This window comes from Musca autumnalis, unplaced genomic scaffold (genome assembly GCF_047663935.1).
Source record: "Musca autumnalis isolate F117 unplaced genomic scaffold, ASM4766393v1 scaffold_4, whole genome shotgun sequence".
Taxonomy (NCBI): Eukaryota; Metazoa; Arthropoda; class Insecta; order Diptera; family Muscidae; genus Musca; species Musca autumnalis.
This window is the reverse complement of record NW_027411977.1, coordinates 222,896,373-222,968,461: the sequence shown is the minus strand read 5'-3', so window position 1 is coordinate 222,968,461 and position 72,089 is coordinate 222,896,373.

The following is a 72,089-nucleotide window of genomic DNA, read 5'->3' as shown; positions in this document are numbered from 1 at the left end:
TTTAAACAAATATTTTTTCTATCAACAGATTTTTAAACCTTTTTTTAAACAAAATATTTTAAGCAAATATCCATGTAAAAAAAATATCGATGTAAAAAATAAAAATGTATATTTAACAAGTAAAAAAGTGTCAGTCGGCTTTGCCGACAGATATATACCCTCAGCCAATGTGAAGCGAAACTTGACCGATCGAATGTATTTAAGGCCTCTTCAGAATTTTGTGGCCCTTTGAACTTGCCGCAAAAATGTGAATTAGGAATTAACTGCACTAATACACAAATGTTGAACTTTTATAGGGCAGGTACCCTTAGGAAGGACCGATAGGGCCATTTTAAAAGTTTAACTAAATTTTGTAAAATATTCCAAATATCCAAAGTTTGGACCAAATTGGTTGCCTCATTGAAGTGATATCATCCTAGCATTTTAGTGACATTTTTTAAATATTGAGGAGAAGTACCGAAAGTTGTGGACCGGTATTGCCCATGAAACTAACTGGATATAATATGACGAAGACCAAATGTTGGACCAAATCGGTTGAACAGTTCGACCGCCACATATGGTGACATAGGGGTTTTTTTAACACCATTCGGGCTGTTTTCCCAAGAAAACTGTTACCGTCGTAATGGAGGTATCGAATGCAAATCGCTTCAACAAAAATCAAAGTGATCCGAGAACAGGTCTTAAAGTGAACTTATCCGAAATTTTGTGTGAGAGGTACAAGAAGGAGTAGACAAATATAGTCCATATTCGAACCTGATCTATATCTGGTAGATATATTAGGATGTGCAAAGTATGGATTACATCGGTCACTCCCTTCAAGAGTTATAGTGCGCAAAATTTTTCGGAACATTTTTGAAGTTTTGTGGGGGAGGTATCTGAAGGAGTGGACCGATATAGCCCATCTTCGAATTTAAACTATGTTTTAATAAAATATTACGAAGGCCAAATTTTGGACCGAAACGGCAGATCCGTTCGAGAGTTATCTTGCGCTCCAACCACCTCACACGGTGTCATAGGGGTTTTTTGCAGATTTCAGGCTATTTTATCAGAAAGTATGGACTTGCCCCTGATAAAACTTGTATCGTCGTATGGAGGGCCGTGAAGACAAGTTGCTAAAACAAAAATCAAAGCGATTCGAGAGATGGTCCTAAACTGAACTGTGCCGAAATTTTGTGTGGGAGGTACCCGAAGGAGTGGACCGATTGAGTCCATATTGAAACCTTATTTAAGTCTGGTACACATTTCACGATGGGCAAAGTATGAATCTAATCGGTTACTCCCTTCAAGAGTTATCGTGTGCATAAATTTTCCGAACATTTTCGAACTTTTTTGGGGGAGGTACCGGAAGGAGTGGACCGATATAGCCCATCTTCGAACTTAAACTAAGTTTGGGTAAGATATTACGAAAGCCGAAATTATAGCCGAATCGGTTTATCCGTTCGAGAGTTATCGTGCGCTCCAGCCAGCCAGACAGGCAGACAGACAGACAGACGGACGGACATTGCTCAATCGACTCCTCCAAAAGCTGAGGGTATAAATATAATTTTAAAAATAAAAATTTAAGGAATATACTCTCTAAAAAATCTACATTTAATGTAAATAATGTAAAAAATGTAATAAACCTAAATTTAAAAAAAATATTCTCAGAAAATTAAATTGTTGGTTGAAAAGCGTGGATTTTTTTACAGAAAATATATATAAAAATAATAAATATTTTATAAAACAAAACGTGATTTTTTAAAGCAATATTTTTCAAATTAAAACATGGATCTTTTTAAAAAGTTATTTCTCAAACTAAAACTTGGATTTGTATTTTTTCCAATCAAATCATGGATATTTGAAAAATATTTTTTCCAAAACGTGAATTTTTAAAAAATTTTTCGTCCAAGCCTGCATTTTTTAAAAAACGCTGTTTAAATACTTTTTTCATAATGTGGAATTTTTAAAAAAATATTTTCTCCAAACCAAACTTGGATTTAAAAAAAAAAAATATTTTCCAAGACAATATAAAGTTTTTTAACGTATATTTTATTGCAAACAAGACTTGTTTTTTTAACAAATATCCACTTAAAAAACGATTTAAAAAAATATTTTACACACACATATATATATATATATATATATATATATATATATATATATATATATATATATTTGAAAAAAAAATGTTTTAAAAAAATATCGAAATTATTTTAAAAAACAAAAATCAGATTAAAAAAAATATATTAGAAAAAATAGTTTTATTAATTATTTTTAAATAACAATGTTTTATAATTATATTTTACTAAAACTAAGTTAAAAATTATTTTCAAACAACAACAAAATACAATTAAAAAATATAAATAGTTTGTTAAATTACAAAATTTATTTTTAAAACATCAGTTTTTAAAAAACTTATTTTTTCAACTTTTTTTTAGAAAATCAAAAAAATATCAATTCAAAAATTAATATTTTAAATAAAAATAATTTTTAAAACTAGAATTTAAAAAATATCGAAATTATTTTAAAAAACAAAAATTAAACTAAATAAAAATATTTTTTTAATATTTTTTTTAAATATCAATTTTTTATAATAACATTTTACTAAAACTCAATTTAAAAAAAAATCAAACAAAAACAATTAAAAAATATAAATAGTTTCTTAAATTACAAAATTTATTTTTAAAAACAACAATTTTTTAAAAAACTTATTTTTTCAACTTTTTTGCAGAATATCAAAAAAATATCAATTCAAAAATTAAAAATGTTAAATAAAAATAATTTTTAAAAATAGAATTTTAAAATTTAAAAATGTTTTAATAAAATATCGAAACTATTTTAAAAAACAAAAATTAAATTAAATAAAATATTTTTTTAAATATAAATTTTTTATTATAATATAATACTAAAACTCAGTTTAAAAATATTTTCAGACAAAAACAAAATACAATTAAAAAATATAAATAGTTTGTTAAATTACAAAATTTATTTTTAAAAACATCAATTTTTAAAAAACTTATTTTTTCAACTTCTTTTCAGAAAATCAGAAAAAATATCAATTTAGAAATTACAATTTTAAACAATAATAATGATTAAAAATAGAATTTTAATATTTAAAAAATGCATTTATTAAAAAATCCAATTGTTTTCATTCAGTTCAAAAAAATATTTAAAAAAAATTAAATATATCGATATAAAAAATCTCGAAATATTAAAAAAAAATTCAATTAAAATAATTTTTAAAAATAGAATTTTAAAGTTTAAAAATTGCGTTGATTAAAAAAATTCAATTTTTTTTCATTCAATTAAAAAAAAAAAAAATATTTAAAAAATAACGAATAAAAAAATTTTAAATATATCGATATAAAAAATACTAAAAAAAATGATTTAAACAAAACTTATTTTACAAAATATAGATATTTTTATAAATAAATATCAGTTTTTAAATAATTAAAATTTAAAAAAAAGTTTACAAAAAAAAAATAAATGTTAATATTTTATTTGTGCTTTACTAATGCGAAGGTCATTTGTAGCGATTTTATTTAAATAATATTTTATAATAATATTTTACTAAAACTCAGTTAAAAAAAAATATTTTCAAACAAAAAAAATTAAAAAAATTTAAATAGTTTGTTAAATTACAAAATATATTTTTAAAAGCATCAATTTTTAAAAAAATTATTTTTTCAACTTTTTTCAGAAAATCAAAAAAAAAAATCAATTCAAAAATTAAAATTTTAAATAAAAATAATTTTTAAAAATAGAATTTTAAAATTTAAAAATAGCATTGCTTAAAAAATTCAATTTTTTTCATTCAATTCAAAAAAATATTTAAAGAAGAATTATTTAAAAAATAACGATTAAAAAAATTAAGTATATCGATATAAAAAATATTAAAAAATCTCGATATAAACAAAAATTATTTTAAAAAATATCGATATTTTTTTAAATAAATATCAGTTTTTAAAAAAGTATTAAATTTTACTTAAAAAGTTTTTTTTTTTTAATTTTTATTTTTATATATTATTTGTGCCTTATTAAGGCGAAGGTCATTTGTAGTGATTTTATTTAATTAATTCTCTTTCGAGTAGAGCTTTTATGACCTAAGAGGTACATAGAAAAATTAGGAGTCAGTTTTTAAAAAATTTTAATTTTTATATTTTATTTGTGCCCTTATCAGGCGAAGGTCATTTATAGAGATTTTATTTAATTAATTATCATTCGAGTAGAGCTGTTATGACCTAAGAGGTACATTGAAAAATTAGGAGTTTATGAAGTACCACACATCTTCCAAACATATGCTACATTTCACGGGTGGTTAAGTCCGATTAAGCATATTAGGATTTTGTTTTGTGGCAGACGAAGGCAAAGCTTGGTAACTAGTATATATGTAATTCATTTTGATAAATGCAAATGCGAAATTTTGTTAGATAATTAAATTTTTATAAACTATAAAAAATTTATTTTTTAAAAACATATATTTTTAAAAAATTAATTGTTTTAGGTTTTTTTACAGAATATCAAAAAAAAAATCAATTAAAAAAATTATATTAAAAAAACATTTAAATTAAATTGTTAAAAATGTATTTGAAAAAATTTAATTTTAAAATGAAATTATTTTGATTTTAAATTTTTTTAAACACACATTTTTTAAAAATATTTTAGAACTATATATTTTAAAAATAATTTTTTATAAAAAAAATTCAATTTAAAAATTATTTTGAAAAATTAATTAAAACATGATAATTTTTAAAAATATCGCTTTAAAAAATACAATTAAAAGTAATTTTTAAAAAATATCAAAAAATATAAAATTTGTTTTTAAAAATATAAATTTTTAAAATAATATCGATTTTTAAAGGGTTAATCTTTTAAAGTTTTTAAAGAATATTTTATAAAAATGTATTTAACAAATTCCAATTTCCAATATTTACAAAATTTCAATTTAAGAAATATTTTAAAAAATAGACATATTAATAAAATAATATTAAAATATTAATTAAGAAAATAATAGCCAGGATTAATCCCATAGTCGTTGTTTTAATATTTTATTAAAAACAATTTTATGTTATTATTGGAAAAAATTTGCGATGTTTACCAAGGGGTAAGGCAATAAATTATTAAAACAAGAACTATTGAACTAAGCCTGGCTATTTTGAAATTCAATAGTCGTCATTTTGAATAAAAAGGCAACACTCCTAAAAATTATTTTTTCTAAAAAATTATTTTAACAAAATTATTTGAAAAAAAAAATCAAATAAAAAAATTAAAAAAAAATTAAAATCAAAAAAAAAATTTAATATTTCAAAAATAATTTTTATTTCAAAAATATAGATTTAAAAAATATTTTGAAAAAATATGTCAAATTTAAAATACTTTTTATAATTATAAATTTTTTATAAATATCAATTTTTAAAAAATTAAAATTTTCAAAAAAAAGTTTTTTTAATATCAGTTTTTAGAAAACTATAAAAATATTATTTTTTATTTTTGCCTTATAAAGGCGAAGGCCATTTATAGTGATATTTAATTAATTCTCTTTCGAGTTGAGCTGTAAGGCCTTTAGAGATACATTGAAAAATTAGGAGTCTACCGAAGTCCCACGCATCCAACCATTACACTACGTTTCACGGGTGGTAAAGCCGATCTTCAGGTGTATTAGGATGTTGTTGTTGTGGCAAACGAAGGCAAAGCTTGGAAACTAGTATATATATCGCACTTCTCTGTATCTATATCAGAAGATTTTATTTTTTGATTTGATCATCAATTATTGTCTACTACAGTTTTGACAAGTTGATGGTGGCTTAGAACGCTAAGACGCCGGCAACCTTGACACTTACAGCTCAACTCGAAAGAGAATTAATTAAATATCACTATAAATGGCCTTCGCCTTCATAAGGCAAAAATAAAAAATAATTTCAGCATGAGCCAGGCTGAGATTCGAACCTGGGTCTCCGACAACTGAGTGTCAAGGTTGCCGGCGTCTTAGCGTTCTAAGCCACCATCAACTTGTCAAAACTGTAGTAGACAATAATTGATGATCAAATCAAAAAATAAAATCTTCTGATATAGAAGAGCAATTACTAATGATGTTGGAATAAAACTTACCGTAGTATTTGTGAACATTGAAAAATGGGATTACCAAGCAAGACTATAGGAAATGTTTGGAGTTTCAATTAACTGACATAATTTCGCATATACATTTATCTAATGAAGTGCGATATATATACTAGTTTCCAAGCTTTGCCTTCGTCTGCCACAACAACAACACCCTAATACATCTGAAGATCGGCTTTACCACCCGTGAAACGTAGTTTAATGGTTGGATGCGTGGGACTTCGGTAGACTCCTAATTTTCCAATGTATCTCTAAAGGCCTTACAGCTCAACTCGAAAGAGAATTAATTAAATATAAAAATATTAATTTATTAAAAATATCGATTAAAGGGTTAATTTTTTAAAAAATTTTCAGAGTATTTTTTAAAAACATATTTAAAAAACTTCCATTTTTATACCCTCCACCATATGGGGGGTATAATTAAATTTGTCATTCCGTTTGTAACACATCGAAATATTCGTCGGAGACCCTATAAAGTATATATATTATTGATCAGCATAAAATTCTATGTCGATTTGACCATGTCCGTCTGTCCGTCCGTCCGTCCGTCAGTCCGTTCGTCTGTCTGTTGAAATCAAGACACAGCTCGCAATTTTAAAGATAGAGAATCAAAATTTGGTACAGAAGTTTTTATTACTTGCAGGATGGTTGGTATTGAAAATGGGATATATCGGTCAACGTTTTGATATAGCCCCCATAGAACGGTACCTCCCGATTTTCGGTATTTTTAAGGTTTTAGCTTCATTATCCTACCAAAATGACTGAAATTTGGTACGTAGTCTTCTTTAGGGGTATAAAACTTTCTCCTAGAATTTTGTCGGTATCGGTCCACATCTTCATATAGCCCCCATAGAACGGTACCTCCCGATTTTCGGTATTGTTAAGGTTTTAGCTTCATTATCCTACCAAAATGGCTGAAATTTGGTACATAGTCTTCTTTAGGGGTACTAAACTTTCCCCCAGAATTTTGTCGGTATCGGTCCACATCTTCATATAGCCCCCATAGAACGGTACCTCCCGATTTTCGGTATTTTGAAGGTTTTAGCTTCATTATCGTACCAAAATGGGTGAAATTTGGTACGTAGTCCTCATTAGGGGTAATTAACTTTCCCCCAGAATTTTGTCGGTATCGGTCCACATCTTCATATAGCCCCCATAGAACGGTACCTCGATTTTCGGTATTTTGAAGGTTTTAGCTTCATTATCAGACCGAAATGGCTGCAATTTGGTACTTAGTCTACGTTGGTGGTACAAAACTTTTCCCCAAAACTTTGTCGGTATCGGTCAATGTCTTCATATAGCCCCCATAGAACGGTACCTCCCGATTTTCGGTATTTTGAACGTTGTGGCCTCAATATTCCACCGATATGGCTGAAATTTGGTATTTAGACTTCGTTGGGGGTACTCAAACTTCCCCCTTAAATTTTTTCTTCCAAGAGTTATAAAATATTCCAGGTCTTCCTATATCCCCATAGAAGCGGACTTCTTGATTTTCTGTATTTTTTAAGTTTTAGCCACATTCTCTTACCGAAATATAGGAAATTTGGTATTTAGTCTTCTTTGAGCCTAAAAACTTTCCGTCAGAAATTTGTCGGCATAGATCGACGTTTTGAAATAGCCCCCATAGAATGGTGCCTCACATTGTTTTACCGAAATTGCTGAAATTTAGTATTAAGTCTTCTTCATACACGAAAGGAAACTAATTATTCCATTTTACTTCAATACAACTTGTGGTGGAGGGTATAACAAGTTCGGCCCATTAGCCATTTTGTGGCTTACTTTTCACGTCACACTTGATTAATGAGCAAATTATTCATGATTTTGTAAGCGAAATTGATTTACCTCTCCCGCCATAAAAAATTTACATATTACATTAAATTACCCATTGTCAAACATTCAACAAACATCTGTTAATCTTACCAAACAATCTTAACCGAAAATATAAAGGAAATAATTTTTCATCGAAAGTAGAACCCCAAAAACTTTAAAACTAAATCCCTCAAGCCCACTGCGAAAGCAATAAATTACATCTTCAATGATTTTCATGTTCTCGTTTGCCTTTTGAGAAAAATTGCTTTATTTGCCGACGACAATGATGATGAAGAGGGGAAATTGAAAATGAAAAATTATTTTCTTTAACTTGTTCGTGTTGGTGTTGTTGTCGCATTGAATATCCCTCGCTCGAACAAGTGTTAACATACATTTGGCACAACATATGGTTGGCTGTCATTTGTGGTTTGGTTGTTGGTAGTTGAGCTTAAGAGGGTGCCGATGGCTTTCTAAAGTGCCAATGGTTGTCTTGACGGTGATGATGATGCTGCTGCTTCTGCTGCCATTATTATTATTATAACGAAACCACATTTATAACACACAGACCGATACAAAGACTACAGGAAATTTTCTTTTTCTTACATTAGTCTTGATCTCACATCAACACACCCCACCAGCAACGATAAAACCAATAACTATTTTTCTTTACACATACAAGGATATTTTAAAGTATTTCTTAACAAATTTACATTTACTTTTTACAACCATCAAACCACACAAAAGTCATCATTCAAAGATGTTAGTGTAAGAGGAAGTAGTAACGGGAAGTTTGTTTGGCGGTTTAAAGCAGAACAAAGTACAACAAAACTCTGTCAAGAAAACTTAACAGAAAATGGGTGTTACAACCACTTCTTTTCTTATCGAAATCTAAAGTGAAATTTCAAAGAAAAATGAAATCCTTAAGTAAACGAAACAACGAAACTTTGTCAGGAAAAATAACACAACAACAACCAAACATCAAATTCATTTCCTTAGACACACGAACAAAAATTCCTTCAAAATATTTTGGCAACTTGTCTCCGTTGCTGTAATTTTTTTTTTTTTTTTGGATTTTCTTCTTTTGTTTTTCTAACCAAAGCGAATTTAGCCCGCCATAAGGTTACAAATGTTGAAGAGGCTTCGCACGTGAATTTATCGAAATCCTTCCATGTGGTATTTACCATGCCATCATCATGAAAAAAATCACCCTCAACACAAAATCCTTCATTAACATAAGCAACCTTTGAAGGAATGAAAGGAAAAAATCAAAGCAACACAACAATGGAAAATTACATATTAAGTTCCCTTTATAAAGGGTAACTCTGGAATTGAGTAAAGGAATGAAAATATACGTTCTAAGAAACGTGCCTCAAATCGTAAAGATAATTTCTTTTAATTTCCAAAAATGTTGGATTTTTTGAAAAAATTAATTTCCAAATTTAAACAAAGCGTTGACTAGAAAAAATCCAAAAAAGGTGTTTTTTTTCAATATAATTTTTTCCAAAAAATATTGGAAATATATTGTCAAAAAATAATTTTTCAAAAATTCCACAAACGTCGGGATTTTTTAAAAATATTTTTTTTTCAAAAACACCACAAAACACAGGTATTTTTTAAAGTTTTTTTTTTTCAAAAATTTTAAAAAACGTGGATTTAAAAAAAATATTTTTTATTCAAAATTTAAACAAAATGTGGATTTTTAAAAAAATATTTTTTTAACAAAACATGGCTTTTTTAAAAAATATTTTTTAAAATTTTCTACAAAAAGTGTCTTTTTTTAAAAAATTTTTTTTTCAAAATTTCTACAGATATTTTAAAAAATATTTTTCAAAATTTCTAAAAAAGCGGATTTTTTAAAAAATATGTTTTCAAAATTTACCCAAAAGGTGGATTTTTTAAAAAATATTTTTTTAAAAATTTCTACAAAACGTGGATTTTTTAAAAAATATTTTTTTTTTAAATTTCTACAAAACGTGGATTTTTTAAAAATAATTTTAAATTTTTTTTTTCAAAATTTCCACAAAACGTGGATTCTTTAAAACATATTTTTTCAAAATTTTCACAAGACTGGGATTTTTTTAAGAAATATTTTCTCAAAATTTCCACAAAACGGGGATTTTTTCAAAAAAATATTTTTTTCAAAATTTTCTCAAGACTGGGATTTTTTTAAGAAATATTTTCTCAAAATTTCCACAAATCGGGGATTTTTTCAAAAAATATTTTTTTCAAATTTAAACAAAACGTGGATTTTAAAAAATATTTTGTCAAAATTGCAGCAATACGTAGTTTTTTAAAAAATTTTTTTTTAATTTCCACAAAAAAATATTTTTTATAAAATTTCTACGAAATGTAGACTTTTTAAAAAAATATTTCCACAAAAAACGCTTGTATAAAATCTCCAAAAAAATTAGCAAAACATTTTTATTAAATTCCGAAAAAACGTAGATTTAAAAAAAATATATATTTTTGTTTCAAGAAAAGAATCAAAAAATCTAAATATTAAATTAATATTAAATAAATTAATTAAATAAATTAAATTAAATTAATATTAATTAAATTAAATTAATATTAATTAAATTAATATTAATTAAATTAATATTAATTAAATTAATATTAATATTAAAGGATTTTTGAAATAAATATTTTTCAAAATTTTCCATAACATGGATTTTTAAAAATAATATTTGTTTAAAATTTTCACAAAACGTGATTTTTTTTTTTTAAATATTTTGTTAAAATCTTTCACAAAATGTAGATTTGTAAAAAATATTTTTCTACATTTTGACAAAACGTGGACTTGTAATTTTTTTTTCAAAATTTATACAAATTTCGTTTGATTTTTTTTTTTTTTTTTTGGATGTGAAGTGGATTTAAAAACTAAATTTTTAATTTTCACAAAAAGTGGTTAAAAAAAAATATTTTGTTTTCAAAATTTCCAAAAATCTTAAAAACCCTTTTTTTGTTAAATTTCCGCAAACTGTGTATATTTAAAAAATATTTTTTTTCAAAATTTACACAAATCTTAAAAACGTTTTTCCGCAAACTGTGTATATTTAAAAAAATATTTTTAAAATAAAAATATTTTTTTATTATTTTTGGAAATATATTTAAAAAAAATATATTTTTTTACAAAACTTGGATTTTTTCTAAGAAAATATTTTTCAAATTTCCACAATATGTGAAAGCAATGTTTGTTCAAATTTCTTGAAGGCGTGGATTCTTTAAAAAAAAAAATTTACAAAACGTGAATTGTTTTAAAAACATTTCTTTACAAAACTAAGATTTTTTACAAAAGTTTTCTCCAAAAATGTGGATTTTTAAAAAAATATTTTTTCCAAAAACCTGGATCTAAAAAAATGTTTTCCAAAATTGTGGATATTAAAAAAAGTTTTCTCCAAAAAAGTGGATTTTTAAAAACTATTTTTTGAATTTAGATTTAAAAAAACATGGATTATACAAAAAAAATATTTGTTCCAAAAATCTGGATTTTAAAAAATATTTTTTCCAAAAACGTGGATATTATAAAAAATAATTTTTTACAAAACGTGGATTTTTTTAAAAAATATTTTTTCCTGAAACGTGGATTTTTAAAAAATATTTTTTCCAGAAACGTGGATTTTTTAAAAATATTTTTTCCAAAAACCTAGATCTTAAAAAAGTATTTTTTCAAATACCTCGAATTAAAAAGAATGTTTTTTCCCAAAAACGAGTATTTTTAAATTTTTTTTCCAAAAACTTGGATCTTTAAAAAAATGTTTTCCAAAATCTTAGATATAAAACAAAAAATTTCCAAAAAAGTGGATTTTCAATGTTATCTTTAAAATGCTATCTTTAAAAAAAATGTGTTATAAAAACATTTTTTTTTTAAAAAAATATTTTCAACAAAAGCGTGGATTTAAAAAAAATATTTTTTTGCTCCAAAAATGGATTTTTAAAAAAAAAATTCTCCAAACACGGATTTTTAAAAAATATTTTTTTCAAAACTTTGATTTTAAAAAAATACTTTTTTCAAAAACGTGGATTTCTAAAAATATTTTTTTAAAACGTGGATTATTATTGTTTTAACTTAGGTTTTTAATTTTTTTTTTCAAAAATGATAACTTTTATTCTTTTTTTTTCAAAAAAGTGGATTTAAAAAAATTAAAAATTTGTTTTTTTTTTAAATATTTTTGGATTTTTAAGAAATATTTTTCTCAAAAGCGTGGACTTTTGAAAAACATTATTGGATTTAAAAAAGATTCCAAAAATGTGGATTTTTTTAGAAAATATTTTTGAAGGCGTGGATATTTTCAAAAATATTTTTTCAAGTCGAGGATTTTTGCAAAAATATTTTTCAACGACGTGGATTTTTTCAAAAACGATTTAAAAAAATTTCAAAACATGACTTCTTTTAAAAAATATTTTTTGGATTTAAACAATTTTTTTCCCAAATACGTGGATTTCTAAAAAAAGAATCCAAAAACTGCAACTTAAAAAAAAACATGTTTTCTCCAAAAAAAGTGTATTTTTAAAAGATATTTTTTGATTTTTTGGATTTTTAAAAAAATGTTGGATTTAAAAAAAAAACATTTTTTACAAAACATGGATTTTAAAAAAAAATATTTTCACAAAAGCCTGGATTAAAAATATTTTCTCCAAAAATGGATTTTAAAAAAAAAAATTTCTCCAAAAACGGATTTTTATAAAATACTTTCTTCAAAAACGTTAATTTTTATTTTTTCAAAAACGTGGATTTTTAGTTTTTTTTTTAACGTGGGTTTTTAAAAATGTTTTTTTTTTTTTTTTTAAACGATAATTTTTATTTTTTTAACAAAAACCTGCATTTAAAAAAAATATTTTTTAAAACATGTTTTTTAATATTTTGGATTTTTAAGAATTTTTTTCTCAAAAGCGTTGACTTTTGAAAAACATTTTTGGATTTAAAATATTCCAAAAATGTGGATTTTTCCAAAAATATTTCTTTCAAGCCGTGAATTTTTTCAAAAAATAGTTTTCCAAGTCGTGAATTTTTTCAAAAATTTTTTTAAAGGCGTGGATTTTTTCAAAGCTTGCATTTTTCAAAAATATTTTTTCAAGTCGTGAATGTTTTCAAAAATATTTTTTCTAGGCGTGGAATATTTTTTTATTTTCTTAAAATTAATGTTTCAATAGTATTTAAGAAAAATCTTCGACTACATCTGTGTTACCCTTTCCATTTCTCACATGACATGCCTTTAGTATATTTTCAATTCCAAATCAAATCAGATATTTGCTTATCATGTTAAAGATTCATATCAAGACACGCATCATGTTCTCAAACCATGGTGGATTGAATGATTTGCCGTTTAGTATAAATAAAAGTGGAGTGATTTTGTTTCTTTTTTTTTTCTTGAGTTGCCCTAAAACCATTTGTTTTTTTGGGAAATCCTCACAGATGTCAACACATGTAGAATACAGAAAAAGAAATATCATTACCATGAAACATGTTACTGTGGTAATCAATGGAATACAATGGAATGTAGAAACGAGATGGTTGGGGTTGGTGGAAGTTTTTTTTTTTCATTTATGTGACCCTAATGTTCGCATGTTTATTTATAAGCCTTGTTATATAGCTGCCATTCAATCTCTACAATAGAATATTAGAACTCCTTAAATTGGCAGATATTAAATTTAGGTTGGGAATTGATTTTTTAGGAATATTGGAGACTTAATGAGAAAATAATTTGCCTCAGAGAAATCAATTAACTAAACCCTTTGGTTTCTTATTAAAATACTAAGTTTATCCACTTTCCCTGTTAGAAACTTCCCTACCTAGAGGCCATACATTTGTTTTCCTTGGTGGTTTACTACTCTCTTAACTTATTGTGTTTTTAACAATTACGTTTTTTGCAAAACTTTCAGTTTTTATTTACTTCTTCCCCTCTCTCCATCCGAAACCAATCGAAACAAGAAAGTAATTATCTTTGCGATTAATGGAAGATAATAAATGAGCGGTGGCGGCGGTTCGAACAACTCACATAAAATGTAAATAAACTTTTATTGTAATTTTTAATTAAATTCCAATCAACAAAAAATACAACACTAACAACTTGCAAAGGAATCCCAAAATGGAAGAACAAAATGTGGTTGACCCCGTGGGGGGAGCAGGGGAAAATGGGAAACCGAAAACAACTTCGTGGAATTTAATTTGATGTTAACCCTTAAGGCGTTGCTTCCTTTCTCTCATTGTGACAGTAACAGTAATCACTGGATGTCGTTTTTGTTATTGACAGGGTGGTGGTTGTGGCAATTCGTTTTAAATTCATTTTGGGGGAAATGAACATTGATTAAATGTCAGGTTCACAGATTGAGTAATCAGTTTTCGATAACATGGAAATATACCGCCAAAAGGATTGAGGAAGAACGCAATTTTAAATGTCAGATTTTTTGCTACTTTTTAATGTGGTCAATTGGGGCGTATGAATATTGTCACAATGTATACGCCATTATCATGGGAGTGTATGATCACTGCCATAATGTATACGTGGATTTTTTACAATTATATTTTTTAAGCTACCACATGTTTTTTTTTCAAGCAACCACATGGCGTGGATTTTTTACAAATATTTTTTTCAAGCAACCACAAGGCGTGGATTTTTTCCAAATATTTTTTGCAAGCAACCACAAGGCTTCGATTTTTTACAAATATTTTTTTCAAGCAACCGCAAGGCGTGGATTTTTTTACAAATATTTTTTTCAAGCAACCGCAAGGCTTGGATTTTTTTACAAATATTTTTTTCAAGCAAGCAGAAGGCGTGGATTTTTTACAAATATTGTTTTCAAGCAACCACAAGGCGTGGATTTTTTACAAATATTTTTTTCAAGCAACCACAAGGCGTGGATTTTTTCCAAATATTTTTTGCAAGCAACCACAAGGCTTCGATTTTTTACAAATATTTTTTTCAAGCAACCGCAAGGCGTGGATTTTTTTACAAATATTTTTTTCAAGCAACCGCAAGGCTTGGATTTTTTTACAAATATTTTTTTCAAGCAAGCAGAAGGCGTGGATTTTTTACAAATATTGTTTTCAAGCAACCACAAGGCGTGGATTTTTTACAAATATTTTTTTCAAGCAACCACAAGGCGTGGATTTTTTAACAAATATTTTTTCAAGCAACCACAAGGCGTGGATTTTTTTACAAATATTTTTTCAAGCAACCACAAGGCGTGGATTTTTTTAAAAATATTTTTTCAAGCATCCACAAGGCGTGGTTTTTTTTACAAATATTTTTTCAAGCAACCACAAGGCGTGGATTTTTTTAAAAATATTTTTTCAAGCAACCACAAGGCTTGGATTTTTTTACAAATATTTTTTCAAGCAACCACAAGGCGTGGATTTTTTTACAAATATTTTTTCAAGCAACCACAAGGCGTGGATTTTTTTACAAATATTTTTTCAAGCAACCACAAGGCGTGGATTTTTTTACAAATATTTTTTCAAGCAACCACAAGGCTTGGATTTTTTTACAAATATTTTTTCAAGCAACCACAAGGCGTGGATTTTTTTACAAATATTTTTTCAAGCAACCACAAGGCTTGGATTTTTTTACAAATATTTTTTCAAACAACCACAAGGCGTGGATTTTATTACAAATTTTTTTTTAAGCAACATCAAGTAGTAAATTTTTAAAAATATTTTTTTTCAAGCAACCACAAGGCGTGGATTTTTTTACAAATATTTTTTCAAGCAACCACAAGGCGTGGATTTTTTTACAAATATTTTTTCAAGCAACCACAAGGCTTGGATTTTTTTACAAATATTTTTTTCAAGCAACCACAAGGCGTGGATTTTTTTACAAATATTTTTTCAAGCAACCACAAGGCTTGGATTTTTTTATAAATATTTTTTCAAGCAACCACAAGGCGTGGATTTTTTTACAAATATTTTTTCAAGCAACCACAAGGCTTGGATTTTTTACAAATATTTTTTCAAACAACCACAAGGCGTGGATTTTATTATAAATTTTTGTTTAAGCAACATCAAGTAGTAAATTTTTAAAAATATTTTTTTTTTTCAAGCAACCACAAGGCGTGGATTTTTTTTACAAATATTTTTTTCAAGCCACCATAAGGCGTGGATTTTTTACAAATATTTTTTTCAAGCAACCACAAGGCGTGCATTTTTTTACAAATATTTTTTTCAAGCAAGCACAAGGCGTGGATTTTTTACAAATATTTTTTCAAGCAACCACAAGGCGTGGATTTTTTTACAAATATTTTTTTCAAGCAACCACAAGGCGTGGATTTTTTTACAAATATTTTTTCAAGCAACCTGAAGGCGTGGATTTTTTTACAAATATTTTTTTAAGCAACCACAAGGCGTGGATTTTTTTACAAATATTTTTTCAAGCAACCACAAGGCGTGGATTTTTTTACAAATATTTTTTTAAGCAACCACAAGGCGTGGATTTTTTTACAAATATTTTTTTAAGCAACCACAAGGCGTGGATTTTTTTACAAATATTTTTTCAAGCAACCACAAGGCGTGGATTTTTTACAAATATTTTTTTCAAGCAACCACAAGGCGTGGATTTTTTTACAAATATTTTTTTCAAGCAACCACAAGGCGTGGATTTTTTTACAAATATTTTTTCAAGCAACCTGAAGGCGTGGATTTTTTTACAAATATTTTTTTCAAGCAACCACAAGGCGTGGATTTTTTTACAAATATTTTTTCAAGCAACCACAAGGCGTGGATTTTTTACAAATATTTTTTTCAAGCAACCACAAGGCGTGGATTTTTTTACAAATATTTTTTCAAGCAACCACAAGGCGTGGATTTTTTACAAATATTTTTTTCAAGCAACCACAAGGCGTGGATTTTTTTACAAATATTTTTTTCAAGCAACCACAAGGCGTGGATTTTTTTACAAATATTTTTTCAAGCAACCTGAAGGCGTGGATTTTTTTACAAATATTTTTTTAAGCAACCACAAGGCGTGGATTTTTTTACAAATATTTTTTTAAGCAACCACAAGGCGTGGATTTTTTTACAAATATTTTTTCAAGCAACCACAAGGCGTGGATTTTTTACAAATATTTTTTTCAAGCAACCACAAGGCGTGGATTTTTTTACAAATATTTTTTTCAAGCAACCACAAGGCGTGGATTTTTTTACAAATATTTTTTCAAGCAACCTGAAGGCGTGGATTTTTTTACAAATATTTTTTTCAAGCAACCACAAGGCGTGGATTTTTTTACAAATATTTTTTCAAGCAACCACAAGGCGTGGATTTTTTACAAATATTTTTTTCAAGCAACCACAAGGCGTGGATTTTTTTACAAATATTTTTTCAAGCAACCACAAGGCGTGGATTTTTTACAAATATTTTTTTCAAGCAACCACAAGGCGTGGATTTTTTTACAAATATTTTTTTCAAGCAACCACAAGGCGTGGATTTTTTTACAAATATTTTTTCAAGCAACCTGAAGGCGTGGATTTTTTTACAAATATTTTTTTAAGCAACCACAAGGCGTGGATTTTTTTACAAATATTTTTTTAAGCAACCACAAGGCGTGGATTTTTTTACAAATATTTTTTCAAGCAACCACAAGGCGTGGATTTTTTACAAATATTTTTTTCAAGCAACCACAAGGCGTGGATTTTTTTACAAATATTTTTTTCAAGCAACCACAAGGCGTGGATTTTTTTACAAATATTTTTTCAAGCAACCTGAAGGCGTGGATTTTTTTACAAATATTTTTTCAAGCAACCACAAGGCGTGGATTTTTTTACAAATATTTTTTCAAGCAACCACAAGGCGTGGATTTTTTTAAAAATATTTTTTTCAAGCAACCACAAGGCGTGGATTTTTTACAAATATTTTTTTCAAGCAACCACAAGGCGTGGATTTTTTTACAAATATTTTTTTCAAGCAACCACAAGGCGTGGATTTTTTACAAATATTTTTTTCAAGCAACCACAAGGCGTGGATTTTTTACAAATATTTTTTTCAAGCAACCACAAGGCGTGGATTTTTTTACAAATATTTTTTCAAGCAACCACAAGGCGTGGATTTTTTTACAAATATTTTTTTAAGCAACCACAAGGCGTGGATTTTTTTACAAATATTTTTTTAAGCAACCACAAGGCGTGGATTTTTTTACAAATATTTTTTCAAGCAACCACAAGGCGTGGATTTTTTACAAATATTTTTTTCAAGCAACCACAAGGCGTGGATTTTTTTACAAATATTTTTTTCAAGCAACCACAAGGCGTGGATTTTTTTACAAATATTTTTTCAAGCAACCTGAAGGCGTGGATTTTTTTACAAATATTTTTTTCAAGCAACCACAAGTCGTGGATTTTTTTACAAATATTTTTTCAAGCAACCTGAAGGCGTGGATTTTTTTACAAATATTTTTTTAAGCAACCACAAGGCGTGGATTTTTTTACAAATATTTTTTCAAGCAACCACAAGGCGTGGATTTTTTACAAATATTTTTTTCAAGCAACCACAAGGCGTGGATTTTTTTACAAATATTTTTTTCAAGCAACCACAAGGCGTGGATTTTTTTACAAATATTTTTTCAAGCAACCTGAAGGCGTGGATTTTTTTACAAATATTTTTTTAAGCAACCACAAGGCGTGGATTTTTTTACAAATATTTTTTTAAGCAACCACAAGGCGTGGATTTTTTTACAAATATTTTTTCAAGCAACCACAAGGCGTGGATTTTTTACAAATATTTTTTTCAAGCAACCACAAGGCGTGGATTTTTTTACAAATATTTTTTTCAAGCAACCACAAGGCGTGGATTTTTTTACAAATATTTTTTCAAGCAACCTGAAGGCGTGGATTTTTTTACAAATATTTTTTCAAGCAACCACAAGGCGTGGATTTTTTTACAAATATTTTTTCAAGCAACCACAAGGCGTGGATTTTTTTAAAAATATTTTTTTCAAGCAACCACAAGGCGTGGATTTTTTACAAATATTTTTTTCAAGCAACCACAAGGCGTGGATTTTTTTACAAATATTTTTTTCAAGCAACCACAAGGCGTGGATTTTTTACAAATATTTTTTTCAAGCAACCACAAGGCGTGGATTTTTTACAAATATTTTTTTCAAGCAACCACAAGGCGTGGATTTTTTTACAAATATTTTTTTCAAGCAACCACAAGGCGTGGATTTTTTTACAAATATTTTTTCAAGCAACCTGAAGGCGTGGATTTTTTTACAAATATTTTTTTAAGCAACCACAAGGCGTGGATTTTTTTACAAATATTTTTTCAAGCAACCACAAGGCGTGGATTTTTTTACAAATATTTTTTTAAGCAACCACAAGGCGTGGATTTTTTTACAAATATTTTTTCAGGCAACCACAAGGCGTGGATATTTTTACAAATATTTTTTCAAGCAACCACAAGGCGTGGATTTTTTTACAAATATTTTTTAAGCAACCACAAGGCTTGGATTTTTTTACAAATATTTTTTCAAGCAACCACAAGGCGTGGATTTTTTATAAATATTTTTTCAAGCAACCACAAGGCGTGGATTTTTTTACAAATATTTTTTCAAGCAACCACAAGGCGTGGATTTTTTTACAAATATTTTTTCAAGCAACCACAAGGCGTGGATTTTTTTACAAATATTTTTTCAAGCAACCACAAGGCGTGGATTTTTTTAAAAATATTTTTTTCAAGCAACCACAAGGCGTGGATTTTTTACAAATATTTTTTTCAAGCAACCACAAGGCGTGGATTTTTTTACAAATATTTTTTTCAAGCAACCACAAGGCGTGGATTTTTTACAAATATTTTTTTTTTCCACCAAGCACAAGGCGTGGATTTTTTACAAATATTTTTTTTTCCACCAAGCACAAGGCGTGGATTTTTTACAAATATTTTTTTCAAGCAACCACAAGGCGTGGATTTTTTACAAATATTTTTTTCAAGCAACCACAAGGCGTGGATTTTTTACAAATATTTTTTTTCAAGCAACCTGATTGTCTTACAAATATTTTTTTAAGCAACCACAAGTAGCGGATTTTTTTACAAATATTTTTTTAAGCAACCACAAGTAGCGGATTTTTTTACAAATATTTTTCAACCACAAGGCGTGATTTTTTTACAAATATTTTTTCAAGCAACCGCAAGTCGTGATTTTTTACAAATATTTTTCAAGGCGTAGCTTTTTTACAAATATTTTGCAAGCAACCACAAGGCATGGATTTTTTCACAAATATTTTTTTAAGCAAGGCGTGGGAATACCTTTGAACGTAAATAACACTTGAGTACATGGTGGCGTATACATTGTGTCAATACTTATACGTACTAAAGGACACCTAACAACTGCAAAACATATAGTTTCAGTGACATTTTCTTCGACGTTCATCACATTGTAATTTTTATTATAGTTTTTAATATTTTTGACAGTAAGGGAAGACCATTATATGGCAACTGAAGGCATCAGGAGACTTCTGAATTACAACAGAAGGCTTCAGGGTTTTTCTGAGTGTTTTTTTTTTTAGTGTAGCAACAGATGTATTCTGTATGACATTGAAGACCATTCAGGTCTTCTGCATACCAACATTAGTTCTTAAAGGTCTTCAGGGGTCTTACGCGTAGCATGAAAAGGGTTCAGCAATAAAAGGCTTCTGAGGTCCTCTATGCGGCAACAGAAGGCTAAAAAGCTACTCCGTACAGTGAAAAAATCTGCAGATCAAACGAAATGCTCATAAATCTCTTATCTTTTCAGCAGCAACGAATATTGCAATATGGAGGTTTTTAGTATTTATTTCTAAAGGTTCCGGTTAAATATTTATAGTCAGTTTTTTTTTTTTGGGCATGTGGGTAAGTCCGTTATGGTGCTGAGCGCCTCAAATAAAGGCCTCACAAGATTCGTAGTTCTTCTAAAATATAAATCCTTGTCCCGGTCATCCTTGTTTTCGGTCGGTATACTTAAGGCTGGTTTTGAAGAGTTATAGATCGGTCCGAATGTTCGAAGTGAACCTGAAGGCCAAATAATTTAAACTCCATCGAACAACTGAACTTCTGACTTGTATCACCTCGGTGGCATTATATAGGCATAGGCCCATAGAACGGTACCTCCCTATTTCCGGTATTTTGAAGGTTGTGGCCTCAATATTCCAGCGAAATTGCTGAAATTTGGTATTTGGTCTTTATTTGGGGTACTAAACGTACCTCCCGATTTTCGGTGTTTTATAGATTGTGGCCTCAATATTCCACCGAAAGGGCTGAAATTTGGTATTTGTTCTTCAAGAAATTTGTCCTTATAGGTCCACACTTTCGTATAGCCTCCATAGAACGTATAGCCTCATTATCACACGGAAATGGCTGAAATTTGGTACTTAATCTTTGTTGGGGGTATACAACTTTCTCCCAGAACTTTGTATAGGTCCACGCATTCACATAGCCCCCATAGAACGGTACCTCCCGATTTTCCGTATTTTGAAGGTTGTGGCCACAGTAACTCACCAAAATGGCTGAAATTGGGATTTAGTGTTTGTTGGGGGTAAAAGCCTTCCTGAGTGGAATTCGTTCGTATAGTTCCACGTTTCATTATAGTCCCCATAGAACGGTACCTCCTGATTTTCGTTATTTTGCAAGTTGTGATGTCAATATCCCACCGAAAGATTAGCATTTTATTGAGTCTTCCACGTGGTTATAAAATATTCCAGAAGAGAATTACCAGTATAGGTCCGCGGGTTCCTATATCCCCCATAGAAACGTTCCTCTTGATTTCCGATATTTTGAAGGTTTTACCTAAATATCGGAAATTTGGTATTTAGTCTTCTGTGAGTCTAAAAACTTTCCGCCAGAAATTTGTAAGTATAGATAGACGTTTTGATATAGCCCACAAGGAACGATACCTCCCGAATTTCGGTAACGATACCTCCCAAATTTCGGTATTTTGAAGGTAAAGCCACATAGTTTTACCGAACTTGCCCTACCCATGACATTTGACGTTTTCATTAATAAACGCTGTACTGACTGTTTGAGGAGCTCCTTGCACACATTTCCTTTGATCCAGGGATCATAGCCAATAACACACATACTTCAAGTTTCGCTAAGTTGCCGACTGTCGTTTATTTATTTCGCTATCTGCTGAGCACTGCACTATTTGCATCCTGTGTAGCACTCGACTAAGCAGTTCCGAAGATCCAGGAAATAAATTTTAAAAATAACATAAAAAAAATGTTAAAAAAGAGATTAAATATGAAAATTTTCATATTTAAAGTGGCCATTCTGGCGAATGAGTATTGCCACAATGTATACGCCAATATCATCGGTGTGTATAAAAGCTATCGCAAAGTATACGCCATAATCAAATATATAGAATATGTGGCTAGCAGTTTGCTGAGCGAACCCTAACAACATGATGTTGTCTTGCAGAACCCTCAAACCAAAATTTTTTTCGAAATATAAGTCTACTAAAATAAATCTCCTTACTTTATCAATGACCATGGGAAGAAAAATAACCATAATTTTTTAAAGCCTTCGTATAAAGCCATTTAATCTGCAATTTCCCCCTCAACTCCTTCTTCTAGAAATTATCCTTCACTTGTGATGTATGCGTCAATCCTTTTCATGGAAATATCCTCCATAACAATGAAACACAATTTGTGATTTATCACTCACACAGATAAGAGAAGCATTCAAACAAAGAATTATAATAATTCACACCTTCCTCGGAGACAAACCGAAATGGACAATAAAAGTATGGCAAATGGAAATGGCAAACTTTGAATTGATTTGAATATTTTATTGTTGTAGTTTCTTTGCAAGAAAATAACATATCTTAAATCCATATCTCAAATCCATTTATGCATACTGGCAGGATTTCTCTTTAAACTATTCATGATAACCACAAAAGTAGTTTTATTTCTAATACATATATTTTAGACAATAAAGGATTATTGGATAACAAATAAGAGTTTCCTTGAGGCTTAGAGAATATAATTTCTGCAATGTTTTGATATTCTTCCATTTGTGGAAACTATTTTCTTAATTATGGAAAATAAATTTAAAGGTCATGAATAGATAACGAAAATGTCAATGAGTGTGGCAGGCAGGATAAGAAATAATCACTAACAAACACTGAAAAGAAGAACTGAATGTCCACTAGAATTAAGGCTGAATTATTTTCTCTCTTTATCAAATAATAATTGGGACGTATACGTTGTGACAATACTCATACGCACGTATGGCAACTTTTCAATATTTAAGCATGCTTCACGCTTAAATCCCTAGAAGCGAGGAACCTAAACTCCACTAAGACTTGCAAATTAAGGCAGAATTATTCTCTATCTTTTATTTAACAACAATTGTGGCGTATACATTGTGACACTACTCATACGCACAGAGGTCCAATGTGCAAAATTTAAGCATACTTCACGCCATAATCCCTAGTTGGAAACTTTGTGGGTTCAGCCTACACGTAAAACCTGCTTAATTACCTTTCTCCAAATATTCTTTTCATTTTATTTAATTAGTACGAAAAAAGTTCTTTCAAACAAAATTTAAAAACAAACTTCCAACAAAAAAATGTCCCAAAGAGCAGGATTCAATTCAAGTGTTTTATCAATACCACAAATAAAAAACTTTGCAAATGCCTCCCGGTGCACACACTTATAACAACCGCCGTGGTAACATTATCTGCAAGATAAGAACCAAAAAAAAACTTTCTTTCTCATCATCATAAATAACTAATTGTCAAATCTCATCACGTAATTTCCAAAGGAAAGGCGATAAGGAAGAACGCCTCACCTTCAGGTGATTCCCAAGAAGAAGAAGAACAATAACAACCATAATTTCGATATTTTTAAAGAGGTGGCAGAAAGAAATTCAAGAAAGCCAATAAAAATGTAACACAATCTGTCATATGGTGATAAGCATCACCAGGATACACTGGAATTTCCTTGAATATTAGGGAAGGATAATTCCGACAAAGGCCAATAAAATTAGGATGGCTTGCAGAAGTGATTTTTCTATTTTTTTTCTCTTGGGGTGGAGGCAATAAAACCCACCGGGATGTTTTATTGGCTTTTTTATGTGTTATTGTTGCTTTCCGAATTTGCCTTCCAAAATTCAGTCCAAAATTCCTCGAATTAATGACAAATATTTATGTGTTATTTAGTAACAATTTAGTGTTTTGTTTATTCTTTTTCTTTTTTTCTCCAAAGAGATAAAAAGGAGGAGTGTTAAAGGGAAATGTTTTTTTATTCACCATCCCAATAAACCTTTTTTTCTTATGGCCAATCATCAATTTTATTGCTACGTATCTGGAATTTGTGATTGGAATGGCAAGTAGAAACTTAATTTTTATTGGATTTTCCTTGACTATAAAACACGAAGAAAAAAATATTCACGTGATATGGTAATACAGAGACATTAAACGAGAGCAGGAAATGGATGAAGATGTGTTATGGCGGTCATTTGCTAATGGCCCAAAAGCGATACCAATAAACATTTTATTGTTATAAATCTACTGTCTGTTTAGTTGTAATAAATTTGATGGAGTTCTGTCGCTACTTATACGCCATGGTGCACGCGTCAAGGTTTTCTCTATAGAAACTTTTTGAAAAAACAGCAGTTCTGAAAGAAAAAAAGACAATTTCCAATAGAAACTTTCTGAAAGCAAAGCTACTCCAATAAAAGCTTTCTGAAAAAAGGGTGCTCCAATAGGTGTATCTGTAGTGTCCTCCTGGAAGGAAGGGTGCTTCAGTAGTGTCCTCCTGAAAGAAAGAAAGCGTGTTTCAGTAGTGTCCTCTTGAAAGAAAGAGTGCTTTTGTAGACCCCCTCTGAAGGAAAGGGTGCTTCTATAGCCCCTCTCTAAAAGAAAGAGTGCTACTATAGATCCTTCCTAAAGGTGCTTCAATAGACCCTTTTTAAAGAAAATGGGGCTACTAAAGACCCTTTTTAAAGGAAAGGGTGCCTCTATATACCCTTTCTAAAGTAAAGGGTGCTTCTGTAGACCCGTTCTAAAGTAAATGGTGCTTCTATATACCCTTTCTAAAGGAAAGGGTGCTTTTATATACCCTTTCTAAAGGAAAGAGTGCTTCTATATACCCTTTGTAAAGGAAAGCGTGATTATATAGACCCCTTCTAAAGGAAAGCGTGCTTCTATATACCCTTTCTAAAGGAAAGCGTGATTCTATAGACCCCTTCTAAACAAAAGGGTGATTCTATTGACCCCTTCTAAAGGAAAGGGTGATTCTGTAGACCCCTTCTAAAGGAAAGGGTGATTCTATAGACCCCTTCTAAAGGAAAGTGTGGGTTCTTTTATATACCCTTTCTAAAGGAAAGGGTGCTTCTATAGACCTTTTCTAAAGGAAAGTGTGCTTCTATAGACCCTTTCTAAAGGAAAGGGTGCTTCTATAAACCTTTTCTAAAGGAAAGTGTGCTTCTATAGACACTTTCTAAAGGAAAGGGTGTTTTTATATACCCTTTCTAAAGGAAAGGGTGCTTCTATATACCCTTTCTAAAGGAAAGGGTGCTTCTATAGACCTTTTCTAAAGGAAAGGGTGCTTCTATAGATCTTTTCTAAAGGAAAGTGTGCCTCTATAGACCTTTTCTGAAGGAAAGGTTGTTTCTATAGACCTTTTCTAAAGGAAAGGGTGTTTCTATATACCCTTTCTAAAGGAAAGTGTTCTTCTATAGACCCTTTCTGAAGGAAAGGGTGCTTCTATAGACCCTTTCTAAAGGAATGGGTGCTTCTATAGATCGTTTCTGAAGGAAAGGGTGCTTCTATAGACCCTTTCTAAAGGAAAGGGTGCTTCTATAGACCATTTCTAAAGGAAAGGGTGCTTCTATAGACCCTTTCTAAAGGAAAGGGTGCTTCTATAGACCCTTTCTAAAGGAAAGGGTGCTTCTATAGACCCTTTCTAAAGGAAAGGGTGCTTCTACAGACGCTTTCCCAATTAAAGGTTGCTTCTACAGACGCTTTCCCAATTAAAGGTTGCTTCTATCGACCCTTTCTAGAAGTAAGGGTACTTCAAAAGACCCTTTCTAAAGGAAAGGGTGTTTCTATAGACCCTTTCTAAAGGAAAGGGTGCTTCTATAGACCCTTTCTAAAGGAAAGGGTGATTCTATAGACCCTTTCTAAAGGAAACGGTGCTTCTAAAGACCCTTTCTAAAGGAAGGGGTGCTTCTCTAGACCCTTTCTAAAGGAAAGGGTGCTTCTCTAGACCCTTTCTAAAGGAAAGGGTGCTTCTATAGACCCGTTCTAAGCACCCTTCTATAGACCCTTCCTAAAGGAAAGGGTGCTTCTATTGACCCTTTCTAAAGGAAAGGGTGCTTCTATTGACCCTTTCTAAAGGAAAGGGTGCTTCTATTGACCCTTTCTAAAGGAAAGGGTGCTTCTATTGACCCTTTCTAAAGGAAAGGGTGCTTCTATTGAACCTTTCTAAAGGAAAGGGTGCTTCTATTGACCCTTTCTAAAGGAAAGGGTGCTTCTATTGACCCTTTCTAAAGGAAAGGGTGCTTCTATTGACCCTCTCTAAAGGAAAGGGTGCTTCTATAGACCCTTTCTAAAGGAAAGGGTGCTTCTATAGACCCTTTCTAAAGGAAAGGGTGCTTCTATAGACCCTTTCTAAAGGAAAGGGTGCTTCTATAGACCCTTTCTAAAGGAAAGGGTGCTTCTATAGACCCTTTCTAAAGGAAAGGGTGCTTCTATAGACCCTTTCTAAAGGAAAGGGTGCATCTATAGAAAGGGTGCTTCTGTAAACCCTTTGTAAAAGAAAGGGTGCTTCTTTAAACCCTTTCTAAAAAAGGGTGTTTCTGTAAACCCTTTCTAAAAGAAAGGGTGCTTCTTTAAACCCTTTCTAAAAGAAAGGGTGCTCCTGTAAACCCTTTCTAAAAAAAGGGTGCTCCTGTAAACCCTTTCTAAAAGAAAGGGTGCTTCTATTGACCATTTCTAAAGGAAAGGGTGCTTCTATTGACCCTTTTTAAAGGAAAGGGTGCTTCTATTGACCCTTTCTAAAGGAAAGGGTGCTTCTATTGACTCTTTTTAAAGGAAAGGGTGCTTCTATTGACCCTTTCTAAAGGAAAGGGTGCTTCTATTGACCCTTTCTAAAGGAAAGGGTGCTTCTATTGACGCTTTCTAAAGAAAAGGGTGCTTCTTTTGACCCTTTCTAAAGGAAAGGGTGCTTCTATAGACCCTTTCTAAAGGAAAGGGTGCTTCTATAGACCGTTTCTAAAGGAAAGGGTACTTCTATAGACCCTTTCTAAAGGAAAGGGTGCATCTATAGAAAGGGTGCTTCTGTAAACCCTTTCTAAAAAAAGGGTGTTAATGTAAACCCTTTCTAAAAGAAAGGGTGCTTCTACTGACCATTTCTAAAGGAAAGGGTGCTTCTATTGACCCTTTTTAAAGGAAAGGGTGCTTCTATTGACCCTTTCTAAAGGAAAGGGTGCTTCTATTGACTCTTTTTAAAAGAAAGGGTGCTTCTATTGACCCTTTCTAAAGGAAAGGGTGCTTCTATTGACCCTTTCTAAAGGAAAGGGTGCTTCTATAGACCCTTTCTAAAGGAAAGGGTGTTTCTATAGACCCTTTCTAAAGGAAAGGGTGCTTCTATAGACCCTTTCTAAAGGAAAGGGTGCTTCTATAGACCCTTTCTAAAGGAAAGGGTGTTTCTATAGACCCTTTCTAAAGGAAAGGGTGCTTCTATAGACCCTTTCTAAAGGAAAGGGTGCTTCTATAGACCCTTTCTAAAGAAAAGGGTGCTTCCTTAGACCATTTCTAAAGGAAAGGGTGCATCTATAGACCCTTTCTAAAGGAAAGGGTGCTTTTATAGACCCTTTTTAAAGGAACGGTTGCTTCTATAGTTCCTTTCTAAAGGAAAGGGTGCTTCTATAGACCCTTTTTAAAGGAACGGTTGCTTCTATAGTTCCTTTCTAAAGGAACGGTTGCTCCTATAGACCTTTTTCAAAAGAAAGGGTGCTTCTATAGACCCTTTCTAAAGGAAAGAGTGCTTCTATAGATCTTTTCTAAAGGAAAGGGTGCTTCTATAGACCCTTTCTAAAGGAAGGGATGCTTCCATAGATCCTTTCTAAAGGAAAGGGTGATTCTATAAACCCTTCCTAAAGGAAAGGGTGCTTCTATAAACCCTTTCTAAAGGAAAGATTGCTTCTATAAACAGTTTCTAAAGGAAAGGATGCTTCTATAGATCCTTTCTAAAGGAAAGGGTTCTTCTATAAACCCTTTCTAAAGGAAAGGGTGCTTCTATAGACCCTTTTTAAAGGAAAGGGTGCTTCTATAGACCCTTTCTAAAGGAAAGGGTGCTTCTATAGACCCTTTCTAAAGGAAAGGGTGCTTCTATAAACCCTTTCTAAAGGAAAGGGTGCTTCTATAAACCCGTTCTAAAGGAAAGGGTGCATCTATAGATCTTTTCTAAAGGAAAGGGTGCTTCTATAAACCCTTTCTAAAGGAAAGGGTGCTTCTATAGACCCTTTCTAAAGGAAAGGGTGCTTCTATAGACCCTTTCTAAAGGAAAGGGTGCTTCTATAGACCCTTTCTAAAGGAAAGGGTGCTTCGATAAACCCTTTCTAAAGGAAAGGGTGCTTCTATAAACCCTTTCTAAAGGAAAGGATGCTTCTATAGATCCTTTCTAAAGGAAAGGGTTCTTCTATAAACCCTTTCTAAAGGAAAGGGTGCTTCTATAGACCCTTTCTAAAGGAAAGGGTGCTTCTATACACCCTTTCTAAAGGAAAGGGTGCTTCTATAGACCCTTTCTAATGGAAAGGGTGCTTCTATTGACCCTTTCTAAAGGAAAGGGTGCTTCTATTAACCCTTTCTAAAGGAAAGGGTGCTTCTATTAACCCTTTCTAAAGGAAAGAGTGCTTCTATTGACCCTTTCTAAAGGAAAGGTGATTCTATTGACCCTTTCTAAAGGAATGGGTGCTTCTATTGACCCTTTCTAAAGGAATGGGTGCTTCTATTGACCCTTTCTAAAGGAAAGGGTGCTTCTATTGACCCTTTCTAAAGGAAAGGGTGCTTCTATTGACCCTTTCTAAAGGAAAGGGTGCTTCTATTGACCCTTTCTAAAGGAAAGGGTGCTTCTATTGACCCTTTCTAAAGGAAAGGGTGCTTCTGTTGACCCTTTCTAAAGGAAAGGGTACTTCTATAGACCCTTTCTAAAGGAAAGGGTGCTTCTATAGACCCTTTCTAAAGGAAAGGGTGCTTCTATAGACCCTTTCTAAAGGAAAGGGTGCTTCTATAGACCCATTCTAAAGGAAAGGGTGCTTCTATAGACCCTTTCTAAAGGAAAGGGTGCTTCTATAGACCCTTTCTAAAGGAAAGGGTGCTTCTATAGACCCTTTCTAACGGAAAGGGTGCTTCTATAGACCCTTTCTAAAGGAAAGGGTGCATCTATAGACCCTTTCTAAAGGAAAAGGTGCTTCTATAGATCTTTTCTAAAGGAAAGGGTGCTTCTATAGACCGTTTTTAAAGGAAAGGGTGCTTCTATAGACCCTTTCTAAAGGAAAGGGTGCTTCTATAGACCCTTTCTAAAGGAAAGGGTGCTTCTATAAACCCTTTCTAAAGGAAAGGGTGCTTCTATAAACCCTTTCTAAAGGAAAGGGTGCTTCTATAAACCCTTTCTAAAGGAAAGGGTGCATCTATAGATCTTTTCTAAAGGAAAGGGTGCTTCTATAAACCCTTTCTAAAGGAAAGGGTGCTTCTATAGACCCTTTCTAAAGGAAAGGGTGCTTCTATAGACCCTTTCTAAAGGAAAGGGTGCTTCTATAGACCCTTTCTAAAGGAAAGGGTGCTTCTATAGACCCTTTCTAAAGGAAAGGGTGCTTCGATAAACCCTTTCTAAAGGAAAGGGTGCTTCTATAAACCCTTTCTAAAGGAAAGGATGCTTCTATAGATCCTTTCTAAAGGAAAGGGTTCTTCTATAAACCCTTTCTAAAGGAAAGGGTGCTTCTATAGACCCTTTCTAAAGGAAAGGGTGCTTCTATACACCCTTTCTAAAGGAAAGGGTGCTTCTATAGACCCTTTCTAATGGAAAGGGTGCTTCTATTGACCCTTTCTAAAGGAAAGGGTGCTTCTATTAACCCTTTCTAAAGGAAAGGGTGCTTCTATTAACCCTTTCTAAAGGAAAGAGTGCTTCTATTGACCCTTTCTAAAGGAAAGGTGATTCTATTGACCCTTTCTAAAGGAATGGGTGCTTCTATTGACCCTTTCTAAAGGAATGGGTGCTTCTATTGACCCTTTCTAAAGGAATGGGTGCTTCTATTGACCCTTTCTAAAGGAAAGGGTGCTTCTATTGACCCTTTCTAAAGGAAAGGGTGCTTCTATTGACCCTTTCTAAAGGAAAGGGTGCTTCTATTGACCCTTTCTAAAGGAAAGGGTGCTTCTATTGACCCTTTCTAAAGGAAAGGGTGCTTCTGTTGACCCTTTCTAAAGGAAAGGGTACTTCTATAGACCCTTTCTAAAGGAAAGGGTGCTTCTATAGACCCTTTCTAAAGGAAAGGGTGCTTCTATAGACCCTTTCTAAAGGAAAGGGTGCTTCTATAGACCCATTCTAAAGGAAAGGGTGCTTCTATAGACCCTTTCTAAAGGAAAGGGTGCTTCTATAGACCCTTTCTAAAGGAAAGGGTGCTTCTATAGACTCTTTCTAACGGAAAGGGTGCTTCTATAGACCCTTTCTAAAGGAAAGGGTGCATCTATAGACCCTTTCTAAAGGAAAAGGTGCTTCTATAGATCTTTTCTAAAGGAAAGGGTGCTTCTATAGATCATTTCTAAAGGAAAGGGTGCTTCCATAGACCATTTCTAAAGGAAAGGGTGCATCTATAGAAAGGGTGCTTCTGTAAACCCTTTCAAAAAAAGGGTGCTTCTTTAAACCCTTTCAAAAAAAGGGTGTTTCTGTAAACCCTTTCTAAAAGAAAGGTCTTCTGACTATAGAAGATCTCAAGAGATTTTCTGTCTATAGAATACCTCAAGAGGTCTTCTGTCTCTAGAAGACCTCAAGAAGTCTTCTCTCTAAGAAGACCCCAAGAGGTCTTCTGTCTCTAGAAGACCTCAAGAAGTCTTTTGTTTTTAGAAGACCTCAAGAGGTATTCTGTGTATAGAAGACCTCAAGAGGTCTTCTGTCTATAGAATACCTCAAGAGATCTTCTGTCTATAGAAGGCCTAAAGAGGTCTTCACTCTTTTTTTTTTTTTTTTTTTTGGTCGGGGAAAAAATCTTCGAAAGACTCTGGCTACCTGATTTCGCCAGGTGTGCGAGACTTTAACACGCTAAAATAACCCCTTTACTCTGATCCTCTATCCCTGCGGTACCGCCGTATAAGCATTTCGTCGCAGGGGGGAATGTTCTAAAGAACGCTTCTATGTATTATTCGCCTCAAGAGGTCTTCTGTCTATAGAAGACTTCAAGAGGTATTCTGTCTATAGAAGACCTCAAGAGGTCTTCTGTCTATAGAAGACCTCAAGAGGTTTTCTGTCTATAGAAGACCTAAAGAGGTCTTCTGCCTATAGAAGTCCTCAAGAGATCTTCTGTCTATAGAAGGCCTCAAGAGGTCTTCTGTCTATAGAAGACCTCAAGAGGTCTTCTTTCTATAGAAGACCTCAAGAGGTCTTCTGTCTATAGAAGACTTCAAGAGGTATTCTGTCTATAGAAGACCTCAAGAGTCAACCAGAAGGAAGTCTTTATAGAAACCATCATGTAGTCTTGGGAGATAATCAGAAGAAACATTTTTATAGACAACTAGAAGGGAGTCTTTATAATCGACTAGCAGGTAGTATTTATAAACGAACAGAAAACTGTCTTTATAGACGATTAAAAGGTGGTATTTTAAGGGAATTAGAAAAAGGTCTTTATAGACGATCACCAAGTGGTCTTGGTAGACCAAGAGCAGAAGCAGAAGGAAGTATTTGTAGAAGTTTATAGGCATGCAAGAGGAAGTCCCTATCAGAATGGAGGCTTTATAGGCGAGAAGAAGGTTTTCTTTACTGGTGACAAGAAGGAAGTCTTTATAAAGCTTATGGGAGTCTTGATAGACGACTAGATGGCAGTCTTTAAAGGAGACCAGAAGGGAATCTTTATAAAAAACCAGAAGGGAATCTTAAAAAACGTTCTGGCAACAAAAGGTAGTGTCTCCTCAGTTTTTGTTTTTTTTTTTTTTTTTTTTTTTGAAGGAGAAGCATAGAATAGGAACTTTTTCGTTTTTTTTTTTTTTTTTTTTTTTTTGTTAATTGCGGTATAGCGATCCAATTAATTAATCCACGTTATTATCTAGTAGCATTGCATGTGATAGTTGTGTCGTATACGTTTTGTCGCTAATCATACGACCTAGAGCGCGTGTATGTGCCATCAATGTATTAATGCAATTTTTGCATCTTAAAGGGATCCGTCTCGGTTAATTTTCTCCTTTACTAGAAAAAAATCGAATTTTTTATCTTTTTATTCACATACATTTTCCAGTACTTAATGCCAGCGGCAATAAATTTAATGTGTGTGTGTTTTTTCGTCTTCTGAAAGGACATTCAATACCAATTGGTTATTATTTATTAAGGTTAAAGGTATGTACACATATATATGTGGATCCCATAGAAACAAAAAAATTTTACAAATTCCCGACCTTTCATAAATATTTGTTGTTATTCAATGTTATTCAGATATTGCAAATATTTGCCAATAACAGAGAACAATAAAAGAAAAACGAAACTCAGTTGACACAATGTTGCTGACATATTTGTACATGTGTCTGAACGTGTGTGTATGTGTGCGACTGGGTTTGTGCGTGTGAACTACAGGTGGTAGAGGTGCTACCGGCTATTTGTTTTACGTATGTGAAGGAATTTAATTTAAATAAAATAAAAATTCTGGGATACTATGAAGAAAGGACAAAATATTAATTTTCATGTTTATTGGTAGCGTTCCAAAGAGAGAGAGTTTACTGGGAAAGGTATACACAAATCTGACCTTTTCAAAGGTGGCTTCTTGACATTTAAAAAAGGATTTTATTTTACTGTGTAGGATGAACGTAAAAATTAGGAAAAAATATATTTGAAAAATTAATTTTTCCTTTTTAGAGAAAAAGACAAAAAAGTCCTTTCCTTCCTTTGGAAATTAGGCCATCATCACACAACATGACACACCTGTTGTCAGTGAAACGTAACAATTAGTTGTGTTCCATTTATGTTGAAGATCTTTGATACAATAGAATCCATTAAGAATGCTTTCCTTTCCCCCACTGGAAAAGATGAAACACTTGTGACAATTTGGCATCCATCAGACACCAACATATGGTCCAACTATTAAGGAGTTTTTATGTTATCCTGGCCTGCCTAGAAGCCATAATCGTGTTTGTTAGTTTCTAACTGCAAGGTGTGACATATGGAAAAGTTATAGTTGTCTAACATTCATTAGCGTATGTGTGTGTGAGTGTGACTTAATAGAGTTTTATCTCTTTTGGCCATTTGTAACAATTAAGAAGTAGTTAAGCCCAGAAACAGATTATGTAGAATCTGTTTCTGCTATGGCCCAAAAAGAAAAGCAAGCAGGGAATATTTCATCAAAAGTCAGCAATTGTTCCTTTGACTTAATGGATTAAAAGGCTGTAAACATGAATGAACACGTGTGCTATTGCCATTTATACTTTTTTTCTGAAGGTAATTAAAAGAAAGTATAAGGCGGCCATACAGAAGTCTTTATGGAGAAGCAAACAGAAGTTTTGTAGGCAAAGAGATGGGGATATTATAGACGAACTGTGGGAGCCTTATAGACAAGCTGAAGGGAGCTTTTATAGGCGAAAAGAAGGGATTCTTTATAGAGCTGGATGAGTCCTTATACATGACCCCAAGGTGGTATTTATGCACAGGGTGGAGGGATTCTTTATAGGCGGGCAACAGAGCGTCTTAATATGCGAGCAGAATAAAGTATTTATTTTCGACCAGAGAAGGGTATTATAGACGATCATCAGGGTGGCTTAATAGTCGAGCATATGGAAGTCTTTATGGACGATCAGAGGATAGTCTTTATAGTCAACCAGAAGGTAGTCTTAATAGACGAGCAAAAAATATCTTTATAGGACAATCAGAAGAGGGTCTTAACAGGCGACCAGCAGGTAGTTTTAATAAAAGAGAGTCTTTATAAGCGACCAACAGGTAGTCTTAGTATTTGATCAGAAGGGAATCTTTATAGGCGACCAACAGGTAATTTTCGTAGATTATCAAAGAAGGAGGAGTCTTAATGCGACCTGCAGGTAGTTTTAATAAAAGATGGTATTTATATGCAACTTCAGGTAGTCTATTAAGACTACCTGTTTCATGGACGATCAGAAAGAAGTCTTTATAGACGCTCAACAGCCAATCATAGTATTTGATCAGAAGGGAATATTTATAGGCGACCAGCTGATAATTTTCGTAAACTATCAATGGAGAAGGAGTCTTAATAGGGGAAGGAAGTCTGTATAGGCAACTAGAAGGAAGTCTTTATAAGGGACCAAAAGCTAGTCTAGTAAGACTAACGGCTTCATAGGCCGAGAGAAGGAAGTCTTTACAGAAAATCAGTAGAGTGTGTTAATAAGTAGAACGAGTAGAACGAAGTTTTTATAGACGATTAGAAGAACGTCTTCATATGCGGCCATAAGGTAGTTTTAACTGGTGAGCATAATTGAGTTTTTATAGCTGAAGGAGTCTTTATAGACGATGAGAAGAGGGTATTTATAGGCAACCACAAGGAAGTCTTTACAGGCAACCAACAGGTAGTCTTTATAGGTGATCAGGAGAGGGTCTGTATAGAGAGAATCGCCACCGGCGATCAGCAGGTAGTCGTGGTAGACGCCAGTTTTGGTAGACGATCAGAAAATGGTCCTAGTAGGCAACCTGAATGGTGTATGTGTATGCGTCGAGCAGGTTGTCTTTATGAGGGTTTTTTTTATATATGTAATATGATCAGGAGAGGGTCATTATAGACAACCAGGAGGGAATCGTTAACGGCGATCAGCAGGTGGTCTTAATAGACGAATAGAATACCAACAGACAGTTTAGGTAGACGATCAGAAGATGGTCTTTATAGTCAACTTGAAGGGAGTATTTGTATGCGTTGAGCAGGTTGTCTTTATAAACGATTAGATGAGGGTTTTTATATGTAAACAAAAGGTAATCTTAATAGGCAACCTGAGGGTTTTATAGACGACCAGGAAATAATCTTGAGGAAATAATCTATTAGGAGAGTGTTTTATAGGCAACATGAAGGGAGTTTTTTAGATGATCAGCAGGTTGTCATGATAGACGATTATAAGATGGTTTTTATTGGGAACCTGAAGGGAGTTTTATAGACGACCAACAGGAAGGCTTGATAGGCTATTATAAGAGGGGTTTATAGGCAACCAGAGGAGAGTCTTTTTTTGTAGTCTTTACAGACGATTTGAAGATGGTCTTTATATGTAACCAGAACGTAGTCTAACTAGACAATTAGAAGATGATCCTTATTGGGAACAAGAAAAAATTTGTAGAAGACCAGCAGGTTGTCTTTGTAGACGATTAAATGATGGTCTTTATAGGAAACCTGAAGGGAGTATTATAGAAGACCAGCAAGTATTCTCGATAGACGATTAGGAGAGTGTTTTTATAGACAACCTGAAGGTTAGAAGAGAATTTTTATATGTAACCATAAGATAGTACTTATATACCATTAGAAGATGCTCTTTGTAGGCAACCAGAAAAAGTTTTACAGAAGACCAGCAGGTAGCTTTCATAGGCGATAAGAAGATGGTTATTATAGGCAACATGAAGGGAGTCTATATAGATGACCAGTAGGTAGTCTTGATAGACGATTAAAATAAGGTCTTTATAGGGAGCCTGAAAGAAAATTTATGGACGACCAACAGGTTGTCTTGTTAGACGATTAGAAGGTGGGTTTAAAGGCAACCTGAAGGGAGTCTTTTTGGTCTTTGTAGACAACCTAAAGGGATCATGAAATGAGGGTTTTTATAGGAAAAACGGATGGGATTTATATGCGACCATCAGGTAGTCTTTACAACCGATTAAAAGACGGGTTTTTAGGTAACAAGAAGAAAATAACTTAAATCGGGAGGTATCGTTATATGGGGACTATACCGAACCGTGGACCTATCTTGAAAATTTTTAGTGGAGCAATTTCGCGGCCATTACTTACTTACTTAGCTGGCCCATTACAGAACATTTGTTCTATAGGCCGAACTAAGAAGAGATCTCCATTCCTCTCTATTTGTTGCTTTGCACTCTGGAATACCGCGCCTTTTCATCTCATCATCCACTTGTTTGCGCCATCTATTCCTTGGCCTGCCAATTCTGCGTGCACCGCCATGTGGCATGTATTCATACGCCTTTTTAGCGGGTTCATCATCGCTCATTCTTATGATATGGCCTAGCCAACGCAATCGCTGCATCTCGATACGTTTAACAATATTGATGTCGTTGTATAGCAGATACAGCTCGTGGTTCATGCGACGTCGATATTCACCGTCAACGCAGATTGGTCCGTAGATCTTTCGAAGAATTTTTCTCTCAAACACACCAAGCACTGCCATGTCTGCTTGCGCAAGTACCCAGGCTTCGGAGCCATACATCAGCACGGGTAGTATCAGTGTTTTGTAGAGCGTTATTTTTGTTTGACGAGATGTGGCTTTGTTTTTAAACTGCTTACTTAATCCAAAGTAGCATCTGTTGGCCAATACAATTCTTCTTTTTATTTCACAACTGATGTCGTTTGTTGTGTTGACGGAGGTGCCGAGGTAGACGAAGTCTTTTACTACCTCAATATTATAGGAACCAACTTCCACAGTCGGTCCGAGCTCAATGGACGCATTGCGCGTCGACACCATCAACTTGGTCTTCTCACCGTTTACCGCCAGACCCACTTTAGCAGATTCTCCTTCGACCTTTATAAAGGTATCAGTTACTTCTTTTACTGATCGACCCATGATGTCTATATCATCAGCATAAGCAAGTAACATGTGACTATTGGTGTAGATTGTGCCACTTCTTTTGACGTTTGCCTCTCGTATAACCTTTTCTAGCAGGATGTTGAAGAGGTCACACGAAAGGCTGTCTCCTTGTCTGAAACCTCTTTTGGTACCAAACTCTTCGGAGAGGTTCTTTCCTATTTTAACTGAGGACCTCGTGTCAGTTAAAGTCATTTTACAAAGCCGGATGAGCTTTGCGGGAATACCAAATTCAGACATGGCTTGGAATACCTTTGAGCGCAGCGGACTGTCGAAGGCTGCTTTATAATCGACAAAAAGGTGGTAGGTGTCGATCTGCATCTCTTGGGTCTTCTCCAGGATTTGCCGCAGGGTAAATATCTGGTCAATGGTGGACTTGCCAGGTCTAAAGCCGCATTGGTATGGTCCAATAATCTCGTTGACCATTGGCTTTAGTCGTTCGCACAATATCCCTGACACGATCTTGTAGGCAATAGGGAGTAGACTTATGCCCCTATAGTTAGAGCATACAGTCTTATCTCCCTTCTTGTGGACGGGGCACAGGATACTCAGGTTCCAATCGTCGGGTACTCGTTCTTCCTGCCAGATGGTGCTAACTAGCTGATGAATACACCTTATCAGCGTGTCGCCTCCGGTTTTGAACAGCTCGGCTGGTAAGCCATCGGCCCCTGCTGCCTTATTATTCTTCAGCCGATTTATTGCTGTCTTTACCTCGTCTTGGCTGGGCGGTATACATTCAATACCATCTTCTGGGATTGGGACTGTGGTATCTTCGTCGTCTTCGCTGCTATTGGATACCAACAGATTTGAAAAATGTTCTTTCCATATCCTGAGTACACTATCTGTATCAGTTACCAAATTACCTTGCTGGTCTCTACAGGAGGATGTGCCTGTACCAAAGCCATCAGTTTGATGCTTGACTCTTTGGTAGAATTTTCGGACTTCATTCTGGCTCCTGTACATCTCGATTTTTTCACACTCCCGTTTTTTCATCTCTCTCTTTTTCCTGCGGAAAAGACGTTTCTCCTCTCTCCTTTTCTCCCTGTATCTCTCTCGTGCGCTACGCGTTGCTACGGATTGTAAAGTAGCCTTATATGCCGCATTTTTCTCTTCGGTGGCAGCACGACACTCCTCATCATACCATGGATTCCTTGGTGGAGGTCTCTGGTATCCAAGTATGGATTTTGCGGCTGTTTGCATGGAGTGGGCAATGCTTTGCCATTGCGCTGATATGTTATCGGGATGAGGAAGGCTTTGATTAAGCAATTGGGCTAGTTGAGTGGAATATGCTGTGGCTATCTGTTGTGATTGCAGCTTACCGATGTCTAACTTTCGTGTTGTGTCTGTTCGTACTTTGTTTGCTACGTTTAAGCGGGTGCGTACCTTTGCTGCAACAAGGTAGTGGTCCGAATCAATGTTTGCGCCTCGGAACGATCGTACATCCAACACGCTCGATGAATGTCTTCCATCTATCACAACATGATCAATTTGGTTTCTTGTTTTCTGATCTGGAGACAGCCAGGTGCCCTTACGAATATCGAGATGATTAAATCTGGTACTGCTAACTACCATGTTTTTTGCAGCTGCAAAGTCTATCAGCCTCATACCATTGTCAGATGTTTCACTGTGGAGACTGAATTTCCTGGGCCAAAGATATTCTCCATTCCAATTTTTGCATTAAAATCGCCTAGAATGATTTTAATGTCATGGGCAGGGCAACGGTCATATGTTTCTTCTAAGCGCTCGTAAAATATATCTTTGGTCTGTTCGTCCTTTTCTTCAGTGGGAGCATGAGCGCAAATAAAGCTGATGTTGAAGAATTTAGCTTTTATTCGAATTGCAGCAAGTCTTTCATTCACTGGAGTGAAGCTGGATACAAGATGTTTTAGTCTCCGACTAACTACGAATCCACAACCAAACTCATGCTTTACGTCATGACAGCTATAATACAGTGCGTCACCTTTAGGTGTTGTTGTGACGCCTTTTCCAATCCATCGTATTTCCTGTATGGCAGTAATATCGGTCTTGTACTTTTCAAGTACGTCTGCCAATGCGAAGACTGCACCTTCTCTATAAAGAGTGCGAACATTCCAGGTGCAGATTCGCAGATCATGGTCCTTAAAACGTTTGCGGGGTTCGTCAACTTTAGAGGGGTTTGTTTTTCTTTTCCTTCGTTTTTTCATAGTATGCTGTTTTTTCTAGGGGAGGGTTACTAACCCGACGCCCAAACCCAAGTTTTTAACGTTCTTATGGGTGAACGCGCGGCACATGTTAGCTCACTACCTTTAACGGGTGTTAAAGGCAGTTCCCCAGGTGACACCACGGGGAGGTCAGTGTCCACTTGGGATGAAAGAGGGACCAAGATAAATCCTGGGCTTTGCCATGTTAAAACCGGTCAGGACCGTTCCTTGGTATCTTCCATCCCCTACGTCACCCTCGCGGCCATTGGGAACCTCAAATGTAAAATTTCAGCTGGTTTGGGCAACAAATGCGGCTAAGATCCTTAAAATACCTTAAATCGGGAGGTACCGTTATGTGGGGGCTATACCAAAACTTGGACCGATATAGCCCATCTTCGAACTTGATCTTCCGACGGCTAAAAAAATGGTATTCCCCAATTATCAGCGAAATCGGTGAACAAATGCGACCTGTATGTTGCGAACGGACGGACGGACATGCATAAATCGACTCAGAAAGTGATTCTATGTATATCCCTAGAAGGAACTATGGGTCTATCTCGCTTCCTTTTGTATGTTACAACAAATGCAATAACACATAATACCCCTTACCACATAGTGGTGTAGGGTATAAAAAGACATGAGATGCCCATTATGCTGGCTGTAAGACCACCGTGGTGCAATGGTATGCACACTCGACACGCTGAAGGTCGTGGGTTCGATTCCCTGAACAGGCAACATCAAACACTTTTCAACGGTGGCAAAATACCCCTCAGTAATGTTGGCGACATTTGCTGAGTATTTCAGCCATGTAAAACTTCTCTACAAATGCTGTTTTAAGACACGCCGTTCGGACTCGGCAATAAACTGTAGGTCCCATATCATTGAGCTAATATGAATTGGGGTGCGCTCATTGATATGAGAGAAGCCTCTCTTGTCCCGTATGGGATGTTTGTGGAACAATTATTATAAGACCTCAGACTCTGTTCCTGCGATGAAGATCTCTCAGGCCTTCTGTTTCCTACAAAATACTTCTGAGGACTTCCGTTTCCATAAAATCTTTCTCTGAGGCCTTGTGTTGATGTTCATTGAGGCCTTAATATGTTGTCCTGAAGAGTATTGGGGTATTGTTTTGTTGTACATAAGACTTCCAGGGTCTGTACAGAAGATTCAGAGTATCAATGTTGTCGTATAGAAGATGTCTTCTGATGCTACGCATAAAACCTTTTAGTTCATTACTGCCAGGGAGTCTATTGAGGACTTGTGTACAAATAATCTCTGAGTAATCTTTGGGGCCTTCTGTTGCTGTTTAATAGGCCTCTGAGACCTAAGGTATTTTTTGCTGCAGAAAAGTTTTCAGGTGCCTTCTTATTGTGTGCAAATGACCTCGAGTCAATTGCTGCCAGGGCAGATTTTTGAGGATTAGGACATTATATGGCTTTCAGAGGTCTTTCGGTGCTCTGATGCTGGGCATAATACCTAAGTAATTGTTTCGGTTGCTATTCGGAATAAAACAGAGGCTTTCTAAATACCTCTGTTTTTTTCGTTATATTCAAAAGACCTCTGAAGCCTTCATTTGATCTGCAGAAGAATTCTTGGTTATTATTTTGCTCTTCAAAAGCCTTTGCAGCCTTCTGTGAGCACTCACAGCCTTCTGATGCTGGGCATAATACCTAAGGAATCGTTTCGGTTGCTATTCGAAATAACACAGAGGCTTTCTAAATAACTCTGTTTTTTTAGTCATATTCAAAAGACCTCTGAACCCTTTATTTGATCTGCAGAAGAATTCTTGGGAACATTTCAGAGTCCATTTTTGCCAGGGAAGACTTTTGAGGCCTTGAGTTGATGTACATAATACTACTGGGCCTTCTGTTGAAGCTCAAGAGAGCTCTGAGATCTTATATGATCTACAGACGGTTTCGGGGGTCTTATTTTGCTGCAGAGATGGCCTTCTTTTCCTGCCTGAATACCTATGGATCCTTATGTTAATATTCAAAAAACAACTAAGGTCTTTATATCACTAGCTGAAACCTTCTGAATGATACTTTTGCTGCAAAAACTCTTAAGAGGCTTTCTGTTTCTACATATATCTTTTGAGTATTTATAGGCGTTACTCAGAGTAGTAAAAAGAACGTCTTTATAGAAGATCAGAAGAGGATCCTTATAGGCAACCAGTAGAAAGGCTTTAACAAAGAAGCAAAAGATAGCCTTTATGGTCTTAAGAGACGAAAGAAAGTCTTCATTAGCGACCACTGATAATTCTTCTTTTAGACACCCAGTAGGAATTCTGTATAGGCAACCAGAAAGAAGTGCTTATAAATGAATAGTAGAAGTCATTAGAGGCGACAATATTGCAACATTTATTGGAGTCCAGAAGGAAGTTGTTATGCTCAATAAATCGCTGTGCTTTGGGATGTTTTATTCTATAAAAGAGGTTTAGAAAAGCAATTGAAAAGTCGACAAGCAAAGACTTTTAAATGTTAAATTCCAGAATTGACTTTGTAGCATATGGGATGCCAGCCACAACCCTCCTTCGTACTGTTATTACTCTGCAACTACTGATTAAGACCTCTATAACTTATACTAAAAATACTTCCTATACCTTTCAATGACTCCCTCCTCTTCCCCGTTACCATCGATATGAGATTGTCTGACGTATGATATGCAACTTTAATCTGAAAGACCCTCTAATCTGAAGGGCAACATCTAACGTAGATTATTCTACGTTTTAGTACTTTTCTTGTCAATTATTTCATTGAATTGTCGTAATTCTTTTACATTGTACCATGTGATGTATGCGTGTTGTCGTCACTCATACGCACTAGGTGGCTAAAGAAGGGGTTTCAATGGAATAGCTAATTTGTGTTTAAAATTCTTCTCTTTCAATGGAGTAGCTAATTTGTGTTTAAAATTCTCACGTATTTTTTTACACAGAAGCGACGAGGATTCTTACTAGGAACCAATCCCCAGAAGATTACAGATAAAAGTAGAAAAGGTATTCAATTTAGCCAGAATGACTAAAGCATAATAGGGCAGCAGAAGCCAATGCATTAATACCTAAATTAATGGGATCTCAATGTATATGCATGCGTTAGATAGCACCGTTCCTATGACCAGTTTTAAAAGAAGACAAGACAATATGCCTAGCTTTCAAGCCTAGCCTTCAAATTTTTAAATCGACAAACGCTTTTTTGCGCTGCCTTTGAAGAAATACGTTTGTCATGAAGAAATACAATTCAACGGCCAAATATCCGTGGCTATATAAAAACACATTTGCATTTGAAAAACCAAAAGCTCTAGGACAGAGAAGCCACCCACAGTCGATCAGTCTGAAGAGCTGCTCAACTAACAGCGAAACCAGGTCACGTAATTTCGTGACTGTGTGGGTTCCAGTCCTTGGCTTTCCTTTTTCACTTGCAAAACATTTTCGATCATCAAGCTTAACTCTAAACGAGAAAATTAATAAAAAATATTTTTAAACAAACCTGGTTTTGTTTTCTGCTGGTCCTAGATACTCGGTTCTGTTAAATCACCAAGATTTATAGAAAAATATTTCAAAAAGAAAAAAAGACAACTGACATATTGAGGGTTTCCGTGAAGGAAAGTTTTCTTAATTTAATATTAATTTGGAACTTTATTTTGCCACGGCTTCAAATACGAAATTTCACCAAGAAGTAACCATGGCATAGGTTTTCTCAAGTAGTGGATTTTTTACAATATTTTTAGAGCCGCGGATTTTTTAAAAAATTTCAAGGCGTAGATTTTTTAAAATTTTGTTCAAGGCGTGGATTTTTTTTTAATTTTTTCAATGCTTGGATTTTTTTACAATCTTTTCAAAGCGTGGATTTTTTTAATTTTTTTCAAAGCTTGGATTTTCTTACAATTTGTTTCAAGGCGTGGTTTTTTACAATTTCTTTCAAGGCTAGGATTTATTACAAATTTTTTTGAAGGTTTGGATTTTTTACAAATTTTTTCAAGGCGTGCATATTCTTAAAACTTTTTTGAAGGCGTGGAAATTTTTAAGATTTTTTTCAAGGCTAGGATTATTACAAAATTTTTTTTGAAGGTTTGGATTTTTTAAAATTTTTTTCAAGGCGTGGATATTTTTAAGAATTTTTTTCAAGGCGTGGATATTTTTAAGAATTTTTTTCAAGGCGTGGATATTTTTAAGAATTTTTTTCAAGACGTGGATATTTTTAATAATTTTTTTTCAACGCATGGATATTTTTAAGAATTTTTTTTCAAGGCATGGATATTTTAAAGAATTTTTTTCAAAGCGTGGATATTTTAAAGAATTTTTTTCAAGGCATGAATATTTTTAAGAATTTTTTTAAGGCGGGGATATTTTAAAGAATTTTTTTTCAAAGCGTGGATATTTTAAAGAATTTTCATGGCGTGGATATTTTTAAGAATTTTTTTCAAGGCGTGGATATTTTTAAGAATTTTTTTCAAGGCGTGGATATTTTTAAGAACTTTTCTCAAGGCGTGGATATTTTTAAGAATTTTTTTCAAGGCGTGGATATTTTTAAGAATTTTGTTCAAGGCGTGGATATTTTTAAGATTTTTTTTCAAGGCGTGGATATTTTTAAGATTTTTTTCAAGGCGTGGATATTTTTAAGAATTTTTTTTTCAAGGCGTAGATATTTTTAATAATTTTTTTTCAAGGCGTGTATATTTTTAAGAATTTTTCTTTCAAGGCGTGGATATTTTTAAGAATTTTTTCAAGGCGTGGATATTTTTAAGAATTTTTTTCAAGGCGTGGATATTTTTAAGAATTTTTTTTCAAGGCGTGGATATTTTTAAGAATTTTTTTTTAAGGCGGTGATATTTTTAAGAATTTTTTTTTTTAAGGCGTGGATATTTTTAAGATTTTTTTTTAAGGCGTGGATATTTTTAAGAATTTTTTTTTTCAAGGCGTGGATATTTTTAAGAATTTTTTTTCAAGGCGTGGATATTTTTATGAATTTTTTTCAAGGCATGGATATTTTTAAGAATTTTTTTCAAGACGTGGATATTTTTAAGAATTTTTTTTTCAAGGCGTGGATATTTTTAAGAATTTTTTTCAAGGCGTGGATATTTTTAAGAATTTTTTTTAAGGCGTGGATATTTTTAAGAATTTTTTTCAAGTCGTGGATATTTTTAAGATTTTTTTCAAGGCGTGGATATTTTTAAGAATTTTTTTTCAAGGTGTGGATATTTTTAAGAATTTTTTTCAAGGCGTGGATATTTTTAAGAATTTTTTTTTCAAGGCGTGGATATTTTTAAGGATTTTTTTTCAATGCGCGGATATTTTTAAGATTTTTTTTCAAGGCGTGGATATTTTTAAGAATTTTTTTCAAGGCGTGGATATTTTTAAGAATTTTTTTCAAGGCGTGGATATTTTTAAAATTTTTTTTTTTCAAGGCATGTATATTTTTAAGAACTTTTTTTCAAGGCGTGGATATTTTTAAGAATTTTTTTCAAGGCGTGGATATTTTTAAGAATTTTTTTCAAGGCGTGGATATTTTTAAGAATTTTTTTCAAGGCGTGGATATTTTTAAAATTTTTTTTTTCAAGGCATGTATATTTTTAAGAACTTTTTTTCAAGGCGTGGATATTTTTAAGAATTTTTTTTAAGGCGTGGATATTTTTAAGAATTTTTTTCAAGGCGTGGATATTTTTAAGAATTTTTTTCAAGGTGTGGATATTTTTAATAACTTTTTTTAAGGCGTGGATATTTTTAAGAATTTTTTTTTAAGGCGTGGATATTTTTAAGATTTTTTTCAAGGCGTGGATATTTTTAAGAATTTTTTTAAGGCGTGGATATTTTTAAGAATTTGTTTCAAGGCGTGGATATTTTTAATAATTTTTTTCAAGGCGTGGATATTTTTAAGATTTTTTTTCAAGGCGTGAATATTTTTAAGAATTTTTATTTCAAGGCGTGGATATTTTTAATAATTTTTTTTCAAGGCGTGGATATTTTTAAGAATTTTTTTCAAGGCGTGGATATTTTTAAGAATTTTTTTTAAGGCGTGGATATTTTTAAGAATTTTTTTCAAGGCGTTGATATTTTTAAGAATTTTTTTTCAAGACGTGGATATTTTTAAGATTTTTTTTCAAGGCGTGGATATTTTTATGAACTTTTTCCAAGGCGTGGATATTTTTATGAACTTTTTCCAAGGCGTGGATATTTTTAAGAATTTTTTTCAAGGCGTGGATATTTTTAAGATTTTTTTTTCAAGGCGTGGATATTTTTAAGATTTTTTTTCAAGGCGTGGATATTTTTAAGAATTTTTTCAAGGCGTGGATATTTTTAAGATTTTTTTCAAGGCGTGGATATTTTTAAGAATTTTATTTCTAGGCGTGGATATTTTTAAGAATTTTTTTCAAGGCGTGGATATTTTTAAGAATTTTTTTAAGGCGTGGATATTTTTAAGAATTTTTTTCAAGGCGTGGATATTTTTAAGAATTTTTTTTAAGGCGTGGATATTTTTAAGAATTTTTTCAAGGCGTGGATATTTTTAAGAATTTTTTCAAGGCGTGGATATTTTTAAGAATTTTTTTTCTAGGCGTGGACATTTTTAAGAATTTTTTTTTCAAGGCGTGGATATTTTTAAGAATTTTTTTCAAGGCTTGGATATTTTTAAGATTTTTTTCAAGGCGTGGATATTTTTAAGAATTTTATTCAAAGCGTGGATATTTTTAAGAATTTTTTCAAGGCGTGGATATTTTTAAGAATTTTTTTCAAGGCGTGGATATTTATAAGGTTTTTTTCAAGGCGTGATTATTTATAAGATTTTTTTTTTCAAGGCGTGGATATTTTTAAGAAATTTTTTTCAAGGCGTGGATATTTTTAAGATTTTTTTTTTCCAAGGCGTGGATATTTTTAAGAAATTTTTTTCAAGGCGTGGATATTTTTAAGATTTTTTTTTTCCAAGGCGTGGATATTTTTTTAGAATTTTTTTCAAGGCGTAGATATTTTTAAGATTTTTTTTTTTCAAGGCGTGGATATTTTTAAGATTTTTTTTTCCAAGGCGTGGATATTTTTTAAAATTTTTTTCAAGGCGTGGATATTTTTAAGATTTTTTTTCAAGGCGTGGATATTTTTGAGATTTTTTTTTCAAGGCGTGGATATTTTTAAGAATTTTTTTCAAGGCGTGGATATTTTTAAGCATTTTTTTCAAGGCGTGGATATTTTTAAGAATTTTTTTCAAGGCGTGGATATTTTTAAGAATTTTTTTTTAAGGCGTGGATATTTTTAAGAATTTTTTTTTTAAGGCGTGGATATTTTTAATATTTTTTTCAAGGCGTGGATATTTTTAAGATTTTTTTTTCAAGGCGTGGATATTTTTAAGACTTTTTTTCAAGGCGTGGATATTTTTAAGAATTTTTTTCAAGGCGTGGATATTTTTAAGATTTTTTTTCAAGGCGTGGATATTTTTAAGAAATTTTTTTAAGGCGTGGATATTTTTAAGAATTTTTTTCAAGGCGTGGATATTTTTAAGATTTTTTTTTTCAAGGCGTGGATATTTTTAAGACTTTTTTTCAAGGCGTGGATATTTTTAAGAATTTTTTTCAAGGCGTGGATATTTTTAAGAATTTTTTTCAAGGCGTGGATATTTTTAAGAAATTTTTTTAAGGCGTGGATATTTTTAAGAATTTTTTTCAAGGCGTGGATATTTTTAAGATTTTTTTCAAGGCGTGGATATTTTTAAGATTTTTTCAAGGCGTGGATATTTTTAAGAATTTTTTTTTAAGGCGTGGATATTTTTAAGATTTTTTTCAAGGCGTGGATATTTTTAAGAATTTTTTCAAGGCGTGGATATTTTTAAGATTTTTTTTCAAGGCGTGGATATTTTTAAGATTTTTTTTTCAAGGCGTGGATATTTTTAAGAATTTTTTTTAAGGCGTGGATATTTTTAAGAATTTTTTTCAAGGCGTGGATATTTTTAAGAATTTTTTTCAAGGCGTGGATATTTTTAAGATTTTTTTTCAAGGCGTGGATATTTTTAAGATTTTTTTTCAAGGCGTGGATATTTTTAAGAATTTTTTTAAGGCGTGGATATTTTTAAGAATTTTTTTCAAGGCGTGGATATTTTTAAGAATTTTTTTCAAGGCGTGGATATTTTTAAGATTTTTTTTCAAGGCGTGGATATTTTTAAGATTTTTTTTCAAGGCGTGGATATTTTTAAGATTTTTTTTCAAGGCGTGGATATTTTTAAGATTTTTTCCAAGGCGTGGATATTTTTAAGAATTTTTTCAAGGAGTGGATATTTTTAAGATTTTTTTTCAAGGCCTGGATATTTTTAAGAATTTTTTAAGACGTGGTTATTTTAAGAATTTTTTTCAAGGCGTGGATATTTTTAAGAATTTTCTTCAAGGCGTGGATATTTTTAAGAATTTTTTTCAAGGCGTGGATATTTTTAAGAATTTTTTTCAAGGCGTGGATATTTTTAAGATTTTTTTTAAGGCGTGGATATTTTTAAGAATTTTTTTCAAGGCGTGGATATTTTTAAGAATTTTTTTCAAGGCGTGGATATTTTTAAGATTTTTTTTCAAGGCGTGGATATTTTTAAGATTGTTTTTTCAAGGCGTGGATATTTTTAAGAATTTTTTTTAAGGCGTGGATATTTTTAAGAATTTTTTTCAAGGCGTGGATATTTTTAAGAATTTTTTTCAAGGCGTGGATATTTTTAAGATTTTTTTTCAAGGCGTGGATATTTTTAAGAATTTTTTTCAAGGCGTGGATATTTTTAAGAATTTTTTTTAAGGCGTGGATATTTTTAAGAATTTTTTTCAAGGCGTGGATATTTTTAAGAATTTTTTTTCAAGGCGTTGATATTTTTAAGAATTTTTTTCAAGGCGTGGATATTTTTAAGATGTTTTTTCAAGGCTTGGATATTTTTAAGAATTTTTTTTTTTCAAGGCGTGGATATTTTTGAAAATTTTTTTTTCAAGGCGTGGATATTTTTGAGAATTTTTTTTCAAGGCATGGATATTTTTTTAGAATTTTTTTCAAGGCGTGGATATTTTTAAGAATTTTTTTTCAAGACATGGATATTTTTAAGAATTTTTTTTTCAAGGCGTGGATATTTTTAAGAATTTTTTTTCAAGGCGTGGATATTTTTAAGAATTTTTTTTTAAGGCGTGGATATTTTTAAGAATTTTTTTTAAGGCGTGGATATTTTTAAGAATTTTTTTCAAGGCGTGGATATTTTAAAGATTTTTTTTCAAGGCGTGGATATTTTAAGAATTTTTTTTAAGGCGTGGATATTTTTAAGAATTTTTTTCAAGGCGTGGATATTTTTAAGAATTTTTTTTTCAAGGCGTGGATATTTTTAAGAATTTTTTTCAAGGCGTGGATATTTTTAAGAATTTTTTTCAAGGCGTGGATATTTTTAAGAATTTTTTTTTCTAGGCGTGGATATTTTTAAGAATTTTTTTTCAAGGCGTGGATATTTTTAAGAATTTTTTTCAAGGCTTGGATATTTTTAAGATTTTTTTTTAAGGCGTGGATATTTTTAAGAATTTTTTTCAAGGCGTGGATATTTGTAAGATTTTTTTTCAAGGCGTTGATATTTTTAAGAATTTGTTTCAAGGCGTGGATATTTTTAAGAATTTTTTTTTCAAGGCGTGGATATTTTTAAGAATTTTTTTCAAGGCGTGGATATTTTTAAGAATTTTTTTCAAGGCGTGGATATTTGTAAGATTTTTTTTCAAGGCGTTGATATTTTTAAGAATTTGTTTCAAGGCGTGGATATTTTTAAGAATTTTTTTTTTCAAGGCGTGGATATTTTTAAGAATTTTTTTCAAGGCGTGGATATTTTTAAGAATTTTTTTCAAGGCGTGGATATTTTTAAGAATTTTTTTTTCTAGGCGTGGATATTTTTAAGAATTTTTTTTCAAGGCGTGGATATTTTTAAGAATTTTTTTCAAGGCTTGGATATTTTTAAGATTTTTTTTTAAGGCGTGGATATTTTTAAGAATTTTTTTTCAAGGCGTGCATATTTTTAAGATTTTTTTTCAAGGCGTGGATATTTTTAAGAATTTTTTTCAAGGCGTGTATATTTTTAAGAATTTTTTTCAAGGCGTGTATATTTTTAAGAATTTTTTTCAAGGCGTGTATATTTTTAAGAATTTTTTTCATGGCGTGGATATTTTTAAGAATTTTTTTTTTTCAAGGCGTGGATATTTTTAAGAATTTTTTTCAAGGCGTGGATATTTTTAAGAATTTTTTTTCAAGGCGTGGATATTTTAAAGATTTTTTTTCAAGGCGTGGATATTTTTAAGATTTTTTTTTCAAGGCGTGGATATTTTTAAGAATTTTTTTCAAGGCGTGGATATTTTTAAGAATTTTTTTCAAGGCTTGGATATTTTTAAGATTTTTTTTTTTCAAGGCGTGGATATTTTTAAGAATTTTTTTCAAGGCGTGGATATTTTTAAGAATTTTTTTTTTCTAGGCGTGGATATTTTTAAGAATTTTTTTTTCAAGGCGTGGATATTTTTAAGAATTTTTTTCAAGGCTTGGATATTTTTAAGATTTTTTTTTAAGGCGTGGATATTTTTAAGAATTTTTTTTCAAGGCGTGGATATTTTTAAGATTTTTTTTCAAGGCGTGGATATTTTTAAGATTTTTTTTCATGGCGTGGATATTTTTAAGAATTTTTTTTTTTTTCAAGGCGTGGATATTTTTAAGAATTTTTTTCAAGGCGTGGATATTTTTAAGAATTTTTTTTCAAGGCGTGGATATTTTAAAGATTTTTTTTGCAAGGCGTGGATATTTTTAAGATTTTTTTTTCAAGGCGTGGATATTTTTAAGAATTTTTTTCAAGGCGTGGATATTTTTAAGAATTTTTTTCAAGGCGTGGATATTTTTAAGATTTTTTTTTCAAGGCGTGGATATTTTTAAGAATTTTTTTCAAGGCGTGGATATTTTTAAGAATTTTTTCAAGGCGTGGATATTTTTAAAAATTTTTTTTCAAGGCATGGATATTTTTAGGAATTTTTTTTCAAGGCGTGGATATTTTTAAGAATTTTTTTCAAGGCTTGGATATTTTTGAGATTTTTTTTCAAGGCGTGGATATTTTTAAGAATTTTTTTTTCTAGGCGTGGATATTTTTAAGAATTTTTTCAAGGCGTGGATATTTTTAAGAATTTTTTTTCTAGGCGTGGATATTTTTAAGAATTTTTTTTCAAGGCGTGGATATTTTTAAGAATTTTTTTCAAGGCTTGGATATTTTTGAGATTTTTTTTCAAGGCGTGGATATTTTTAAGAATTTTTTTTCTAGGCGTGGATATTTTTAAGATTTTTTTTCAAGGCGTGGATATTTTTAAGAATTTTTTTTTTTTAAAGCGTGGATATTTTTAAGAATTTTTTTTCAAGGCGTGGATATTTTTAAGATTTTTTTCAAGGCGTGGATATTTTTAAGATTTTTTTTTCATGGCGTGGATATTTTTAAGAATTTTTTTTCAAGGCGTGGATATTTTTAAGAATTTTTTTCAAGGCGTGGATATTTTTAAGATTTTTTTTCAAGGCGTGGATATTTTTAAGAATTTTATTTCTAGGCGTGGATATTTTTAAGAATTTTTTTCAAGGCGTGGATATTTTTAAGAATTTTTTCAATGCGTGGATATTTTTTAATTTTTTGAGGCGTGGACATTTTTAAGATTTTTTCAAGGCGTGGATATTTTTAAGAAATTGTCAAGGCGTGAATTATTTTAAAATTTTTTTTTTTTCAAGGCATGGACATTTTTAGGATTGTTTTCAAGGCGTGGATATTTTTAAGAATTTCTTTCAAGGCGTGGATATTTTAAAATTATTTTTCAAGGCATGGGCATTTTTAAGATTGTTTTCAAGGCGTGGACATTTTAAATTTTTTGTTTCAAGGCATGGACATTTTTAAGATTGTTTTCAAGGCGTGGATATTTTTAAGAATTTCTTTCAAGGCGAGAAAAATTTTACACATTTTTGGAGGCGTGGATATTTTTAAAAATTTCTTTCATGGCGTGGATATTTTTACACATTAAAAAAAATTGTAAAAAGAATAAATCCACGCCTTGAAAAAACTTTGTAAGGAAATCCACGCCTTGAAAAAATTTTGTAAGGAAATCCACTCCTTGAGAAAATTTTGTAAGGAAATCCACGCCTTGAAAAAATTTTGTAAGGAAATCCACTCCTTGAGAAAATTTTGTAAGGAAATCCACGCCTTGGAAAAATTATGAAAAGAAATCCACGCCTTCAAAAAAAAAAAAAATTTAAAGAAATCCAGGCCTTGAAAAAATTTTCTAAAGAAATCCACGACTTCAAAAAAAATTAAAGAAATCCAGGCCTTGAAAAAATGTTCTAAAGAAATCCACGCTTTGAAAAAATGTTGTAAAGAAAGATACGCCTTGAAAAAAATTTGTAAAGAAAAAATACATGCCTTGAAAAAATGTCGTAAAATATCCACGCCTTGAAAAAATATTAAAAATATCCAAGCTTTGAAAAAATGTAAAAAATCCTCCCCTTGAAAAAATATAAACAAATTTAAAAAACTGCACGTCCCAAGGAAATATTTAATAAATCCACTCCTTACATACGTGAAACCATTTGGCGTATATGTGTTGACATCTTTCATTCACTGCATATGGCTACTGATTAGGTTTGCCGAATGAAATATAATATAAAATTAAATTGTGTTCTAATAAAATGTAAAAATCTGTTAATCAATCTTTCAAGCGGAAGGTCAACGATTTCCATATGAATGAATTTATTATACAAATATTTATATTACGGAGAAAAGTTTGCCCAATAGCATTTGTTTGTTATTAATTCTATTTCAATCAATTATATATTCAACAAAATGTGGTTAAATAATTACATTGAAGTGTTGAAGTGCAAATGAAATGCAACTTTAAAACAACATGCCAATACTAAGAACCCTGTCATTACTATTATAAAATCATCATAAATGTTGTAAAATCAAATTACACAAATATTAATTTTGTGGAAAATTCCTAAGAATTTTCTTCTTCTTCTTCTCCATTTTGGGTAAAGAGCCTTGAGGCCACCCACTATTTCTCTGTAATTTATTGAACAACAAAATCTGAAAATTTAAACGAGTTTATTAGGTTTGTGGTTGTGCCTAATTGTGAATTCTAATTGAAATGTGTTAATTTGCCAATGGAGAAATGTGAGAAAATTTCCTAAGGCTGTACATTTTTGAAACTCAATAAAATTAGTTTTTCAATGAATTCAAAATTAGTTTCCAATTGTATTTCATTAGCACTTCATTGTTATACTTGTAAATAGTATTATCCGGTAAAAGTGCATTATGTTAAACGGGAAATGACTTTTCAGCAAAATCAATCCCACGCTCAGATATAAAATGCGCATTAGATTGATGTGCTTCGTTGATGGCGAAAAATAACTGAAATGGCTGTCACCAAATTCCGCCATACACCAATTTATAATTATGTTCTCAACACCCCACCACTTGACTTCCAAGGTCTAATTCATAATTCCTGATCATAAGCATGGCTAAAAACAATTAAATTTTGTGCTTACGTATAAGTTATGACAACACGTATACGTAACATGTTCCCGGCAGCAAGTTGGCGGATAATTTCATCATTTCGAACTCTCTATAGTACATGGTTTACATGTAAGTGGAATTAAGTCAATGCAAAACTATTCTCATTACTGATGTATAACTTTGCCAACATCCTACCTCCCCCAAATTCCACATAGACCTTACATTCAAACGTAAGCTAGTTGGAGGAAAGTTATAAAATTCCCATAGTGTTTAGTTTTCACCATTCTCAGTATATGTACACACACACATAGAAAGGGAGGAAGCTGAAAGCCCTCGTAATCATTGATTACATTTCCATAAATGATGTTAACTGTATTCTTTGGTATTTGCAAAACATTAAAATATCACCAAGTTTTAAATCCTTGCAAAAAGAGAAATGATTGCATAAGTTAAGTTCGTATAATTGAGAAGTTGAATTGCGAAGTATAAATTTAAAAATTGGTAGATTTAAAGGGATATTTTTGGTGGTAGCGTACTTTCTAAGTACTGGTATTCTTGTGGAGGAACAATTGGCATATAAATAACAATGACACGTATACGCCACATGTACATATATAGCGTTTAAATAATGTCCTCTCGACAAACTCTTATAAAGTGAATATGGCTTAAATGGACATTCAAAACGCAGTTTATGCCGCAAATTAGGAATAGTTTTGTACCAGATGATTTCCTAAATATTTTGTCAGACCCTTCAAAAAAAATCCACACCTTGACAAAATTTAAAAAAAAAAAAAATCCAAGCCTTAATAGTTTTTCTAAAAAATCCACGCTTTGAAAGAAAAATATAACAAGTAAAAAAGTAACAGTCGGCTTTGCCGACAGAGATATACCCTCAGCCTGTGCAAATTGAAACACTTTTTTCACAAAAAACTTATGTATTTAGGGGGTTTCAAAATTTTGGTCGTATGAACCGACAAAAATTTTGATTAGGATTAAAGTTAAAAATTTTGCGGAAAAGGTACATAAAGGAATGGACCGACATAGACCATGGGGTGCCATAGGTGGTTTTTACACCCTTCGGGCTGTTTTCTCAAGAAGTATGGACTTGCCCCTGAAGCAACTTTTACCATCGTAATTGTGGCAGCGAATGTAAGTGGCTTCAACAAAAATCAAAGTGATTCAATAGCAGGTCTTAAAGTGAACTTATCCAAAATTTTGTGTGGAAGGTACGGGATGGAGTGGACAAATATAGTCCATATTCGAACCTGATCTTTATCTGGTAGATATTATGAGAATGTGTTAAGTATGGACCAAATCGGTCACTCCCATCAAGAGTTATCGTGCGCACAATTTTTCCGAATATTTTTGAACTTTTGTGGGGTAGGTACCTGAAGGAGTGGACCGATATGGCTTATCTACGAACTTAAACTAAGTTTGGAAACGATATTACGAAGGCCAAATTTTGGCCGGAATCGGCATTTCCGTTTAAGAATTATCTTGCGCTTCCAATCATAAACATGGTGTCATATGGTTTGTTTTTCAATTATCAGGCTATTTTTTCAGGAAGTATGGACTTGCCCCTGAGGAAACTTGTACCTTCGTATAGGGGACAGTGAATACAAGATGTTACATTAAAAACCAAGGCGATTCGAGAGCAGGTCCTAAACTGGACTTTTCCGAAATTTTGTGTGGGAGGTACTCGAAGGAGTGGACCGATTGAGTCCATATTGGAACCTCATCTAAGTCTGATAGAAATTTCATAATGTGCAAAGTATGGACCAAATCGGTTACTCCCTTCAAGAGTTGTCGTACGCACAAATTTTCCGAACATTTTCGAACTTTTGTGGGGGAGGCACCGGAAGGAGTGGACCGATATAATCCATATTTGAAGCTGAACTAAGTTTGGACAAAATATTACGAAAGCTAATTTTGGACCGAATCGGCAGATCCGTTCGAGAGTTATCTTGCGCTCCAACCACTACACACGGTGTCATAGGGGTTTTTCGTAACTTTCAGTCTATTTTCTCAGGAAGTATGGACTTGCCCCTAATGAAACTTACAGCGTCGTATAGATTACAGCGAATACAACTTGCGTAAACAAAAATCAAAGCGATTCGAGACCAGGTCCTAAACTGAACTTTTCCGAAATTTTGGGTGGGAGGTACCCGAAGGAGTGGACCGATTGAGTCCATATTGGAACCTCATCTAAGTTTGGTAGAAATTACACGATGAGCAAAGTATGGACCAAATCGGTTATTCACTACAAGAGTTATCGTGCGCACAAGTTTTGCGACAATTTTTAAACATTTGTGGGGGAGGTACCTAAAGGAGTGGACCTATATGGTCCATCTTCGAAATTAAATCGAATCTGGACAAAATATTTCGATACCCAAAATTTGAACCGAATCGATTGATCCGTTCGAGAAATATTGTGCGCACCAGCCTGCCAGACAGACAGACAGACGGACGGACATTGCTAGATCTACTCAAAATTGTCTGAAACGGATATCGTACAAACATACTTGGGGTCTAAAACCATTATTTCGATGAGGCACATTTTTGGTCGTATCAAAGTGTAAATACCCTCTTTAGCCTAAAGGCTGAGGGTATAAAAATTGATAGACTTAAAGGGATAATTTGGTAAAATTCACACTTTAATAAATGTTGTAAAACTTGAAAAAAGTATGTAAAAACTTGAAATTATTTGTAAAAAATCTACCCCTTGAAACAAATTTTAAAAGAATCCAATTTTAAAAGAATATCCTCTCCTTGAAATTTTTTTTTTTAAATATCCACGCCTTGGAAAAAAAATTTAAAAAATATCCACGCCCTAAAAAAATTTAAAAAATATCCACGCCTTGGAAAAAAATTTAAAAAATATCCACACCTTAAAAAAATTTTAAAAATATCCACGTCATGAAAAAATCTTATAAAAATTGAAAAAAAATTGTAAAAATATCCACGCCTAAAAAATTTTAAAAATATCAACGCCTTAAACAAATTTTAAAAATATCCACGCCTTGAAAAAAATTTGTAAAAATATCCACGACTTGAAAAAAATTGTAAAAATATCCACGCCTTGAACGAATTTGTAAGAAACATCCAAACCTTGAAAGAAATTCTTAAAAATATCTACACCTTGAAACCACGCAAAATTTGTAAAAATATCCAGGTCTTGAAAACAAATTTGTAAAAATATCCATCTTTTGAAAAAAATAGTAAAAATATCAACGCCTAGAAAAAAATTTAAAAATATATTTTGAAAAAAAATTTTAAAAATATCCACGCCTTGAAAAGATTTGTAAAAATATACACACCTTGAAAAAAATTTGTATAAATATCCATGCCTTGAAAAATTCTTAAAAAAACAACGCCTTAATAAAATTCTTTAAAATATCCACACCTTGAAAACAATTTGTAAAAATATCTACGCCTTGAAAAAAAATTTAAAAAACGTCCACACCTTGAAAGAAATTCCTAAAAATATTCACACCTTGAAAAAAAAAATTCTTTAAAATATCCACACCTTGAAAAAAAAAATTGTAAAAATATCCACGTCTTGAAAAAATTTTGTAAAAATATCCACGCTTTGAAAAAAATTAGTAAAAATATCCACGACTTAAAAAAAAAAATTAAAAATATCCACGCCTTGAAAACTTTTGTAACAATATTAACGGGTTAAATTTTTTTTTTTAAATTTCCACGCCTTGATAGAAATTATTAAAAATTTCCACGCCTTGAAAGAAATTATTAAAAATATCCACGTCTAGAAAAAAAATGTATAAATATCAACACATTGAAAAAAATTTGTAAAAATATCCACACCTTAAACAAATTTGTAAATAAAAATTGTAAAAAACATCCACACCTTGAAAGAAATTCTTAAAAATATCCACACCTTGAAAAAATCTATAAAATATCCACACCTTGAAAAAAAAAAATTATAAAAATATCCAAGTATTGAAAAAATTTTTAAAAATATTCACGTCTTAAACAAATGAAAAAAACACGCCTTGAAAAAAAATTTGTAAAAATATCCACGCCTTGAAAAAAATTAGCTAAAAATATCAAGGCCTTAAACAAATTTGTGAAAATATCCACTCCTTGAAAAAAATTTGTAAAAATATCCACGCCTTGAAAAAAATTAGCTAAAAATGTCCACGTCTTAAAAAATTGTAAAAATATCCACGTCTTGAAAAAAATTGTAAAAATATCCACGCCTTGAAAAAGAAAATTCTAAAAATATCCACGACTTGAAAAAAATTTGAAAAAATATCCACACCTTGAACAAATTTGTAAAAAAAAATTGTAAAAAACATCCACAGCTTGAAAGCAAGTCTTAAAAATATACACACCTTGAAAAAAAATCTTTAAAATATACACATCTTGAAAAAAAAATAGTAAAAATATCCACGTATTGAAAAAAATTTGTAAAAATATCCACGTCTTAAAAAATTGTAAAAACCCACGCCTTGAAATAAAAAATTAAAAATATCCACGCCTTGAAAAAAATTTGTAAAAATATCCACGTCTTGAAAAAAAATTTTTGAAAATACCCACGCTTTGAAAAAAATTTGTAAAAATATCCACGCCTTAAAAAAATAAAAAGGTATCCCCATCTTAAGAAAAAATTTTAAAAATATGTTAAAAAATTGTAAAAAATCCACGCCTTGAAAAAATTCTATAAAAATATCCACGCCTTAAAAAATTTTAAAAATATCAACGCCTTAAACAAATTTTAAAAATATCCACGCCTTGAAAAAAATTTGTAAAAATATCCACGACTTGAAAAAAATTTGTAAAAATATCCACGCCTTGAACGAATTTGTAAAAAAATTGTAAAAAACATCCAAACCTTGAAAGAAATTCTTAAAAGTAGATATTTTTTTTTTTTGGATGTTTTTTACAATTTTTTTACAAATTCGTTCAACCACACAAAATTTGTAAAAATATCCATCCTTTGAAAAACAAAAGTAAAAATATCAACGCCTAGAAAAAAATTTTAAAAATATATTTTGAAAAAAATTTTTAAAAATATCCACGCCTTGAAAATATTTGTAAAAATATACACACCTTGAAAAATTGTTGAAAAAACAACGCCTTAAAAAAATTCTTTAAAATATCCACACCTTGAAAAAAATTTGTAAAAATATCTACGCATTGAAAAAAATTTTAAAAAACATCCACACCTTGAAAGAAATTCCTCAAAATATTCACACCTTGAAAAAAATTCTTTAAAATATCCACACCTTAAAAAAAGTTGTATAAATATCCACGTCTTAAAAAATTTTTGTAAAAATATCCACCCTTTGAAAAAAATTAGTAAAAATATCCACGACTTGAAAAAAAATTAAAAATATCCACGCCTTGAAAACTTTTGTAACAATATTAACGGTTTAAATTTTTTTTTTAGATTTCCACGCCTTGAAAGATATTATTAAAAATTTGCACGCCTTAAAAGAAATTATTAAAAATATCCACGCCTTCAAAAAATTTGTAAAAATATCCACGTCTTGAAAAAAATGTATATATATATCAACACATTGAAAAAAATTTGTAAAAATATCCACACCTTGAACAAATTTGTAAATAAAAATTGTAAAAAACATCCACACCTTGAAAGAAATTCTTAAAAATATCCACACCTTGAAAAAAATCTTTAAAATATCCACACCTTGAAAAAAAATTATAAAAATATCCAAGTATTGAAAAAATTTTTAAAAATATTCACGTCTTAAAAAATTTAAAAAAAAACACGCCTTGAAAAAAAAATTTAAAAATATCCACGACTTGAAAAAAATTTGTAAAAATATCAACACCTTGAAAAAATTTGTAAAAATATTCACTCCTTGAAAAAAAATTGTAAAAATATCCACGCCTTGAAAAAAAATTAGCTAAAAATGTCCACGCCTTAAAAAATTGTAAAATTATCAACGACTTGAAAAAAATTGTAAAAATATCCACGCCTTGAAAAAGAAAATTCTAAAAATAACCACGAGTTGAAAAAAATTGTAAAAATATCAACACATTGAAAAAAATTTGTAAAAATATGCACACCTTGAACAAATTTGTAAAAAAAAATTGTAAAAAACATCAACACCTTGAAAGAAATTCTTAAAAATATACACACTTTGAAAAAAATCTTTAAAATATACACATCTTGAAAAAAATAGTAAAAATATCCACGTATTGAAAAAAATTTGTAAAAATATCCACGTCTTAAAAAATTGTAAAAAACCCACGCCTTGAAAAAAAAATTTAAAAATATCCACGACTTCAAAAAAATTTGTAAAAATATCCGCGTCTTGAAAAAAATTTTTGAAAATATCCACGCCTTAAAAAAAATTTGTAAAAATATCCACGCCTTAAAAAAAATATAAAGGTATCCCCATCTTAAGAAAAAATTTTAAAAATATTTACATCTTAAAAAATTGTAAAAAATTCACGCCTTGAAAAAAAATGTACAAATATCCACGCCTTGAACAAATTTGTAAAAAATATCCACACCTTGAAAAAATTTCTTTAAAATATCCACACCTTGAACAAAAATTTTAAAAATATCCACGTCCTGAAAAAAATTTGTGAAAATATCCACCCTTTGAAAAAAATTAGTAAAAATATCCGCGCCTTAAAAAATTGTAAAGATATCCAAGCCTTGAAAAAAAAAATATTTTCAAAAAATATACACGCCTTGAAAAAAATTTGTAAACATATCCACACCTTGAACAAAAATTTTAAAAATATCCACGCCTTGAAAAAAAAATTGTAGACATATTTACACCTTGAACAAAAATTTTAAAAATATCCACGCCTTGAAAGAATTTGTAAAAATATACACGCCTTGAAAAAAATTCTTAAAAATATCAACGCCTTGAAAAATTTCTTTAAAATATGCACGCCTTGAAAAAAAAATTGTAAAAATGTCCACGCCTTAAAAAAATTGTAAAGATATCCACGCCTTAAAACAAATTTTTAAAAATATACACGCCTTAAAAAAATACAAAAAATCCACGCATTGAAAAAAATTTAAAAAATATCCACGCCTTAAAAATTGTAAAAAAAACGCGCCTAGAAAAAAATTTGTAAAAATATCCACGCCTTGAAAAAATTGTTAAAAATATCAACGCCTTGAAGAAAAATTTAAAAAAAAAATTCGCGCCTTGAAAATATTGGTAAAAATATCCACGCCTTGAAAAAAATTCTTGAAAATATCAACGCCTTGAAGAAAAATTTAAAAAAAAATCCGCCCCTTGAAAATATTTTCAAAAATGTCCACGCGTTGAAAAAAATTGTAAAAATATCCGCCCGTTGTAAAACGTTGTAAAAATATCCACGCCTTGAAAAACACTGTAAAAAAATTCACGCCATGAAAAAAATTTGTAAAAGTAACCACGCCTTAAAAAATTCTTAAAAATATCCACGCCTTGAAAAAATGTTGTTAAAAATATCCACGACTTGAAGGAAAATTTAAAAAAGTCCACACCATGAAAAAATTCTTAAAAATATCCACGCTTTAAAAAGATGGGTGGAGTGGATATTTTTATAAATTTTTTTTCAAGGTGTGGATTTTGTTATCATTTTTTTAATGCAAGGATTTTTTTACCAATTTTTTTCAAGGTGTCGATTTTTTTACCATTTTTTCCAAGGCGTGGATTTTTTACCAATTTTTTTAAAAGCGTGGATTTTTTTACCAATTTTTTCATGACATGGATTTTTAACCAATTTTTTCAAGGCGTAGATTTTTTACAAATTCTTTTCAAGGCGTCGATTTTTTACCAATTTTTTTAAGGAGTGGATTTTTTTACCAATTTTTTAATGGCGTTGATTTTTTAATAATTTTTGCAAGGCGTGGATTTTTTTACCAATTTTTTTCAAGGCGTAGATATTTGTACGGTTTTTTTTCAAGGCGTGGATATTTTTACGGTTTTTTTTTCAAGGCGTGGATATTTTTACGATATTTTCTGAAGACGTGGATTTTTTTTATGATTTTTTTCAGGGCGTGAATTTTTTAAGTTTTTTTTTAAGGCATGAAGTTTTTGTCAAGGAATGGATATTTTTTTCAATTTTATTCAAGGCCTGGATTTTTTACCAATTTTTTCAAGGCTGGGATATTTTTACAAATTATTTTCAAGGCGTGGATATTTTTACAAATCCTTTTCAAGGCGTGGATATTTTTACAGTTGTTTTTTCAAGGCGTGGATATTTTTACAAAGTTTTTTCAAGGCGTGGTTTTTTTATCAATTTTTTTCAATGCGTGGATATTTCTACAAATTTTTTTTCATAGCGTGAATATTTTTACAATTTCTTTTCAAGGCGTGGATATTTTTACAAATTTTTTTCAAGGCGTGGATATTTTTACAAATTTTTTTCAAGGCATGGATATTTTTACAAATTCTTTTCAAGGCGTGGATATTTTTACAAATTTTTTTTCAAGGCGTGGATATTTTTATAAATCTTTTCAACGCGCGAATATTTTTACAATTTTTTTTTTTCGACGCGTGGATATTTTTACAATTTTTTTTTCAAGGCGTGGATTTTTTTACAAATTTTTTTCAAGACGTGAATATTTTTATAATTTTTTTCAACGCGCGAATATTTTTACAATTTTTTTTTCGACGCGTGGGTATTTTTTTCAATTTTTTTCAAGGCGTGGATATTTTTACAAATTTTTTCAAGGTGTGGATATTTTTAAGAATTTTTTTTTCAAAGTGTGGATATGTTTACAATTTGTTTAATACGTCGATATTTTTACATATCTTTTTCAAAGCGTGGATGTTTTTACAAATTTTTTCTCAAGGCGTGGATTTTTTTTTAATTTGGAGGCGTGGATTTTTCCGCATTTTTGAGCGTGGAATTGATAAAGATTTTGCTCAATAATTATTTGCCATTTAACATAATGCACTTTTGCCAGATAATATTATTTAGACAATGAAGTGCTAATGAAGTACAATTGAAAACTCCTATGAATTTTCGTATTTTGTTGTTCAATGAATTCCAGAGAAACAGTGTGTGGCCTCAAGGCTCTGGGAATTTTCCTTTAAATTAATATTTGTGTAATTTGATTTCACAACATCTCTGATGAATTTACAATATTAATGACAAGGTTATTATTATTGGCATGTTGCTTTAATGTTGCATTTCATTTGAACTTCAACACTTCTCTATAATTATTTAACCACAAATTGTTGAATATATAACTGATTGAAAAGAAAAATTAATAACAAATAATATAATATTAATATTTGTATAATAAATTCATTTAAATGGAAATCACTGACCTTCTGTTTGGGAAGATGGATTAACAGATTTTTAAATTTTAGTAGAACATAATTTAAATTATATTTCATTTGACAAACCTACTCAGAAGTCACATGTTGCGAATAAGTGATGTCAACACGTATACGTCAATTTTTTTGAAGGCGTGGATTTTTTACCAATTTTATTCAAGGCGTGAATTTTTTACCAATTTTTTCAAGGCGTGGATTTTTTAACATTTTTTTCAAGGCTTGGATTTTTTCCAAATTTTATAAGGCGTGGATTTTTTACCAATTTTTTTTCAATGCGTGGATTTTTTACCATTTTCTTTTGAAGGCGTGGTTTTTTACCATTTTTTTTAGAGCGTGGGTCTGTTTACCATTTTTTTCAAGGCGTGGGTTTTTTTACCAATTTTTTCAAGGCGTGGATATTTGTACCATTTTTTTCAAGGCGTGGCTTTTTTACCAATTTTTTCAAAGCCTGGATTTTTTCACCAATTTTTCAAGGCGTGGATTTTTTACCAATTTTTTAACCACCATTTCTTTTCAAGGCGTGCATTTTTACCATTTCTTTTCAAGGCGTGGATTTTTTACCAATTTTTTTGAAGGCGAGCATTTTTTTACCAATTTTTTTGAAGGCGTGGATTTTTTTTTTTGACCAATTTTTTAAAGGCGTGGACTTTTTACCATTTTTTTCAAGGCGTGGATTTTTTTACCAATTTTTTTTAAAGCGTAGATTTTTTACCAATTTTTTTTTCAAGGCGTAGATTTTTTACGAATCTTTTTCAAGGCGTGCATATTTTAACAATTTTTTTCAAGTCGTGGATATTTTTACAGTTTTTTTTCATGGCCTGAATATTTTTACAGTTTCTTTTCAAGGCCAGGATATTTTTACAATATTTTTCTGAAGGAGTGGATTTTTTTCAAGGTGTTGATTTTTTGTGATTATTATTCAAGGCTTGGATTTTTTAAGATTTTTTAAGTGTTTTTCTTCAAGGCGTGGATTTTTTTACCAATTTTTTTCAAGGCGTAGATTTTTTACCAATTTTTTTCAAGGCGTGCATATTTTAACAATTTTTTTTCAAGGCGTGGATATTTTTACAGCTTTTTTTCAAGGCGTAGATTTTTTACCAATTTTTTTTAAGGCGTGGATATTTTTACAGTTTTGTTTCAAGGTATGGATATTTTTACAATATTATTCTGAAAGCTTGGATTTTTTTAAGATTTGTTCAAGCCTTGCATTTTTTTAAGTTTTTTTCAAAGTATGGGTTTTTTATCAGTTTTCTTCAAGGCGTGGATTTTTACCATTTTTTTCAAGGCGTGGATTGTTTACCAATTCTTCCAAGGCGTGGATTTTTTACCAATTTTTTTCAAGGCGTGGATATTTCTACAAATTTTTTCAGGGCGTGGATATTTTTATAAATTTTTTTCAAGGCGTGGTTATTTTTAAGAATTTTTTTCAAGACCTGTATTTTTTTCGTGAATTTTTTTAATAATTTATTTCAAAGCGTGAATTTTTTTACCATTTTTTTCAAGGCGTGAATTTTTTTTACCAATTTTTTTCAAGGGATGGATTTTTTTACCAATTTTTTCAAGGCGTGGATATTTTGGCAAATTCTTTTCAAGGCGTGGATTTTTTACCAATTTTTTTATTCAAGGCGTAGATTTTACCAATTTTTTTCAAGGCGTGGATATTTTTACAACTTTTTTCAAGCCGTGGATATTTTTACAATATTTGCTTAAGGCGTGAATATTTATACAATTTGGATTTTTTAATTATTTCTTTTGAAGACATGTATTTTTTTGGGAATGTTTTTAATCATTTTTTTCAAGGCGTGGATTTTGTAATATTTTTTTTTTCAGGGCGTGGAATTTTTAATAATTTTTTTTTTTCAAGGCGTGGATATTTCTTAATTTTTTTTTCAAGGCGTGGATATTTTTAAAAATTTTTTTAAGGCGTGGATATTTTTGTAATATTTTTTCAAGGCGTGGATATTTTTAAAAATATTTTTTTAAGGCGTGGATATTTTTAAACATTTTTTTCAAGGCGTGGATATTTTTAAAAAATTTTCTCAAGACGTGGATATTTTTAAAAAATGTTTACAAGGCGTGGATATTTTTAATAATTTTTTAATATATTTTTAATAATTTTTATTCATTTGGATATTTTTAAAAATTTTTTTTAAAAATATTTTTTTAAGGCTTGGATATTTTTAAACATTTTTTTCAAGGCGTGGATATTTTTAAACATTTTTTTCAAGGCGTTGATATTTTTAAACATTTTTTTCAAGGCGTTGATATTTTTAAAAAAATTTCTCAAGACGTGGATATTTTTAAAAAATGTTTACAAGGCGTGGATATTTTTAATAATTTTTTAATATATTTTTAATAATTTTTATTCATTTGGATATTTTTAAAAATTTTTTTCAAGGCGTGGATATTTTTAATAATGTTTCAAGATAATTTTAAGAACTTTTTTCAAGGCGTGGATATTTTTTTAATTTTTTTCAAGGCGTGGATATTTTTAAAAACATTTTCAAGGCAACATTTATTTGGAGGCTTGGTTTTTTTTAGTTTTTTTTCATGGATTTAAAAAAGATCGAGGTTTGATTTGTTTTTAAATTTGTTTTCATGGCGCGAATTTGTTTTTTAATTATCTTCAAAACTTGGATTTGTTAACAGTTTTTTTCAAGGCGTGGATTTTGTACAAAATAGTTCTCAAAATTATTTATTATAAACAATGTTACAAACAGAAGGTCAATTAACACAAGGATAATTATAATGATAATCATATTTGATAACATGGTTTATTTGGCTTATTATATAAATATGTATTGTTATTATGATTATTGACTATTGTTTGCCTACGGTCTTTTTTTATTAATTTTATTTTAATTTGAATTGCATTATTCACAATTTGTGGTTCAATTACAGCTAGTGTTGAATGCAAATGAAGCGAAAAATAAAATTCAAGGAAAATCTCGACAATGGCAAATTAGCCAAATACAACCAGAAATTGCAGATTCACTCGATTCGTATGTATAACATCCAATTACAATTATAAATTAGATTGAAAATCACAATGGAAGAAAATTTCTAAGAATTGCCTTTTCTTTAGCAATCAATACCGTAAGGTCTACCAATATTATTCACAATTTCATTGAACTAGAAATTATCATTAAAATCTAATTTTTGGTGTTTGTGGTTTAGGATTTGAAATGTGTTAATTTGCAATAAATATTATTTTTGCAAATAAATTTATGTTTTCATTGCAATCAATAAATTACCACAAACTCAATCCGTATATGAAAAACTTATTAAACAAAATGTCAAAAGTCTTTCGACCAAATCCAATATTGGTATTGCAATTTTACAACACATTGAAATCTAACTTCCTCGTTGTTTTTATTGACAATTGTGAAACGACAAGCAAAATGACATTTTGTCCAGACCAATTTTTAATTATGTCCTTAGCACTCCATCCTCAGTTTAGAGTTTAAAGATAACTTCTGCCAATACCAGTGAATTTTGTGCTTGCGTATTAGTTATGACAACACGTATACGCAACATGTACCCCCAGCAAGTTTCTCGATAATTTCATCATACCCAACCCTCTAAAGTACCAAGCTTCACGTATAAATAGCATTACGACAACGAAAAGCTGTTCTCATTACTTCTGTATAACTTTTCAGAATTCCTTCCTCCTAACCTCACATATAGTCCTCACTTAATAAGTGGAGAAGGAAATTATTAGATCCACAACACGTTCAGTGTTGAACATTCGCATTGAACGCACACATACATAGAAAGAGTTGAATCGGAAAGCCGTGGTAATCATTGATTACATTTCCATAAATGATGTTAACTGCATTCTTTTGCATAACATTTGCACAACATTAATATATCATCCAGATTAAAATCCTTGTCATGAAGGACGACAATTGCATAAAGACAAGTTGGATAATTGAGCAGAGGAATTTGTGAAATGTGCATTTAAAATGAAGAAAGATTATTAAACACGAAAAAGAGAATTTCTTGAAAAAATTTTGTAGAGAAATTCACGCTTTAAAACAATTTTGTGAAGAAATTCAGGACTTCAAAAAAAGTTGTAAAGAAATCAACGCCTTGAAAAAATGTTGTAAAGAAATCCACGCCTGGAAAAAATGTTGTGAAGAAATCCACGCCTTGAAAAAATGTTGTAAAAATATTCACACCTTGAAAAAAATTGTAAAATTATCCACGCCTTGAAAAAATTTTGTAAAAGAAATCCACGCCTTGAAAAAATTTTGTAAAAAAAATCCACGCCTTGAAAAAATTTTGTAATGAAATTCACACCATGAACAAATATTTTAAAGAAAGCTTTGAAAAAAAATTTAAAAAAATCCACGCCTTGAAAAAATTTTGTAAAAAAATCCATGCCTTGGAAAAATTTTGTAAAGAAATACACGCCTTGAAAAAAATTGTAAAGTAATCCACGTCTTGAAAAAAATTGTAAACAAATCCACGCCTTGAAAAAATGTTGTAAAGAAATCCAAGCCCTGAAAAATGTTGTAAATAAATCCACGCCTTGAAAAAAATTGTAAAGAAATCCACGTCTTGAATAAATTTTGTTAAGAGATCCAAGCCTTGAAAAATGTTGTAAAGAAATCCAAGCCCTGAAAAATGTTGTAAATAAATCCACGCCTTGAAAAAAAATTGTAAAGAAATCCACGCCTTGAAAAAATGTTGTAAAGAATCCACGCCTTGAAAAAATGTTGTAATGAAATTCACACCATGAACAAATTTAAAAAAATTTAAAAAAATCCACGCCTTGAAAAAATTTTTAAAAAAATCCACGCCTTGTAAAAATTGTGTAAAGAAATCCACGCCTTGAAAAAAAATTGTAAAAAAATTCACGCTTTGAAAAAAAAAATTAAAAAAATCCACGCCTTGAAAATTTTTTTTAAAAAAAATCCACGCCTTGAAAAATTTTTGTAAAGAAATCCACGCCTTGAAAAAAAATTGTAAAAAAATTCACGCTTTGAAAAAATGTTGTAAAGAAGTCCACGCCTTGCAAAAAAATTGTAAAAAAAATCCACGCCTCGAAAAAAAAATTGTAAAAAAAATCCACGTCTTAAAAATTTTGTAAAAATATCCAAGCCTTGAAAAAATTGTTAAAAAATGCACGCCTTGAAAAAAAAATCCACGCCTTGGAAAATTTTGTAAAAAATCCATGCCTTAAAAATTTTAAAAGAAATGACGCCTTGAAACAAGTTTAGTAAGAACATCACGGCTTGAAAAAAATTTATAAGAAACAAATCACGCCTTGAAAACAATTTTATAAAAACTCCACTCCTTGAAACAAATGTTGTAAAAATTCCGCGACTTAAAGAAAAAACTTTTGTAAAAAGCCAGTAGTATAATGGTTTCATAAGTATTTTGAATAGCAGCCGGAGTACTCAGAGGAATTTTGTAGAGCTGGAGAAGCCTTCTGAGGTCTTTTGTCTAGCAACAAAAAGCAAATATTCTTTACAACAAATAAATGCCTCTTAATGTCTCAGAGGTTTTGTTTACACCTAAATATCTTCTGCGCAGCAGCAGAAATTATTAAAATTATTTAGTAAACAGCAACGCAAAGCCTCAGAGATTTTTTTGTCCTTTGTGAAGTCTTCTATGTATCAACAGAAAAGTTCAGATGTTTGTGACTTTGTTCCCACATCGAATGGTACACTACCCGTCACATGGGTCGTATAAGTCATAACAACATGTATACGCAACAGGTTTTCTGTGAAAAAAGGTGCATGACGCCACATGTTCTACAACAGAAAGTTTCAGTGGTATGAAGGAGACCTCAGGAGTATTCTAAATGCTATCCAAAGACCACCAAAGAATCTTGGAGAGCAAAAGAAGGCTTCTGAGGACTTTTCAATGTCTTTCGCGCAGCATCATAAAACATTTAAAGTCTGCTGTAAACAATATGAAGGCCTCTGAAGCTTCATGTAAAGCAACGCCGAGGCTAAGAGGTTTTTTTGTCTTCGTGTTGTAGCAACAAAATATTTCAGATGTCTTCTGAGATTTTGTCGATAGTAAAGGACTCTGCAACCTTTTTCAAATACGTCTTCGGCTTCAGAAGTCATCTAAAGGTTCAGTACAGCAAATTAAGTATTGTGTCGTATACAACACAAAAATCCTTTGAACAGCTCAGAGGTTTTCTTTGCTCCAACAAAAGGACCCAGATATCTTCCATATAGCAAAGCTGAAAGCATTTGAAGTGTGCCCTAAGACATATGAAGACCTCTGAAGATTGCTGTATCCCAACGCAAAGCCACAGAAGCTTTTGAGCAATAAAACGCTTCAGAGAAAAGGGTCCCACAACGAATTGTACAGTTTCCGTTACATGGGTCGTATAAGTCATAACAACATGTATACGCAACAAGTTTTCTGATATTTTGTTGATAGTAAAGGACTCTACAACCGTCCTACATCGATTATAATATTAATCAGTTAAAATTGTCGAGTCGCCTTCATGGAGAAATATCTACACATTGTGGACCATTTGCTTCTACGGATTGATAAAATTGGTATAAATAATTAATGCTGAGCTATGAGACGTATAACTATTGTCGTCACTTATACGCCCTATATGAACAAAGTAAGAAAAACTCATTAAAATCCCCACTTAAACGTTTGAAATATTTGCGAAATTAAAATTTTAAATTTGTCTAAATTATTAAGAACAAGTAAGAAAAGTCTATAATCGGACGGAGCCGACCATGGGATACCCTATACCACTATCCCTGGACGATCGCTCTCCACGCAACTTATTTTCATAGATTGTGAAAATTTAATTATCAAATATCAGAGATGTAATGTGTAATACCTATGACCAAAACCAAAAAGTTATCTAGCATGACAAAGACATTTTTGTAACAGGAAAGGAAAATTTAGTTCGCACAAACTAAAATGTAATGAAACCCACTTATGTAGTACTACTACTTCCGTTGTTTAACCGCTACGTTATTGAAATTTTTACCAATTTCACACAAAAGTTTCAGTCCATTTAACCCGCTAAGTATTATCTGATCTTCACGTTGGTTTGTACGCTTCTTCTTCATAATAAACTCAAACTTTGTTTAAAATTTTGCGGGTTATTATTTTAACATACAGAGCCGCTACAAAATTGGTTAAAATTTTGTTTTTGGTCCATTTCATCCCCTGAAGATTTCACGATCATCACCAAAAAATAATCATTTCTATATCGGCCCGAACAAAACCTCCTTAAACAAGTAAAAAAGTATCAGTCGGCTTTGCCGACAGAGATATACCCTCAGCATGTATATATTGAAACAATTTTTTCCCAAAAACGTATGTATTTAGGGGTTTTTAAAAATGTTGGGCATTTGAACCGACAAAAATGTTCATTGGGATCAGAGATCAAAAGTTTTGCGGAAGAGATTCTAAAAGGAATGGATCTATATTGACCATCATGGAAGTGGATGTCCAGCCACTACATATGGTGCCATAGGGGGTTTTTACACCCTTCGGGATGTTTGCTCAAAAAGTATGGACTAGCCCCTGAAAAATGTTTACCAACGTAATTGAAGCAGCGAATGCAAGTTGCTTCAACAAAAATTAAAGTTATTCGATAGCAGGTCTTAAAGTGAACTTATCCAAAATTTTGTGTGGGAGGTACCGGATGGAGTGGACAAATATAGTCCATATTTGAACTTGATCTATATCTAGTAGATATATTAGGATGTGTAAAGTATGGACCAATCAATCGATCACTCCCTTCAAGAGTTTCCGTATGAAAAAATATTCCGAACATTTTTGAACTTTTCTGGGGGAGGTACCTGAAGAAGTGGACCGATGTGGCTTATCTTCAAACTTAAACTATGTTTGGACAAAATATTACTAAGGCAAAATTTTGGACCGAATCGGCAGATCCGTTCTAGAGTTATCTTGCGCTCCAACCACCTTACACGGTGTCATAGGGGTTTTTTGCAACTTTCATGTTATTTTCTCAGGAAGTATGGACTTGCCCCTAATGAAACTTGCACCGTCGTATGGAGGGCAGTGAATACAAGTTGCTAAAACAAAAATCAGAGTGATTCGAGTGATGGCCCTAAACTGAACTTTCAATGAAATTTGATATGTGTAACGGAATTTGGTCTACAAATAAATGTGCCAAATTATATTGAGATCGGTTCATATCGGAATATAGCTCCCATATATATTTTCCGTCGATTTCGTGTTTTGGTTACGTATGTTCAATTTCAATGACATTTTGAAGTAGTCAGTAGAAGTCATCATTAAATACACAAGTACTTATATTTGGGAAGGAATTGACCAGGGCTACAGCTATGAAATATCATATCTTTGAAAGATTTCTTATGAGGGAAATTTTATTATGGTATATCTAAAGCATTATTGGATTAAAAATTGTAAAAACAAGTGTAATTTAAGGTATCACAATAGGTTAATATTTATATGACTTGGAAAAAATAAGTCCCATGTATAAAATAAATTACAACTATCCTCAAATTTAAGGTTCTCAAAACTGGTTCTATTCTTAATTTAATTCAATTAGGTAGATCTAAATCCAATCTGTCGAATTAAAGAGAAATTAATATTGCAAAAGTATATAACCTACGTAGGAATACTTATAGTCGAAAAAGCTTTATAAGGAGTGTTACCTCCTGAAACATACAAAAATACCATAGTATCTCCATAACAGCCCTTATATTTTATTTTAGTCGTGGTAGCTAAGCGCGGCGGGTTCAGCTATTATACATAAAAGTGGGAGTTATCCTAAGTGTAATTAAAGATATAACAATATGTTAATATGTATATGACCTGGGAAAAAATAACTCCCCTGTACTTATAAAAGAAATTAAAATTATCATCAAACTTAAGGTTTTCAAACCCGGTTCTATTCATAAAGGTAGATTTATATCCAATCTATAGAAATAAAGAGAAATTAATAGTGTAAGATTATAAGGCTTTAGGAGGAGTGTTACCCACTGAAACACACAAAACTACCATAGTAGCTCCATGACAGCCTCCTATATTTATACGTTAAAATATAATACACTATATTTTATCTTAGTCGGGGTAGCGAAGCGCACAGGGTTTAGCTAGTAATAAATAAAAACAACATTTTGTGAACTAAAGCCGATATAGTTCGGAAACAGAAAAAGTGCTTTTTCTTTCCTATTTTTTCTCTTGCTATTTGTGCCTTTTTCCATTTTGGTTGTCTCCCATTTTGCTCCACCGAGCCGCTACAATTTTTGTGGTTGGGATTTTGCACAAATTGTTTTGACGATAAACACACGCCTTTAAAAAATTTTGTAAAAAAATCCACTCCTTGAACAAAATTTTTGTACAAAAAATTTTTAAAATATTTAGAAAATACTCGAAACCTTGAAAAAAATTGTAAAAAACATGCCTTAAAAAGTTGTAAAATATTCAGACAAATTTTGTAAAATACTCGAAGCCTTAAAAAAATTTAAAAAATCGATGCAAAAGATAATATTCACGCCTTGAAAAAAAATTTTGTAAACAAAGTCCCGCCTCAAAAAAAAAATTTGTAAAAAAGTCATGACTCGAAAAAAAATTGTAAAAAAATTCAAGACTTAAACAAAATTGTTTGTAAAAAAAATCCATGTTTTAAAAAATTTTTAAAAAAATTCATGACTTAAACAAAAATGTTTGTAAAAAAAATCCACACATTGGAAAATTTTGTAAAAAATCCACGCCTTGAAAAAAAAATTGCAAAAAAGCCACGCCTTGAAAAAAATTGCAAAAAAAGCCACGCTTTTAAAAAATTTTCTTAAAAAAATCCACGCCTTGAAAAAAAAAATGTAAAAATATCCATGCCTTGAAAAAAATTTGTAAAAATACCCAGCCTTGAAAAACAATTGTAAAAATATCCACACCTTAAAAATTTTTTCGTAAAAAATCCACGCCATGAAAAAAACTTTGTAAAAAAAATTCACGCCTTAAAAAATTTAAAAAAAATCCACAGATTGAAAAAAATTTAAAAGTCCTTGAAAAAAATTGTAAAAGAATCCATGCTTTGAAAAAATTTGTAAAAGAATCCACACTTTGAAAAAATTTGTAAAAAACTCCACTCCTTAAAAAATGTAAAAAAATCAAGCTTTAATTTTTTTTAAATGCCTTGAAATAAATTTTGTAAAAAATCCATGCCTTGAAAGAGATTTTGGAAAAAATTATGCCTTAAAAATTTTAAAAGAAATCACGCCTTGAAACAAATTTTGTAAGAAAATCACGTCTTGAAAAAAACAATTTTTATAAAAACTCCACTCCTTGAAACAAATGTTGTAAAAATTTCGCGACTTTAAAAA